The sequence below is a fragment of the Pyrus communis genome, chromosome 11, assembly GCF_041283825.1.
Source record: "Pyrus communis isolate YQ-2024b chromosome 11, ASM4128382v1, whole genome shotgun sequence".
Taxonomy (NCBI): domain Eukaryota; kingdom Viridiplantae; phylum Streptophyta; class Magnoliopsida; order Rosales; family Rosaceae; genus Pyrus; species Pyrus communis.
The window spans coordinates 18127292-18199380 of NC_142575.1; positions in this window are offsets into that span (position 1 = coordinate 18127292).

Sequence of the window (72089 nt, forward strand, 5' to 3'; positions counted from 1 at the left end):
TGAACCTGCAAGGAATAGGGATATTAGGTGGAATGGGGTTAGAACTAATTGGAACAACCTTACTTGAATTAGATGGCGTAGGAGCAATAAGTGTCCCCGGCAACGGCGCCAAAATTTGATGCGTGATTTATACGCACACAAATTAAACCCTCTTTTCGTCAAATTATAGTATATGTATAAGTAGGGATCGTTCTGGACCGGGGATTAGGAGGGATTGTTAATCACTTGGATTTGACTCAAAAACGTAAAAACACAATATAAAACACTAAACTAGACTCAAAGAATGTAAAACTAAACTTTAAAACACTAAGACAAACCAAAGACTCAAAATGCTTTTAAAAACACAAACTAAAATGATTTCTAACTAAATTGACATTAAAGTAAAGGGTGATTTAGATTTATTTTATTATTATTTTTATTATTTTATTATTATTTTTATTATTTTATTATTATAAATATGTTATTATTCATAGAAAAGAAAAATGAATAAAAAGAAAATAAGATAGACCAAAAAACTTTAACCAGGAATATCAATAAAAAAACGATCCGGATGGTTCTTTCTACAATTCAATCTTATGTTACCAAAGTCAAAATCCATTCTTCGGATTTTGACTTTGATTCCTAAATTAAAGCAAAATGTAAATGTGAATGTGTGATAGAATTGAATGGAATGAAGGCTAGCTAAGGGGGTCATCTCCACATATGTTACACTTGCATAATAAAAAGATTTCCAATTACATTTCAATAAATTATGAATTCTCATCACCCCAAGTTAATTAGGTCCGCTTAAATTAACCGTCAAGTTTTCCTTAAGTTAATGAATTGGATGTGTTAGCGCAACGCAATTTTTTTTTTTTTTTTTTATTAACATAAATAAAATCAAACGGCATGGAATTGGTCCTTGAATGGAAGGTGATACTTGAAGTGAACCGACATTGGTTTGAATTCTAATGTAGGTGCCTGATTCATAAAAAACAACAAGTTAGTATAAAATGTAATGGAATTTGAAAAAAATGACTTACTTGTTTTGTCTGACAAGAACTCAATGACAAACACCACTCCTTTGAAAGTTTCAGGGATATTGGACTTGGCCAGATTGCATGTGATGGTTATGACTTGTCCAATGTCAACAAATTCAACTTCTTTGGGCATTGTTGTCTCAAGTATATCCCCTTTGATGAATTCATGAAATTCCCTACTTTGCACCTTTGGAAGGTCTTCCAAGATGTCTTTTTCACTTTCTTCTTCCTTGGAATTCATGAACCTGCAAGGAATAGGGATATTAGGTGGAATGGGGTTAGAACTAATTGGAACAACCTTACTTGAATTAGATGGCGTAGGAGCAATAAGTGCTTCCGGCAAAGGTGCTTCAAATCCTCCCTTCGGATTTACAATGGTTGAACTAGGGAGTTTGCCTTGGTCGCAAAATTGTCCTACGAACTCCGCTATCTGCCCAATTTGCTTTTCCAAGTGATCCAACCTTTTGTCTTCTTGTCGAGCCTCATTGTCTTGATTTTGTGAGCCCTGCACCAAACAAATTAATTCGTTAAGCTTTTGATTATAATCTATTGACGAACTTAAATTTGGTTGGGCATATTGAATATGAGGTTGTGGTGGCTGCCAATATCCTCCTTGTTGAGCATTTTGAGGTTCCCACCACATAGAGTTTGAATGATCACTCCAATCCGAATTGTAAGTATTGGAAAACACGTTATTCCTTGATTGAAGATTAAATATATCAACTCTTTGCATTTGGGACCTTTCCATGAGCTGTGACAAAAGAGAAGCGTTATCAAGTGCCATGTTGTTCTTAACAAACAAAACACAAATAAAAAAAACTAAATCTAAAAGACAATACAGAAACAACTAATCCAAGGGATTAGCAAATTTTCTAATCCCCGGCAACGGCGCCAAAATTTGATGCGTGATTTATGTTAAGTCACATTTTGCATACATTTATATCTTCCTTATTTGGCATCTTTGTGATTGTTTTGGATTAAACTAGTTGCGTTTTACTTTGTTTTGTGTTAGTGTGCAGCCAAGGGTGTAATTCGACCACATTAGATGGTTCTAAACAGAAAGTGGTGCATTGGAGTCACTTTGGGTGAAGCTAAACAAGGCAAAAAGATTGAATTCAGATTGGGAGGTTCTAACACCAAAAACATGCATTCACATGCATGTTCAAACACTTTGCCGAGCTCCCTTTGCACTTCCAACTCAATCAGTCCATTTCGTACAGATTCCATGTGTAACACTCAAAACATGCATTCACATGCATGTCCACAACCTGACCCGTGCACTCCATTACATTTCTACACATCACCTTTGCATTCCCATCTCTTTCATGTCCAATCCGTGCACTTCCATACCCAATTCCAGATTATTCTAACAGTTTCAGATTGTCCACTCCCTTGTGGCAGACTTTGCACATGTATCTTGGATTAAATATCCATATACCTGCAGATTATGTCCATTCCTTGCATCCTTTATTCCAGAAATTCACTCATCCCTTTACCCATGCCGTGTGCCCATTTCACATTTCCAGAATTTGTACAAACAATTCATTTTTGGCAGATTCCACTCATGCTTGCAGACATTCCACATGTGTTTTGGATTAAATAAACCACACTTGCAGATCATGTCCATGCTTTGCAGGTATCACACTCAGAAACCCATCATTCCATCTGATTTATGCTCTGCCATCTGAGTTAAACAAATGTTAGATCCAATCTGAATGTTGGGGGATCACACACACTCTATTTGGCTGCATTTTCTGTCCATCATTGACTCTAATTCGTCCTCTCCATTGCATTGCATTCCACTTTCTTTTCCTTGCACAGAAACTGACCATATTCTCTCCCTTTCCCATCCGCAATTATTATTCATCATCCATTCCATTACATTACAGACCATATTTTGCTCCAGTTTCTGTCCGCAAGTTACTTCTTCATTTTTCAGTCCCTTAGACACTCTCACATTCTCCCCATTCCATACCATTCGACATTAGTTTCTCCACCCTCATTTACAAACACATTTGGGAGCTCTAACACCGAAGGCACTCTTCAAGGAATTCAACATCAGTTTTGCTTCAAGGGTTCCTTCTACTTAATTCTATGTTCATTCATGTTGTGTATCTTTATGTTAAACATTCTGTAAGCATGAATTGTAACTAATCTTTCTATAGGGATTCGATGTAGCCTTGCAAAGTTTGCCATGTAATCAAGTTAGAATGCTCATTTTGTCAATCTATTTCTTGTTTCATTCTCCGATTTAATTGTGAATTTGTGAGTTAATTCAAATGGTGATCAAACATTAAAATCAACTCACAAATTCACAATTAAATCGGAGAATGAAACAAGAAATAGATTGACAAAATGAGCATTCTAACTTGATTACATGGCAAACTTTGCAAGGCTACATCGAATCCCTATAGAAAGATTAGTTACAATTCATGCTTACAGAATGTTTAACATAAAGATACACAACATGAATGAACATAGAATTAAGTAGAAGGAACCCTTGAAGCAAAACTGATGTTGAATTCCTTGAAGAGTGCCTTCGGTGTTAGAGCTCCCAAATGTGTTTGTAAATGAGGGTGGAGAAACTAATGTCGAATGGTATGGAATGGGGAGAATGTGAGAGTGTCTAAGGGACTGAAAAATGAAGAAGTAACTTGCGGACAGAAACTGGAGCAAAATATGGTCTGTAATGTAATGGAATGGATGATGAATAATAATTGCGGATGGGAAAGGGAGAGAATATGGTCAGTTTCTGAGAAGTAAAATGGATACAAGTTCCAAATCTCCTCATTATAAGACATAGGGCCTGGTTGCCAAAAACAAAGAAGAAAGAAATCAAATGCAAGTCAAGAGCATGATCCTCAAGAACACTTTGGTATGCCCCAAGCTCTAGTATTTCATATCACTTCTTTCGTAACCTATAACCTAAGCCTTACATTACAGTCTTGAGAAAGACCTAGCTGATCATTGAGGATGTATTCATGGGTGATGGTAAGTGTATGTGTTATCTATATTCTTAGCATTTGATTCATTTCATGAGATCTACTCAGAAATTGTGCTTCCATTTCAGATTTCATATGTGAGAATTTTGATTCCCTTTGCATATTTTCACTCATATATGTTGTTGAGAGACTAAACCTTAGGATCTGTGTGAAAAATTTGAGTGAAGTCTGTGAGGAGTAGAGTTGAGGCGAATTCTACCTTAAGCATTTGGGTATGGTGACTTTGAAGTCGTAAGACATAGAGAAATATCTTTATACGTTACAATTGATACGATTCTTTGAAGTGGCAATCTTTTGAGTTGAATGAATGACAAAATCTTCATTGGTTCTTATTAGTTTGTTTAAAGCATGTTTTAACCAAGTTATTTGCATATTTGGTAAATGTTTGTGGGTGTCATCACTGTAAACCCTCAGGAGACACAACTCCTCCAACTAGGGACACCTAGGGGTTCAAAGGCTTGTTGCACATGCTCAGTGCAATCGTTTGGCCAGCGAAAGTGGTTTAGTTAGATGTTTGTATTTTGTGTGTTTTAGTTTTAAGTTTGCTCGAGGACTAGCAAAAACCAGGTTTGGGGGTATTTGTTAAGTCACATTTTGCATACATTTATATCTTCCTTATTTGGCATCTTTGTGATTGTTTTGGATTAAACTAGTTGCGTTTTACTTTGTTTTGTGTTAGTGTGCAGCCAAGGGTGTAATTCGACCACATTAGATGGTTCTAAACAGAAAGTGGTGCATTGGAGTCACTTTGGGTGAAGCTAAACAAGGCAAAAAGATTGAATTCAGATTGGGAGGTTCTAACACCAAAAACATGCATTCACATGCATGTTCAAACACTTTGCCGAGCTCCCTTTGCACTTCCAACTCAATCAGTCCATTTCGTACAGATTCCATGTGTAACACTCAAAACATGCATTCACATGCATGTCCACAACCTGACCCGTGCACTCCATTACATTTCTACACATCACCTTTGCATTCCCATCTCTTTCATGTCCAATCCGTGCACTTCCATACCCAATTCCAGATTATTCTAACAGTTTCAGATTGTCCACTCCCTTGTGGCAGACTTTGCACATGTATCTTGGATTAAATATCCATATACCTGCAGATTATGTCCATTCCTTGCATCCTTTATTCCAGAAATTCACTCATCCCTTTACCCATGCCGTGTGCCCATTTCACATTTCCAGAATTTGTACAAACAATTCATTTTTGGCAGATTCCACTCATGCTTGCAGACATTCCACATGTGTTTTGGATTAAATAAACCACACTTGCAGATCATGTCCATGCTTTGCAGGTATCACACTCAGAAACCCATCATTCCATCTGATTTATGCTCTGCCATCTGAGTTAAACAAATGTTAGATCCAATCTGAATGTTGGGGGATCACACACACTCTATTTGGCTGCATTTTCTGTCCATCATTGACTCTAATTCGTCCTCTCCATTGCATTGCATTCGACACTCTCTCCCTTTCACAAAAACTGTCCATTTCTCTCCATTTATGCACCACTCACAGAAACCATTCGACATAAGTTTCTCCACCCTCATTTACAAACACATTTGGGAGCACCAACACCGAAGGCACTCTTCAAGGAATTCAACATCAGTTTTGCTTCAAGGGTTCCTTCTACTTAATTCTATGTTCATTCATGTTGTGTATCTTTATGTTAAACATTCTGTAAGCATGAATTGTAACTAATCTTTCTATAGGGATTCGATGTAGCCTTGCAAAGTTTGCCATGTAATCAAGTTAGAATGCTCATTTTGTCAATCTATTTCTTGTTTCATTCTCCGATTTAATTGTGAATTTGTGAGTTGATTTTAATGTTTGATCACCATTTGAATTAACCACAGGTTGTTTAGCCAAGATTAGAGCACACATCATGCATAATCTTGGTGGATATGTGAATGAATGAAGGGAAGGTTTAGCATACATCCTGCCGAGTTATTCCCTTTGGTTTTATGAAAGTTTCTTGTGCATTACATACTCTAGTTTATGAACCAAAGTTGCACATCACAATTAGGTTCAAGATTAGAGACATTTGATCAAATCCACACATCATATGGTTGATCATATCCAAGTGAAACAAACTCAAGAAATAGGTAGATGAATGAGTATAAACTAACTTGACAAACATGGATTTAATTGAGCAATGGTGAAATCGAATCCCTAGTTTCATTTCCATTGATACTATCTTGTTATATTGGTTGTTGATTCATTTAGTTGTGTTTACTTCTTTTATTTATGCTTTTAAGTAACAACAACAAATCTGCTCAATTTGATTAGTTTGATTCATTTCTTAGATTTCTTGCAAACAAGTAGTTACATAGGTCCAATTAGTCCCTGTGGATTCGACACCCTTACTTATGCCATTATACTAAACATATTCTAGCATTAGGAAGGAATATTACATCAACAAAAATGGCGCCGTTGCCGGGGACTGATTTCAGTCCCTTGTAATTGCTTGTTTGCTATTTTGCTATTTTGATTAGTGTCAAGGTTCATAACTTGTCAAATTGATAATTGGAAGTTGATTTAAGTTGCATACATTTCAGGTGTGGAAAAGAATCCCTTAGCCATTCCATTATCCATTGGTTTACATCAACTTGCTTTACAATCTGGTTTTGTTATAATCTGACCATTTAATTGCATTTTGTCCAAATACAATTTCCCCCATATTTTGTTAGGTTTTAGGCTTAGAATCTGTCTTATCTTGTGTTTTGAAGCATTTTGAGTCAAGCTCAAACCTAATTTTCGTCCAAAATTGAGTTTAGTGTCAAAACTGCCCAATTTGTGTTTTTAGGCAGTTTTGAGCGTTTTTAGCTTGTTTTGAGTCTTGTGAATCTGTTTTGAGTCCTTTGAGTCTTTGTTTTGTCCAAATTAGTTAGAAAGTGTTTTGATTTGTGTTTATAAGTGTTTTGACTCAAGTTTCCATCCAATTTCGTCCAAATTAGTGTAGGTGCTCAAAACTGCCCAGAAAGTGGTTTTTAGGCAATTTTGAGTCTTCTAGTTGCTGTTTTGGTTTTTTTGGATTGTTTAAGTGTTCTAAGAGTTTAGTTCCACATCCCTTGAGTCTTTTCAAACGTTTTTAAGTTTATTTTTGTTCTTTTCATTGTTGTTGCTTCTTGATTTTCATTCACACTTGTGTTACTTTGTTTCAGGTAGTATATGTCAAATAAACTTGTTGAGTTAGGCCAAAGAATTGAAAGATTAAAGGGCCACACTTTGGACAACTTTGTGCCATCAAATTCATCCTTTAACCGTGAGGAAGAGGAAGGGAATTCACCTAGTTCAACAAGTAAAGAATCTGAGCAATTTGATTGGGCAAGAGAGGAAGAGATGGCGGGCAACGAAGATGAACTTCGAGCTTTGGAGGACTTTGCTAATCCCTTGGATTGTTTTAATTTTGTTTGTTTGTATTTTTACAGATTCTTAATTTTGTTTTGTTTCTTGCTTTAGGTACTAGTTCATGACTCGGAGTTCTCATCCGATTCGTGAACATATCCTGGAGTGATTGGGTTCTTCGTCCGGCTGCAAGACGTAAAAGAAAGCGCTACTTGGGAGGCAACCCAATGCACTGAATAAAACAAAGCATGTCAAAAAAAAAAAAAAAAAAAAAAAAAATTTATTTATTAAAGAAAGATACTAAACATGGAGAAAGGTGGAGCTTCACAAAGGTTGTTTGCGTGAAGCCCCACTACGAGGCGCAGAAGCGGAAGGCATAGAAGCGGGAGGCATCGGAGCGGAAGCCATCGGAGCGGGAGGCATCGGAGCTAGAGCATTCCAGGCCTCAATACTTGGCCAAGCGCTGGATGACCCAGGAAAAAGGTGCCTCTGGAGATAAGACGCAAGCCTTTGACGGTCACTGTGAATTCGACCCTCAGATTCTTGCATCTCATCAAGCTTCCTCTTCATCCCCGACGAATAGTTATTTGCAAGCACATGCAAACTTCTATTCTCGTACTTAAGCTGCTGGATCTCTTGCTTAAGTCTTTCCACCTCTGCCATCAATGATTCCACCTGACGGGACCGAGCAAGCAGGCGTTGGCCCATGTTGGACACAGAGCTCGCACACTGAACACTAAGTGCGAGGGATTCTTGAACGGCCAACTCATCGGACCGTCCTGACAGCAGCCTACTATCTTTTGGAGTGAGGAGGTTCTTAGCTACTATTGTAGCTGTTATGGCGTCCTGCATCACAGAGTCTTCACCTGTAAGAAGACCGTTAGAAGATAAAAAAGAAGGGCGCCATACATTACCTTGACGGGGCGCAACCGGATCGCTGCTGAGACTCAAATCTAAGCTAAGGTTCGATGAGTTTGCCATTTTTCAAAAGTGTTCAAAGAGAAGGGATGGAGTTAAATTTCAAAGGCCCAGAGTCGATTTTCAAGAATGGGAAATCTTCAGAGTGTGTTTGTTGTGGTGATCGATAGCTCAATAAAAAGCCAAGGCGACGCGTCCACCAATTCAAAAAGCCGGAATTTCCGGCGTAATTTAGGCAACGCTCCCTCAGCTTTTCAGAAAACGCGTTCAACTTTGTCAAAAGATTTCTGACAAAGCTGAAAACACGTGGAGGCCATCATCGCAACTACACATCTTTAGCCGACAAGCGCAAAGTCCGGCGACGCTTTCTCTGCTTTTCAGAAAACGCGTGCAGCTTTGTCAAAAGGAGCCGCATCCGCACTACTACGTGTCGTTCAGAAAGATAAAGGGCGTCGTTCAGAAATCGAAGGGGCGCCTGCTCAGAAATCGAAGAGACGTCTTCAAAGATCGAGGAGGCGCCACTATTTCAAAAAGCCGGATTTGCGGGATCAAAACGTTTGTCGACAAGGGTAAAAGAAGAGTACCACCACTTGATATTATCTCTATATATGTCGACCTTCGTCTTTTATGGCAAGGAAAACCTGAAGAAAATGCCCAACTCTCCCTCACCTCTGAGGGCGCACTCCCAGCAAAGCCTTTCGAAATACTCAATTCTTTCTTCTTCCCCAAAGATGATACCAGATGCCTGGAGTACAGATGACCCAGGAGGAAACGGCGGATTGAAGTGTGCTGATTCATTCACCGCTTCTTCAAAAGCAAAGGTATCTCATATCATCAAGGTCAAAAGCAAAAGTATCTCATATCATGCTCTTTCCCTGTCTTTTTCTTTGTCCTTGTTCTTACTCGCATGGCAAAGTAAAAGAAGCAATCAGTCGGCACTTGGAGTCATTCTTCCGATCTGGAGCCAACTGCCTGGAATCTATTCCTGATTGCTTACCTAGCGTTGCTCTCGAGTAGTCATCTTCAACGGTTGATACACTTCCAGAGAAGGGACCACTTCTGCAAAGGGGAGCGAGTAAGGCAAGTGAAAATGATACATTGAAGCATGTGGAGACAAACTTAGGCTGAGTTATCCTCCAACCCTTTTCAATACGAATTGGAAAGATTGAACAAAGAAACAGACCAAAGGAGTAAGCTCAGACCTTCGAGGGAGACCAAAAGAACCATCCTGCTGCCCAGTTCAAGAAGTAGCACAAAGGAAAATCAACGATGGGCAGAAACCAGTTCAAGAGTAAGCCTGTGGAGTCACTATGATCAAAGCCTCAATGCAATTACCAAGGAGAAGAGGGAATTTACACTCCATAACCAGATTTGCGTCCCTAAACTCTTCTCTTTGTTAATTACATTTTGCCATGTTTAGTATGTTTAAGTGCTTTTTGTGTGTTTACTTATGTTTTGTGTGAATCTATGCTTAAAACATTGAGGACAATGTTTGATTTAAGTGTGGGGGGGTAACTAAGATTTTAATGCAAATTCGTGGGATTTTATCACTCATAACTTCAAATGTTGTTCCTTGCTGTTTTAAGGAGTTTCTAAATTGTTTTTGAGTGTTTTAGTGTGTTTTGTTTTATAACTCCGAAAATCACATAAAAATTTGAAAAACTTGTTTTAAAAAGCCTAAAAAGAGTGTTTTGAGTCGTTTTTGTGTGTTTGTGTTTGTTTGAGGTGTTAGTTTTGGTTAAGAGTGTTTTTGCATGCTAATATGAATGTATATGAGGACTATGTTTGAAAACAAACGATTGGGTTGCTATGGAAAAGAGTTGCATATTGTTGTCATTTATAAAGCTATAACTCTTGAAATTATGATGATAGAGGTACCATACTCAAATGCTGGAAGAAGAATAGTGGAGACTACCCTAGTGAGTTATTTTGAGCCTAATTGCTTCTTTGAGAGGGTTTAAATTGTTTCTACTCCTATCGTTTTCTTTCATTTTCACTTTAAATGATCTCATTACTTCTATTTCGTTTGGATGCTAAGAATCATTCTTCTTTGCAGATACCATGTGTTTAGTATCATTCGTGAAATGAACTCAATGAGATGATGTTAGGCTATGCATGTTTAACTACTAAAAGGCTTAAATCCTACCCATTTGTGTGCTCCATTCACCCTCGTTGCAGCCAAACACTTTAGCCTAATTCTTTCATCACCTACACCATAATCTACCATTCTAGCCCATACCAAGCCATACCTTATAGTTTGGGGAATATCAATGTGATGAAGGCTAAAGGTAAATTGAGCTTAGAACAAGATTGTGGCATGTACCGAGGGCACCTATGTTGAAGATGCTTCTAAAAAAAAAGGGTTATAAAAAAAAAAAAAAAAAAAAAAAAAGAGAGAAGAGAAGTAAAATGGATACAAGTTCCAAATCTCCTCATTATAAGACATAGGGCCTGGTTGCCAAAAACAAAGAAGAAAGAAATCAAATGCAAGTCAAGAGCATGATCCTCAAGAACACTTTGGTATGCCCCAAGCTCTAGTATTTCATATCACTTCTTTCGTAACCTATAACCTAAGCCTTACATTACAGTCTTGAGAAAGACCTAGCTGATCATTGAGGATGTATTCATGGGTGATGGTAAGTGTATGTGTTATCTATATTCTTAGCATTTGATTCATTTCATGAGATCTACTCAGAAATTGTGCTTCCATTTCAGATTTCATATGTGAGAATTTTGATTCCCTTTGCATATTTTCACTCATATATGTTGTTGAGAGACTAAACCTTAGGATCTGTGTGAAAAATTTGAGTGAAGTCTGTGAGGAGTAGAGTTGAGGCGAATTCTACCTTAAGCATTTGGGTATGGTGACTTTGAAGTCGTAAGGCATAGAGAAATATCTTTATACGTTACAATTGATACGATTCTTTGAAGTGGCAATCTTTTGAGTTGAATGAATGACAAAATCTTCATTGGTTCTTATTAGTTTGTTTAAAGCATGTTTTAACCAAGTTATTTGCATATTTGGTAAATGTTTGTGGGTGTCATCACTGTAAACCCTCAGGAGACACAACTCCTCCAACTAGGGACACCTAGGGGTTCAAAGGCTTGTTGCACATGCTCAGTGCAATCGTTTGGCCAGCGAAAGTGGTTTAGTTAGATGTTTGTATTTTGTGTGTTTTAGTTTTAAGTTTGCTCGAGGACTAGCAAAAACCAGGTTTGGGGGTATTTGTTAAGTCACATTTTGCATACATTTATATCTTCCTTATTTGGCATCTTTGTGATTGTTTTGGATTAAACTAGTTGCGTTTTACTTTGTTTTGTGTTAGTGTGCAGCCAAGGGTGTAATTCGACCACATTAGATGGTTCTAAACAGAAAGTGGTGCATTGGAGTCACTTTGGGTGAAGCTAAACAAGGCAAAAAGATTGAATTCAGATTGGGAGGTTCTAACACCAAAAACATGCATTCACATGCATGTTCAAACACTTTGCCGAGCTCCCTTTGCACTTCCAACTCAATCAGTCCATTTCGTACAGATTCCATGTGTAACACTCAAAACATGCATTCACATGCATGTCCACAACCTGACCCGTGCACTCCATTACATTTCTACACATCACCTTTGCATTCCCATCTCTTTCATGTCCAATCCGTGCACTTCCATACCCAATTCCAGATTATTCTAACAGTTTCAGATTGTCCACTCCCTTGTGGCAGACTTTGCACATGTATCTTGGATTAAATATCCATATACCTGCAGATTATGTCCATTCCTTGCATCCTTTATTCCAGAAATTCACTCATCCCTTTACCCATGCCGTGTGCCCATTTCACATTTCCAGAATTTGTACAAACAATTCATTTTTGGCAGATTCCACTCATGCTTGCAGACATTCCACATGTGTTTTGGATTAAATAAACCACACTTGCAGATCATGTCCATGCTTTGCAGGTATCACACTCAGAAACCCATCATTCCATCTGATTTATGCTCTGCCATCTGAGTTAAACAAATGTTAGATCCAATCTGAATGTTGGGGGATCACACACACTCTATTTGGCTGCATTTTCTGTCCATCATTGACTCTAATTCGTCCTCTCCATTGCATTGCATTCCACTTTCTTTTCCTTGCACAGAAACTGACCATATTCTCTCCCTTTCCCATCCGCAATTATTATTCATCATCCATTCCATTACATTACAGACCATATTTTGCTCCAGTTTCTGTCCGCAAGTTACTTCTTCATTTTTCAGTCCCTTAGACACTCTCACATTCTCCCCATTCCATACCATTCGACATTAGTTTCTCCACCCTCATTTACAAACACATTTGGGAGCTCTAACACCGAAGGCACTCTTCAAGGAATTCAACATCAGTTTTGCTTCAAGGGTTCCTTCTACTTAATTCTATGTTCATTCATGTTGTGTATCTTTATGTTAAACATTCTGTAAGCATGAATTGTAACTAATCTTTCTATAGGGATTCGATGTAGCCTTGCAAAGTTTGCCATGTAATCAAGTTAGAATGCTCATTTTGTCAATCTATTTCTTGTTTCATTCTCCGATTTAATTGTGAATTTGTGAGTTGATTTTAATGTTTGATCACCATTTGAATTAACCACAGGTTGTTTAGCCAAGATTAGAGCACACATCATGCATAATCTTGGTGGATATGTGAATGAATGAAGGGAAGGTTTAGCATACATCCTGCCGAGTTATTCCCTTTGGTTTTATGAAAGTTTCTTGTGCATTACATACTCTAGTTTATGAACCAAAGTTGCACATCACAATTAGGTTCAAGATTAGAGACATTTGATCAAATCCACACATCATATGGTTGATCATATCCAAGTGAAACAAACTCAAGAAATAGGTAGATGAATGAGTATAAACTAACTTGACAAACATGGATTTAATTGAGCAATGGTGAAATCGAATCCCTAGTTTCATTTCCATTGATACTATCTTGTTATATTGGTTGTTGATTCATTTAGTTGTGTTTACTTCTTTTATTTATGCTTTTAAGTAACAACAACAAATCTGCTCAATTTGATTAGTTTGATTCATTTCTTAGATTTCTTGCAAACAAGTAGTTACATAGGTCCAATTAGTCCCTGTGGATTCGACACCCTTACTTATGCCATTATACTAAACATATTCTAGCATTAGGAAGGAATATTACATCAACAATTTATACGCACACAAATTAAACCCTCTTTTCATCAAATTATAGTATATTTATAAGTAGGGATCGTTCTGGACCGGGGATTAGGAGGGATTGTTAATCACTTGGATTTGACTCAAAAACGTAAAAACACAATATAAAACACTAAACTAGACTCAAAGAATGTAAAACTAAACTTTAAAACACTAAGACAAACCAAAGACTCAAAATGCTTTTAAAAACACAAACTAAAATGATTTCTAACTAAATTGACATTAAAGTAAAGGGTGATTTAGATTTTTATGAAATTAAACTAAATGTACAGATTGTAAATTAAAGCAAAATGTAAATGTGAATGTGTGATAGAATTGAATGGAATGAAGGCTAGCTAAGGGGGTCATCTCCACATATGTTACACTTGCATAATAAAAAGATTTCCAATTACATTTCAATAAATTATGAATTCTCATCACCCCAAGTTAATTAGGTCCGCTTAAATTAACCGTCAAGTTTTCCTTAAGTTAATGAATTGGATGTGTTAGCGCAACGCAATTCACTACATTCTCCAAAAGTCCTTTACGTGAACAGCACAATAAAGATACAATCAAAGATCATTAAGCATTATGAAAACGATAAGTGTTGACGAGGCATTCGTTACTATGATGAGCATGAAACTCGTGCCAAGAATTCATTTAGCGCGATTGTTTATAAGCAACCTCCACTACTTGTGAATATAAGTTCATAACGATTAGGTGAAACTCACTTATATTCTAGCGTCATATTCATGCATGAAAATTAAGCGTGCACTCTCAATAAACATACATAAATAAGTTATCAATCAAACGGTTAAACAAATTGAATCCACAACTTATGAAACGCAATTAGAAGTAATCAAATCAAAATGCAAGCATAAACATTTATTTCGAATCCCCCCCTAGCCAAGGGGGGTTTAGTTCCTCATGGTACAAAACAAAGAGAATCAAAGAAACACCTAAACATTCCAACAACTCAAACTTGAATTGTATGAACGTTTAGGCCCTCTTCTCTTCCATTCCTCATTCGTACAAAACAAAGAGTATTGAAATTAAACATTGAAATCAAAGAAACACCTAAACATTCCAACAACTCAAACTTGAATTGTATGAACGTTTAGGCCCTCTTCTCTTCCTCTTCGTTGTAGCATAAGGTCTAGGGATAGTTGGTTGGGGGGATGAAAGTGTGGAATGGAGTGGGGAGTGATGGAAATGAAAGATGGTTTTTGGATTCTAAGGGAGACTCACGGCTAAGAGAGAAAGGGATGTGTTTGTGGTGTGTTGTGTATCAAATGAGATGTTTTTGAATGAATGAATGCAAGGGTATTTATAGGAGTAGTGGAGGGAACATATGGCTATGTCATTTGTAGGTGAAGTAAGTGTGTGAGGTTGGTGAAGTAAGTGGATGTTGTAGGTGAAGTAGGTGGATGTTGTAGGTGAAGTAGGTGGATGTTGTAGGTGAAGTAGGTGGATGTTGTAGGTGAAGTAGGTGGATGTTGTAGGTGAAGTGGATGTTGTAGGTGAAGTAGGTGGATGTTGTAGGTGAAGTAGGTGGATGTTGTAGGTGAAGTAGGTGGATGATATGTTAAGTGATAAGTGATAAGTGATATGATATGTGGTTATGATATGATAAGTGGTTAAGTGGTGATGATAAGTGATAAGTGATTAAGTGATATGATATGTGGTGATGATAAGTGATAAATGCATGTGGGTTAACTAATGAAGGAAATGCATGTGCAATGACAATGTGTTAGAATGGATGTGTGTTATGCATGGCATGATTGGGATTAGGAAAGGTTTAAATGTCCTAAAACTAAAGAGAACAAGGTTCCAACACTTTGGCTCCAATTAGGTCTTCAATTTCGTCCAACACTTTGGCTTCAAGCATAAGCTATCCGTCATTAGCCCAAAAGTGCTCCAAAATGCATCTTTTTGCTCCTTTAGCCCTTTGGACCTACAAACACACGAAAATAGCTTAAAGTACTAAAATAACTAAAGAAACATAACGTAAATGTACGAGAACAAGCCATTTAAGTCGAATAAATATGCTCCTATCACTTTCCCTGTCTTTTTCTTTGTCCTTGTTCTTACTCGCATGGCAAAGTAAAAGAAGCAATCAGCCGGCACTTGGAGTCAATCTTCCGATCTGGAGCCAACTGCCTGGAATCTATTCCTGATTGCTTACCTAGCGTTGCTCTCGAGTAGTCATCTTCAACGGTTGATACACTTCCGGAGAAGGGACCACTTCTGCAAAGGGGAGCGAGTAAGGCAAGTGAAAATGATACATTGAAGCATGTGGAGACAAACATAGGCTGAGTTATCCTCCAACCCTTTTCAATACGAATTGGAAAGATTGAACAAAGAAACAGACCAAAGGGGTAAGCTCAGACCTTCGGGGAAGACCAAAAGAATCCTGCTGCCCAGTTCAACAGTAGCACAAAGGAAAATCAATGATGGGCGGAAACCAGTTCAAGAGTAAGCCTGTGGAGTCACTATGATCAAAGCCTCAATGCAATTACCAAGGAGAAGAGGGAATTTACACTCCATAACCAGATTTGCGTCCCTAAAACTCTTCTCTTTGTTAATTACATTCTGCCATGTTTAGTATGTTTAGTTGCTTTTTGTGTGTTTACTTATGTTTTGTGTGAATCTATGCTTAAAACATTGAGGACAATGTTTGATTTAAGTGTGGGGGGGTAACTAAGTATATTTGATGCAAATTCATGGGATTTTATCACCCATAACTTCAAATGTTGTTCCTTGCTGTTTTAAGATGTTTTTAAGTTGTTTTAGAGTGTTTTAGTTTGTTTTGTTTTTATAACTCCGAAAATCACATTAAAATTTGAAAAACGTGTTTTAAAAAGCCTAAAAAGAGTGTTTTGAGTCGTTTTTGTGTGTTTGTGTCTTAGTATACCTTCCAACACAATGATAAGGATTTGGTTTCTAATTGCATGACGGTTAAAAAGAGTTATTAACATAGAGAAAAGTTTGATTTACTCTTGGTATTTTTTTTTTTGCTTGGTTATGGTTATAATGTATGACTTCACATGCAATCATAAAAGAAAAATTCGTTTTAGTAACATGCTTTAAGAAAGGAACTCAAACAAACGCTACAACCCTGTGAGACTCGAGCCATTACCTTCGTTGGAGAGTTATTTTCTGTGATTCTTTGTTTTCTAAAGTTGTTGCATGATCTCATTATTCCTTACTTGGTTGCTACTTAGAATGCAATCGTATCATGATAGAACTAAATGCTAGAACTTATATCCGTTTCATTCAAAGCATGACATTGAATTGCATAACATATATCAAGATGAAGTTGTGTAGTTGCCACCCTAACCAAATAGCCTTACTTCCCATATTTCGTATTTGTTATTAGTTTTAACCCCGTTGAACCTCGTTTAGCCTATTTTCTTTGCTAACCACATCACCCCTTACCTAGCCTAGATTAGGACCATTCGTACCCTTGTTCTTGAAGCATAGTAAGCATGACGGATAATGAATTCCTTTTTGATTAATATGTTGCAGAAAATAAGTGTGGGGGAAGGGATTTTTGTGTGTATGTATGTGCCTAAGTCTTAAAGGAGGCACGGGAAAAAGAAAAAAAAAATGTGAAAAAAAAAAGAAGAAGAAAAGAAAGAAAAAGAGTGAAAATAAGTGAGAATGGACTCATAAGTGTGATTGTTGAAGAAAGGGCCCAAAAAGTTTGAATATGGCCCTAAGTTTTGTGTGACTTTCCCTTGGGTGTTCAAAGTTGACTTCTGCGTTTTAAAGGGAATTCTAAGTGCCTAATTCAATACTTTGCTCACTATTGCTTAAAGAACGTTTGTTTTCCCTATCCTTTCATTGTTAGCCAACTCCCCAAGCCCCGTTACAACCTTTGACTTCTATCTTGATCGTTATGTGTTCAATAATGTGGAGTTTGGAATTGATATGAGCTTATGGAATCACTGGTTCTCGTTCTAAGTAGTAGCATTCAATTCATGAGATCATATTCATGTCATTGTCGTAAATCCAGAAAATGCTTTCTTTGATATAACATATGTGAGTGTTAGAATTCATATTTACATCAATCTTCTCACATATAACTTAGTGTAGGGAGTGTAGTCAGAAAATCTGTGTGAAAAACGAGTGCATATCTTGTAAGGATTTGAGCAAATTCTCTAAGGCATGTTACTACATTCAAATCATGGTTTTAAATGCTTAATTGTGAACTAGTATGTGGTGACTATGAGTAAGAATGTACTTAAGTGTAAAGATGGCTAAAATCTGTGGGAAAAATGATTTTTAACTTGTCATGTGCATTGGAAATCCCTGAGACGATTGTTGGAAGGTGTAGGTTGTGTTTTGTTCGTTTTGTCTAGTTTCGTGTTCTTTTGTTGTTTTGTTTTGCTCGAGGACTAGCAAAAGATAAGTGTGGGGGTATTTGATAGGAGCATATTCATGCGACTTAAATGGCTTGTTCTCATGCATTTACGTTATGTTTCTTTAGTTATTTTAGTACTTTAAGCTATTTTCGTGTGTTTGTAGGTCCAAAGGGCTAAAGGAGCAAAAAGATGCATTTTGGAGACTTTTGGAGCACTTTTGGACTAAGGATGGATAGCTTATGCTTGGAGCCAAAGTGTTGGACGAAATTGAAGACCTAATGAAGACCAAAGTGTTGGAACCTTGTTCCCTTTAGTTTTAGGACATTTAAACCTTTCCTAATCCCATTCATCAACACATGCATCCACATGCATTCACCCTTTAAACCATTAAATCCACATGCTTTCCTATTCAATTAAATCAGCCACATGCATTCATCATCATAACCTAGCTGTCATTCCACTTCATTGCACATGCATCTTCGAATAAATCAGATTTCCATCATATTCACATGCATTCCATCTTTTAATTTAATCACATGCACATTCACCTTGCTTTGCAGAAAATCCACTTCATAACACATGCATCTTGGCAGATTTCACATGCACTCATGCACATTCACCTTAATCATTCACATAGCTTTAATCCACATGCATTTCCACCTAGATTTCCACCTCACAACCACCAGAAATCAACCAAAACCGTGCATTCCCTTTCATTTCTGTCAAAGCACATGCATTTCCACCCTTTAATCACATGCACAAACAGCACATGCATCTCCCATCACCATTTCAGATTTCCACCAAGTTCCTAGCTGTCATGTTCCCCCCATTTCACCTATAAATACTCATTCATTCATTCTCATTCATACACATTCATTTCACAACAGAAATTGGTCCCTTGGGGCCTTGCCTTTCACAAAGTCCATCCATTTCTTCCATAAACTCATCCATTGCAGAAATGTAGACCATCAAACTCCCTTGTGCCGTGCTCTCCCTTACAATCCAAACACCATCCTTCTATTTCCACCACTCCCCAAACCATTCACACCATCAAACTATCCCTAGACCTTGTGCTACAACGAAGAGGAAGAGAAGAGTGCCTAAACGTTCATACAATTCAAGTTTGAGTTGTTGGAATGTTTAGGTGTTTCTTTGATTTCAATGTTTAATTTCAATACTCTTTGTTTTGTACGAATGAGGAATGGAAGATAAGAGGGCCTAAACGTTCATACAATTCAATTTTGAGTTGTTGGAATGTTTAGGTGTTTCTTTGATTCTCTTTGTTTTGTACCATGAGGAACTAAACCCCCTTGGTTAGGGGGTGATTCGAATATATGTTTATGCTTGCATTTTGATTTGAATACTTCTAATTGCGTTTTATAAGTTGTGGATTCAATTTGTTTAACCGTTTGATTGATAACTTATTTATGTATGTTTATTGAGAGTGCACGCTTAATTTTCATGCATGAATATGACGCTAGAATATAAGTGAGTTTCACCTAATAGTTACGAACTTATATTCACAAGTAGTGGAGGTTGCTTATAAACAATCGCGTTAAACAAATTCTTGGCATAAGTTTCATGCGTATTCCATAGTAACGAATGCCTCGTCAACACTTATAATTTTCATAGAGCGTAATGATTCTTGCTTGTACCTCTTCTATGCATTCATGTTGAGGACTTGTGGGGAATGTTTTGAATTGTTGTATGCGCTAACCCATCCAATTCAATAACGTTAGGAAGATTTGAAGGTTAATTAGTGCATCACGGTTAACCCGGGGTGTTGAGATTCATGGTTTATTGAAATGCAATTGGAAATCATTTATTATGCAAGTATAACATGTATGGAGATGAACCCCTTGGCTAGCATCCATCCATTCATTCCATTTCATCACATTCATATATACTATCTGTCTTAATTCGAATCTGTACATTTTATTTAATTTCGTATAAAACTCAATCCCCCTTTACTTTAATGTCCAATTTAGTTAGAAATCAATTTAGTTTGTGCTTTTAAGTGTTTTGATTCATTTTATTTCCCAATTTCGTCCAAATTCACCAAAGTGCTCAAAACTGCCCAGAAAGTGATTTTAAGGCAGTTTTGAGTGTTTTGGGTGATGTTTGAGTCTTTTGGTTTGTTTTAATGTTTTAAGTGTTTAGTTTTACATTCTTTGAGTTAGTTTAGTGTTTTATATTGTGTTTTTATGTTCTTGAGTCAAGTTATTACTTAATTTCGTCCAAATTAGTGTTTGTGCTCAAATCTGCCCAGAAAGTGGTTTTTAGGCAGATTTGAGTGTGTTTGTGTTGTTTTGAGTCTTTTGGTTTGTCTTAGTGTTTTAAAGTTTAGTTTTGCATTCTTTGAGTCTAGTATAGTGTTTCATATTGTTATTTTACGTTTTTAAGTCAAATCCAAGTGGTTAACAATCCCTCCTAATCCCCGGTCCAGAACGATCCCTACTTATATCTATACTACAATTGTCAAAAAGAGGGTTTAATTTGTGTGCGTATAAATTTCGCATCACAAAACAAGTAAGTTTTTTTCAAATTCCTTTACATTTTATACTAACTTGCTGTTTTTTATGAATCAGGCACCTACACTAGAATTCAAACCATTGCCGGTTCACTTCAAGTATCACCTTCCATTCAAGGACCAATTCCATGCCGTTTGCTTTTATTTATGTTAATAAAAAAAAAAAAAAATAAAAAAAAAAAAAAAAGAGAGATAGAAAGATACTAAACATGGAGAAAGGTGGAGCTTCACAAAGGTTGTTTGCGTGAAGCCCCACTACGAGGCGCAGAAGCGGAAGGCATAGAAGCGGGAGGCATAGAAGTGGGAGGCATCGGAGCGGAAGCCATCGGAGCGGGAGGCATCGGAGCTAGAGCATTCCAGGCCTCAATACTTGGCCAAGCGCTGGATGACCCAGGAAAAAGGTGCCTCTGGAGATAAGACGCAAGCCTTTGACGGTCACTGTGAATTCGACCCTCAGATTCTTGCAGCTCATCAAGCTTCCCCTTCATCCCCGACGAATAGTTATTTGCAAGCACTTGCAAACTTCTATTCTCGTACTTAAGCTGCTGGATCTCTTGCTTAAGTCTTTCCACCTCTGCCATCAACGATTCCACTTGGCGGGACCGAGCAAGCAGGCGTTGGCCCATGTTGGACACAGAACTCGCACACTGAACACTAAGTACGAGGGACTCTTGAACGGCCAACTCATCGGACCGTCCTGACAGCAGCCTACTATCTTTCGGAGTGAGGAGGTTTTTAGCTACTATTGTAGCTGTTGTGGCGTCCTGCATCACAGAGTCTTCACCTGAAAGAGGACCGTTAGAAGATAAAAAAGAAGGGCGCCATACATTACCTTGACGGGGCGCAACCGGATCGCTGCTGAGACTCAAATCTAAGCTAAGGTTCGATGAGTTTGCCATTTTTTTCAAAAGTGTTCAAAGAGAAGGGGTGGATGGAGTTAAAATTTCACAAAGGAGTCGAGTTTCAGGAATGGGAAATCTTCAGAGTGTGTGTGTTGGGGTGATTGATAGCTCTATAAAAAGCCAAGACGACGCGTCCACCGATTCAAAGAGCCGGATTTTCCGGCGTAATTTAGGCGACGCTCCCTCGGCTTTTCAGAAAACGCGTTCAACTTTGTCAAAAGATTTCTGACAAAGCTGAAAACACGTGGAGGCCATCATCGCATCTACACATCTTTAGCCGACAAGCGCAAAGTTCGGCGACGCTTTCTCTGCTTTTCAGAAGACGCGTGCAGCTTTGTCAAAAGGAGCCGCATCTGCACTACCACGTGTTGTTCAGAAAGCGAAGGGGCGTCGTTCAGAAATCGAAGGGGCGCCTGCTCAGAAATCGAAGAGGCGCCACTATTTCAAAGAGCCGGATTTGCGGGATCAAAACGTTTGTCGACAAGGGTAAAAAGTACCACCACTTGATATTATCTCTATATATGTCGACCTTCCTCTTTTATGGCAGGGCAAACCTGAAGAAAATGCCCAACTCTCCCTCACCTCTGAGGGCGCACTCCCAGCAAAGCCTTTCAAAATACTCAATTCTTTCTTCTTCCCCAAAGATGATACCAGATGCCTGGAGTACATATGACCCAGGAGGAAACGGCGGATTGAAGCATGTGCTGATTCATTCACCGCTTCTTCAAAGCAAAGGTATCTCATATCATCAAGGTCAAAAGCAAAAGTATATCATATCATGCTCTTTCCCTGTCTTTTTCTTTGTCCTTGTTCTTACTTGCATGGCAAAGTAAAAGAAGCAATTAGCCGGCACTTGGAGTCAGTATTCCGATCTGGAGCCAACTGCCTAGAATCTATTCCTGATTGCTTACCTAGCGTTGCTCTCGAGTAGTCATCTTCAACGGTTGTTACACTTCCAGAGAAAGGACCACTCCTGGAAAGATTGAACAAAGAAACAGATAACAGGAGGAAGCTCAGACCTTCGGGGGAAACCAAAAGAACCATCCTGCTGCCCAGTTCAAGAAGTAGCACAAAGGAAAATCAACGATGGGCAGAAACCAGTTCAAGAGTAAGCCTGTGGAATCACAAAGATCAAAGCCTCAATGCAATCACCAAGGAGAAGAGGGAATTTACACTCCATAACCAGATTTGCGTCCCTAAACTCTTCTCTTTGTTAATTACATTATGCCATGTTTAATATGTTTAGTTGCTTTTTGTGTGTTTACTTATGTTTTGTGTGAATCTATGCTTAAAACATTGAGGACAATGTTTGATTTAAGTGTGGGGGGGTAACTAAAGTGTTTTGATGCAAATTCGTGGGATTTTATCACCCATAACTTCAAATGTTGTTCCTTGCTGTTTTAAGGTGTTTTTAAGTTGTTTTAGAGTGTTTAGTATGTTTTGTTTTATAACTCCGAAAATCACATAAAAATTTGAAAAACATGTTTCGAAAAGCCTAAAAAGAGTGTTTTGAGTCGTTTTTGTGTGTTTGTGTCTTAGGGTACCTTCCAACACAATGATAAGGATTTGGTTTGTAATTGCATGACTGTTAAAGAGAGTTATAAACATGGATGAAAGTTTGATTTATGTTGATGTAATATTCCTTCCTAATGCTAGAATATGTTTAATATAATGGCACAAGTAAGGGTGTCGAATCCACAGGGACTAATTGGACCTATGTAACTACTTGTTTGCAAGAACTCTAAGAAATGAATCAAACTAAACAAACTAGGCAGATTTGGAAATGAATCAAACTAGTCTAAATAAACAGATTTGTTTTTGTAACTTGAAAGCATGAGAATATGAAATAAACACAAATAAATGAATCAACAACTAATGTAATGGGATAGTATCAATGGAAATGAAACTAGGGATTCGATTTCACCATTGCTCAACTAAGTCCATGTTTGTCAAGTTAGTTTATACTCATTCATCTACCTATTTCTTGAGTTTGTTTCACTTGGATATGATCAACCATATGATGTGTGGATTTGATCAAATGTCTCTAATCATGAACCTAATTGTGATGTGCAACTTTGGTTCATAATCAAGATTATGTAATGTACAAGAAACTTTCATAAAACCAAAGGGAGTAATTCGGCAGGATGTGTGCTAAACACTCCCTTCATTCATTCACATATCTACCAAGATTATGCATGATGTGTGCTTTAATCTTGGCTACACAACTTAGTGATTAATTCAAATGATGATCAAACATTAAAATCAACATACTAAGTCACCATTAAAACAGAAAATGAAACAAGAAATAGATGGACAAAATGAGCATTCTAACTTAATTACATGGCAAACTTTGCAAGGTTACATCGAATCCCTAGAGAAAGATTAGTTACAATTCATGTTTACAGAATGTTTAACATAAAGATACACAACATGAATGAACATAGAATTAAGTAGAAGGGACCCTTGAAGCAAAACTGATGTTGAATTCCTTGAAGAGTGCCTTCGGTGTTGGTGCTCCCAAATGTGTTTGTAAATGAGGGTGGAGAAACTTATGTCGAATGGTTTCTGTGAGTGGTGCATAAATGGAGAGAAATGGACAGTTTCTGTGAAAGTGTGAGAGTGTCGAATGCAATGGAATGGAGAGGGGGAATAAATGTGAATGATGGGCAGAAAAATGGAGCAAAATGGTGTATGTGATCCCATGAATCCGAGAGAGCCAATCCCAAAGTCTTGGTGCATTTCTGAATGAGTCTAATGATGGGGAGACAATCAGATTGGATCTTGGCTTTTTTTAACTCAGATGGCAGAGCTTAAGTGATGGAAATGATTGTGTTTCTGAGATGGAAGACAGAAAAATGGAGCCAATTGAGTGTGTAATGGAAATTGGATCCGAGAGAGAGATGAGTGATTCCCCTTAATTAATTTCTGAATATGATTGATGATGGGAAGACAATTGGAATGCATGTGAAAATCTGACATGGTCCATGTGAAAGGAATTCTGAAAAGAGAATGAACATGCACGGTATGGGCATTAAGGAGATGGAATCGCATGAAATGGTTGGATGAGTGGAATTCTGGCATGATACCTGCAAAGCATGGACATGCTCTGCAAGTGTGTGGTTTATTTAATCCAAACACATGTGGAATGTCTGCAAGCAAGGGAGTGGAACCTGCAAATTGGTTAGAATAATCTGGAATTGGGTATGGGAGTGCACGGTTTGGTCATGAAGGAAATGGAAATGACATGGAATGATGGGATGAAATGGATTTCTGAAATGAAGGCTGCAAGGAGTGGACATAATCTGCAGATATGTGGTTTGTTTAATCCAAATGCATGTGGAAAGTCTGCAACAAGGGAGTGGAGACTGCAAATGGGAGTGGAAATGGACGGAATGGGCATAAGAAACGCTGAAATGGCATGGAATGTTTAATTGAGGTGCATGTGGATTTCTGCAAAGAGAAGAAGGGAAATGGAATGCACGGGTCAGATTGTGGACATGCATGTGAATGCATGTTTTGGGTGTTAAAAGATGGAATCTGCACGGAATGGATGTTATCATGCATGTGATTGCATGATTGGTGTTTAGAAGTGTATAATCTGATGGGATGATATGGGAACACACGGCCAAGGTTGTGGACATGCATGTGATTGCATGTTTTTGCCTTGTTTAGAACCACCCAAAGTGACTCCAATGCATCACTTTCTGTTTAGAACCATCCAATGTGGTCGAATTACACCCTTGGCTGCACACTAACACAAAACAATGTAAAACGCAACTAGTTTAATCCAAAACAATCACAAAGATGCCAAATAAGGAAGATATACATGCATGCAAAATATGACTTATCAATTTACTCTTGGTATATGCTTGGTTATGGTTATAATGTATGACTTCACATGCAATCATAAAAGAAAAATTCGTTTTTGTAACATGCTTGAAGGAAGAAACTCATAATAACGCTACATCCCTGTGAGACTCGAGCCATTACTTTCTTTGGAGAGTTATTTTCTGTGATTCTTTGTTTTCTAAAGTTGTTGCATGATCTCATTATCCTTGCTTGGTTGCTACTTAGAATGCAATTGTATCATGATAGAACTAAATGCTAGAACTTATATCCGTTTCATTCAAAGCATGACATTGAATTGCATAACATATATCAAGATGAAGTTGTGTAGTTGCCACCATAGCCAAATAGCCTTACTTCCCATATTTCGTATATGTTGTAAGTTTTAACCCCGTTGAGCCTTGTTTAGCCCATGTTCTTTGTTAACCCATATCATCCTCACCTAGCCTAGATTAGGACCATCCGTACCCTTGTTCTTGAAGCATAGTAAGCATGACGGATAATGAATTCCTTTTGATTAATATGTTGCAGAAAATAAGTGTGGGGGAAGGGATTTTTGTGTGTATGTATGTGCCTAAGTCTTAAAGGAGGCACGGGAAAAAGAAAAAAAAAATGTGAGAAAAAGAAGAAGAAAAGAAAGAAAAAGAGTGAAAATAAGTGAGAATGGACTCACAAGTGTGATTGTTGAAGAAAGGGCCCAAAAAGTTGAATATGGCCCTAAGTTTTGTGACTTCCCCTTGGGTGTTCAAAGTTGACTTCTGCGTTCTAAAGGGAATTCTAAGTACCTAATTCAATACTTTGCTCACTATTGCTTTAAGAATGTTTGCTTATCCTTCACCTTTCATTGTTAGCCAATAGCCTAGCCTCGTTACAACCCTTTGACTTCTATCTTGATTGTTATGTGTTTCAATTTGTGGAGTTTGAACTTGGTATAAGCTTATGGTGTCACTGGTTCTCGCTTCTAAGTAGTAGCATTCCATTCATGAGATCATACCTAAACATGCTTATTAACTCCAGAAATTGCTCTCTTTATGATACATATATGTGAGTGTTCGTTTTCATGTTTACATCAATCTTCTCACATATAACTAGTGTAGGGTGTGAAGTTAGAAAATCTGTGTGAAAAACGAGAGTACATCTAGTAAGGAATTGAGGGAATTCTCTAAGGCATGTTACTACATTCAAAACATGGTTTTAAATGCTTAATTGTGAACTAGTATGTGGTGACTATGATTAAAAATGTACTTAAGTGTAAAGATGGCTAAAATCTGTGGGAATAATGATTTTTAACTTGTCATGTGCATTGGAAATCCCTGAGACGATTGTTGGAAGGTATAGGTTGTGTTTTGTTCGTTTTGTTTTGTTTTTGGTTTCTTTTGTTTTGTTTTGCTCGAGGACTAGCAAAAGATAAGTGTGGGGGTATTTGATAGGAGCATATTCATGCGACTTAAATGGCTTGTTCTCGTGCATTTACGTTATGTTTCTTTAGTTATTTTAGTACTTTAAGCTATTTTCGTGTGTTTGTAGGTCCAAAGGGCTAAAGGAGCAAAAAGATGCATTTTGGAGACTTTTGGAGCACTTTTGGACTAAGGATGGATAGCTTATGCTTGGAGCCAAAGTGTTGGACGAAATTGAAGACCTAATTGAAGACCAAAGTGTTGGAACCTTGTCCCCTTTAGTTTTAGGACATTTAAACCTTTCCTAATCCCATTCATCAACACATGCATCCACATGCATTCACCCTTTAAACCATTAAATCCACATGCTTTCCTATTCAATTAAATCAGCCACATGCATTCATCATCATAACCTAGCTGTCATTCCACTTCATTGCACATGCATCTTCAAATAAATCAGCCATTCCACATGCATATTCAACCTAGCTGTCATTGCACATGCATTCACTCTTTAATTCACATGCAAAACATCCCATTCCATCTCCCATCAGATTTCCATCATATTCACATGCATTCCATCCTTTAAAACATTGCACATGCACTCCCTTTAATTAATTAAGCCACATGCACTCCCATCCATTTCATCATTGCAGCCAACACATGCTTTCACATGCATTTTCAGATTGTCCCCTTGCACATGCAGCCACATTCCCTCCTAGCTGTCATGTTCCCCCCATTTCACCTATAAATAAGCATCCATTGCATACACATTTCATTCATTCACTCTTCCATATTCCCTAAATTCGTCAAAACCTCTCCACACCCTTGCAGCAGCCACCAAAACACTTTTCTCCTCCATTGCAGCCACTCCAACCACTCCCCAAACCATTCACACCATCAAACTATCCTTAGACCTTGTGCTACAACGAAGAGGAAGATAAGAGGGCCTAAACGTTCATACAATTCAAGTTTGAGTTGTTGGAATGTTTAGGTGTTTCTTTGATTTCAATGTTTAATTTCAATACTCTTTGTTTTGTACGAATGAGGAATGGAAGAGAAGAGGGCCTAAACGTTCATACAATTCAAGTTTGAGTTGTTGGAATGTTTAGGTGTTTCTTTGATTCCAATGTTTAAATTCAACTAAACCCCCCTTGGCTAGGGGGGAATTCGAAATATATGTTTATGCTTGCATTTTGATTTGATTACTTCTAATTGCGTTTCATAAGTTGTGGATTCAATTCGTTTAACTGTTTGATTGATAACTTATTTATGTATGTTTATTGAGAGTGCACACTTAATTTTCATGCATGAATATGACGCTAGAATATAAGTGAGTTTCACCTAATAGTTACGAACTTATATTCACAAGTAGTGGAGGTTGCTTATAAACAATCGCGTTAAACGAATTCTTGGCATAAGTTTCATGCGTATTCCATAGTAACGAATGCCTCGTCAACACTTATAATTTTCATAGAGCGTAATGATTCTTGCTTGTATCTCTATTATGCAATCATGTAGGGGACTTGTGGGGAATGTTTTGGGTTGTCGTATGCAATCATCCAATTCAATAACGTTAGGAAGATTTGAAAGTTAATTTAAGCGGACCTAATTAACCCGGGGTGATGAGTTTCATAATTTATTGAAATGCAATTGGAAATCATTTTATTATGCAAGTGTAACATGTGTGGAGATGAACCCCTTAGCTAGCATTCATCCATACTTTCATCATATTCATCTTTACTATCTGTTTTAACTTAGAATCTGTACATTTTATTTAATTTCATCAAAAACCAAATCCCCCTTTACTTTATTGTCCATTTTAGTTAGAAAGTATCTTATTTTGTGTTTCTAAGTATTTCGAATCAATTTATTACCCAATTTCGTCCAAATTCACCAAAGTGCTCAAAACTGCCCAGAAAGTGATTTTAAGGCAGTTTTGAGTGTTTTGGGTGATGTTTGAGTCTTTTGGTTTGTTTTAGTGTTTCAAGCATTTAGTTTTATATTCTTTGAGTTAGTTTAGTGTTTTATATTGTGTTTTTACGTTCTTGAGTCAAGTTATTACTTAAATTCGTCCAACATTGGGTTTAAGGTCAGAAACTGCCTAGTTAGTGTTTTTAGGCAGTTTTGAGTCTTTTGAACTTGTTTTGAGTCCTTTGAGTCTTTGTGAACGTTTTTAACTTTGTTTTTTTGTTTTTGAGTCAAATCCAAGTGATTAACAATCCCTCCTAATCCCCGGTCCAGAACGATCCCTACTTATACATATACTACAATTTGACGAAAAGAGGGTTTAATTTGTGCGCGTATAAATCTCGCATCAATAAGTGATAAGTGTATGGTTATGATAAGTGTATGATATGATAAGTGATTGATATGATAAGTGAATGATAAGATAAGTGAATGATATGATAAGTGAATGATAAGATAAGTGAATGATATGATAAGTGAATGATAAGATAAGTGAATGATATGATAAGATAAGTGAATGATATGATAAGTGAATGATATGATAAGTGGATGATAAGATAAGTGATGAATGATATGTAGGAGTGGAATGTTGGAATTTTATGCACGGCTAAGGATATAGGAAAGGTTTAAATGTCCTAAAACTAAAGGGAACAAGGTTCCAACACTTTGGTCTTCAATTAGGTCTTCAATTTCGTCCAACACTTTGGCTCCAAGCATAAGCTATCCATCCTTAGCCCAAAAGTGCTCCAAAAGTCTCCAAAATGCATCTTTTTGCTCCTTTAGCCCTTTGGACCTACAAACACACGAAAATAGCTTAAAATACTAAAATAACTAAAGAAACATAACGTAAATGCACGAGAACAAGCCATTTAAGTCGCATGAATATGCTCCTATCAGAAGGGCTTTGTTCCCATTCTTTAAATCATTCACCCTTAACCATACACTTATCATAACCATAACCATACACTTCAACAATCATTGCCGTGAACTCCCCCTTTAATCCACATGCAGCCACATATTCATTCCACATGCATATTCAACCTAGCTGTCATTCCACTTCATTGCACATGCATTCCCTTCATAAATAATTCACATGCATTCATCATCATTCACCCTCGCTTTAATTCACATGCAAACACATTGCATTACCATTCACCACAGAAAAACACCATCATTGCCGTGCTTAATGCCATGCATTCCATCCATATTTCAGCCATTCACCAAAACAATCATTCTTTGCCGTGCATCCCATCCCATTTCCAGCTTTCCCCCTTTGCACTTCCACATGCATTCATCATCATTCACCACACCTTGCAGCCACATGCATTCCCCTTTTATATTTCCAACCCACATGCACTTCCGCCTTTATCATTTCAGCACATGCACTTCCCACTTCATCATTTCAGCCACCAAACATCCACATGCATTCATGATAGGAGCATATTTATGCGACTTAAATGGCTTGTTCTCGTACATTTACGTTATGTTTCTTTAGTTATTTTAGTACTTTAAGCTATTTTCGTGTGTTTGTAGGTCCAAAGGGCTAAAGGAGCAAAAAGATGCATTTTGGAGACTTTTGGAGCACTTTTGGGCTAAGGACGGATAGCTTATGCTTGAAGCCAAAGTGTTGGACGAAATTGAAGACCTAATTGGAGCCAAAGTGTTGGAACCTTGTTCGCTTTAGTTTTAGGACATTTAAACCTTTCCTAATCCCAATCATGGCATGCATAACACACATCCATTCTAACACATTGTCATTGCACATGCATTTCCTTCATTAGTTAACCCACATGCACTTATCACTTATCATCACCACATATCATATCACTTAATCACTTATCACTTATCATCACCACTTAAGATATCATCCACCTACTTCACCTACAACATCCACCTACTTCACCTACAACATCCACTTCACCTACAACCTCCACCTACTTCACCTACAACATCCACCTACTTCACCTACAAATGACATAACCATATGTTCCCTCCACTACTCCTATAAATACCCTTGCATTCATTCATTCATGGACATCTCATTTCATACACAACACACCACAAACACATCCCTTTATCTCTTAGCCGTGAGTCTCCCCTACAAATCCAAACACCATCCTTCCATTTCCACCACAACATCAAGGAGCGGGATATTGACATGCACCTTCCTAAACGTCTCTAGGATGTCTTTTTCATCCTCCTCTGTCTTAGATTGCATAAACCTGCTAGGAAAGGGCACATTTAGTGGAATAGAACTAGACAAATTCGAATTTGGACTCACCTTGGTGGTTTGGGATGCATTGGATGAAGTAGTGTTTCTAGGTGCTTGCGGCAAAGGGGATTGTGTCCTTGCCGTGGGCTTGCTTGCAGCCTCCTCTTCATGTTGCAACGTCTCGTCTTCATTAGGACTTGTTTTGGGTGGTGTGGATGTGGTGCCAACTTTTTTTCCACTCCTCAAAGTGATTGCTTTGGCAGATTCGAATCCACCTTTCGGATTGACCACGGTTGAACTTGGCAACCTACCTTGCTCTCGGAATTGTCCCACAAACTCCGCAATCTGCCCTATTTGTTTCTCTAAGTGGTCCACCCTTTTGTCTTGGTTTTGCAATGCTTTGTTTTGATTCTCTAGCCCCTGAGACAAATTGGTAAGTAACTTAAGAATTGTATCATTGTCCAAAGACATACCTTGATGGTTTTGGGCAGATTGGGATTGTGATGCTTCTTGGTCGTGGGTTTTGGTGTAAAATCCCGGGGGTTGCTGCCTAAAGCCTCCTTGTTGGTAAGGTTGTTGAGGCTCCCGCCATTTGAAATTTGGATGATCACGCCAACCGGGATTGTAGGTAGTGGAGAAGGGGTCACCACGATTTTGGTATTGATTCCCATATCCCACGGCATTGAGTGTCTCCCACCCTCCATTCTCGATCAATTGTGGGCACTTATCCGTGTGATGTCCTTGCATGGAGCACACACCACAAGAAGCTACGGTTTGGACTTTTGGACCGTCCATCACCTGAGAAAGCAAAGTAGCGAGGTTAGCCATTTGATTTTGAAGTTTGGTTATGGTACTTACCTCATTGACTTGGTGTTGCCGTGGGGTACTCCTTTGTCCAATGCCTTCGTATTGTTGAGCGTTCAATGCTCGATTAGCAATCAACATCTTTGCAGCCGTAGGGGTCTTGTCCACCAATGCTCCTCCCGCTGAGGCATCTAGCATTTGACGTTCAAGAGGTAGAAGTCCCTCGTAAAAGTATTGTAGAAGTAGTTCCTCCTTCATTTGATGCTGTGGACATGAAGCAACAAGAGATTTAAAACGTTCATAATAATTAGGAAAGGATTCACCTTCATCTTGTTGAATTCCACTTATCCTTTTTCGTAGGAGGATGACTCGAGAAGTTGGGAAAAACTTCTCCAAGTAAGCTCGTTTCATGCTCTCCCATGATGTGACAGTTCCGGGAGCCAATTCGTACAACCAATCTTTCGCTTTCTCTTGGAGAGAAAAGGGAAAGGCCTTCATCTTCAAGATGCTCTCATCCACGTTCACCGGAGTCATGCTTGAGCAAACGACTTCAAACTCCTTCAAATGCTTGTTCGGATCTTCCATGGATAGCCCATGGTACTTCGGAATGTGATGTAACAGGCTTGACTTCAATTCGAACTCGGCAGTCTTGTCTTGAGCCGCCCTTGGGTATTGGATGCACAAGGGTGCGGCATTGGCCAATCCCGAAGCTGAAAGCTCCTTGATTGTTCGGTTGTCCGCTGCCATGTCTTCCACTTCTTCTTCAAATTCAGAAACGGACTCGGAACTTGCACTTGATTCACTAGGTTTCGGGTTCTTCCTCTTCCGTCTCAACTCACGCTCAAAATCGTCGTCAAAGTCTAAAATATGTTCGTGAACCGGATTCGAACTCCGAGTCATAAACAAGTACACAAAACAAGAAACAAAATAACATAAGAATCTGATCTAATAAGAAAAACGAAAATAACAATCCAAGGGATTAGCAAAGTTGCTAATCCCCGGCAACGGCGCCAAAATTTTGATGCGAGAATTATACGCACACAAATTAAACCCTCTTTTTATCAATTGTAGTGAAGAATGTAAGTAGGGATCGTTCTGGACCGGGGATTAGGAGGGATTGTTAATCACTTGGAAACTGACTCAAATACGTAAAAACACAATATAAAACACTATACTAGACTCAAGGAATGCAAAACTAAACTTTAAATCACCAAAACAAACCAAAAGACTCAAAACAGCACCAAAAGACTCAAAACTGCCTTAAAAACACAATCTGGGCAGTTTTGAACACTAGACACAACTTTGGACGAAAATTGGTTTTACTTTGACCTAAGACACTTAAAAACACAAACTAAAGTGATTTCTAACTAATATGACTCAACAAAGTAAAGGGGGATTGGTTTTGGACGAATTTAAAAACAAAACAAACTTTTTAAATTAGAACAGATTGTAGAACGAATTTGATTTTAATGAATGGAATGAAGGCTAGCTAAGGGGTTCATCTCCGCACATGCCATACTTGCACACAAAACGATTTCTAATTGCTTTTCAATAAACCATGAATTCTCAACGCCCCAAGTTAATTAGGTTCGCTTAAATTAACCTTCAGATTTTCCTAACGTTATTGAATTGGATGATTGCATACGACAACCCAAAACATTCCCCACAAGTCCCCTACATAATTGCATAATAGAGATACAAGCAAGAATCATTAAGTTCTATGAAAACCATAAGCATTGACGAAGCACTTGTTACTATGATTGCATGAAACTTATGCCAAGATTTTACTTAACGCGATTGAGATCATCAACCTTTACTACTTGTGAATATAATTCCATAACGATTAGGTGAAATTTCCTTATATCCTAGCATCCAATTTATGCATGATAATTAAGCGTGCACTCTCAACCAACACACACAAATCAATGTAATTAACATAGATAAGTAAATTGAATTCACAACTTATGAAACGCAATTAGAAGTAATCAAATCATATCGCAAGCATAAACATGTATTTCGAATCCCCCCCTAGCCAAGGGGGGGTTTAGTTCCTCATACGCACAAAACAAAGAGAATTGAAATTAAACATTGAATTCAAAGGAAAAGAAACACCTAGAAATTCCAGCGACACGAACTCGAGTTGCATGAACTTCCGAGCTTCCTTCTCCTCCTCCTTGGTGCGGCAACGGTCTAGGGACAGGTTTAGGGCCTTAGGTGTATGGATGCATGGTTATGGAGGGATGTAGTAGTGTTTAGGGGAAGGGGATGGTGCGGCAAAGCTTAAAACTAAGGAGAAAGGTGTTTGGTGGCTGCGGCAAGGGTGTGGAGAGGGTTGGACGAATTTCTGGAGTTAATGAATGTGTATGAGAGGTGGTGATCTGATCTAGGGGTTAATATGAGTATATATAGGCACTTAAAACCCTAGGGTAATCAGATATGGACTTGAATAACCCAAATCCACAAGGAAATAGGCCATCTAGAAGGTAGGAAACCCCAAAGGAAAAGGAATAGAGGCGCCAGATTTTTAGGGTTCTAGAAACAAAGTGTTTTGTGGCAGAAATTGGCACTTCTAGAAGGATTTGGGGCGCCACTTTTGTAGGAGATAAGATAAGGTTCCTAGAATCATGTTTTAAGGGCCAAATTTGTAGGGAAAAAGAGATAAGGGTGCAGCACCTTTGTAGGGATAATGTTAGGGCTTCTAGAAAGCCTAAAAACTAAGGGGATTTGGATAAAACCCACGGTAAAGATAGGATAGGGCATCTAAGGCTTCTAGAAACCCTCCAATATAAGGTAAAGTGCATGGCATCCCTATAGGATTAGGATAAGGTGTCCTAAAGTGTTTAGGACTCCTCTTTGTGGCTGAAAACCTTGTGCATTAGGATTAGGAAAGCCAATCCTTCTTCATCTTGGAATTCTTCTCCTTCTTGGACTTGGAAAGCTTCTTTGTTGCTTCACTTGAGACCATTTGGATTTTGACTTTCCTTCATCAAGTAGGAAACCTTAGTTGAGTAGGAATCTTCATTCTTCTAGGAATCCTAATTCAACTAGGAAACCCATTTTAACTAGGAATCCTAATTCAACTAGGAGACCATTTGGATTTTGACTTTCCTTCATCATGTAGGAAACCTTATTTGAGTAGGAATCTTCATTCTTCTAGGAATCCTAATTCAACTAGGAAACCCATCTTAACTAGGAATCCTAATTCAACTAGGAAACCATCTTCCATTTAGGGACTTTCCTACTTCAACTAGGAAACCTTGCTCAAGTAGGAATCATCATCTTCAAGTCTTCAATTTCGTCCATCCTCTTGGCTCCAAGCATATGATGTCCATTCCAAGCTCTAATTTGCTCCAAAAGGCTCCAAAATGCATCCTTTTGCATACTTTGCCCTTAAAACCTGAAAACACATAGAACTAGCTTAAAAGACTACTTTACTAAGGAAAAACACTATAAATGCACAAAAACAAGCTAAACTAAGGTGCGTAAATATGCTCCTATCACCAACCCACGGAAAGGGTGGAAACACCTTTACCGGAGGCACCTATTGCTCCTATGCCATCTAATACAGGTATGGTTGTTCCAAATTTCATTATTTTTAACCCTGTTCCAAGATTCATGACTTCCAAGGAAGAAGAAGGTGAAAAAGACATCTTGGAAGCCCTTCCAAAGGTGACAAGTAAGGAATGTCATGAATTCATCAAAGCGGACGTTCTTGAAACCACAAAATCCAAAGAAGTTAAATTTGATGACATTGGACAAGTCATAACCATCACTTGCAATCTGGCCAAATCCAATATCCCTGAAACTTTCAAAGGAGTGGTGTTTGTCATTGAGTTCTTATCGGACAAAACAAGTAAGTTTTTTTTTCCAAATTCCATTAGATTTTATACTAACTTGCTATTTTTTTTGAATCAGGCACCTACACTAGAATTCAAACCACTGCCGGTTCACTTCAAGTATCACCTTCCATTCAAGGACCAATTCCATGCCGTTTGATTTTATTTACGTTAATAAAAAAAAAAAAAATAAAAAAAAAATAAAAAAAATAAAAAAATAAAAAAATAAAAAAATAAAAGAAAAAAAGAAAGATACTAAACATGGAGAAAGGTGGAGCTTCACAAAGGTTGTTTGCGTGAAGCCCCACTACGAGGCGCAGAAGCGGCAGGCATAGAAGCGGGAGGCATAGAAGCGGGAGGCATCGGAGCGGAAGCCATCGGAGCGGGATGCATCGGAGCTGGAGCATTCCAGGCCTCAATACTTGGCCAAGCGCTGGATGACCCAGGAAAAAGGTGCCTCTGGAGATAAGACGCAAGCCTTTGACGGTCACTGTGAATTCGACCCTCAGATTCTTGCAGCTCATCAAGCTTCCTCTTCATCCCCGACGAATAGTTATTTGCAAGCACATGCAAACTTCTATTCTCGTACTTAAGCTGCTGGATCTCTTGCTTAAGTCTTTCCACCTCTGCCATCAACGATTCCACTTGGCGGGACCGAGCTAGCAGGCGTTGGCCCATGTTGGACACAGAACTCGCACACTGAACACTAAGTGCGAGGGACTCTTGAACGGCCAACTCATCGGACCGTCCTGACAGCAGCCTACTATCTTTTGGAGTGAGGAGGTTTTTAGCTACTATTGTAGCTGTTGTGGCGTCCTGCATCACAGAGTCTTCACCTGAAAGAGGACCGTTAGAAGATAAAAAAGAAGGGCGCCATACATTACCTTGACGGGGCGCAACCGGATCGCTGCTGAGACTCAAATCTAAGCTAAGGTTCGATGAGTTTGCCATTTTTTTTCAACGATGTTCAAAGAGAAGGGGTGGATGGAGTTAAAATTTCACAAAGGGCCGGAGTCGAGTTTCAGGAATGGGAAATCTTCAGAGTGTGTGTGTTGGGGTGATTGATAGCTCTATAAAAAGCCAAGACGACGCGTCCACCGATTCAAAGAGCCGGATTTTCCGGCGTAATTTAGGCGACGCCCCCTCGGCTTTTCAAGAAAACGCGTTCAACTTTGTCAAAAGATTTCTGACAAAGCTGAAAACACGTGGAGGCCATCATCGCATCTACACATCTTTAGCCGACAAGCGCAAAGTTCAGCGACGCTTTCTCTGCTTTTCAGAAGACGCGTGCAGCTTTGTCAAAAGGAGCCGCATCTGCACTACCACGTGTCGTTCAGAAAGCGAAGGGGCGTCGTTCAGAAATCGAAGGGGCGCCTGCTCAGAAATCGAAGAGGCGTATTCAAAGATCGAAGAGGCGCCACTATTTCAAAGAGCCGGATTTGCGGGATCAAAACGTTTGTCGACAAGGGTAAAAAGTACCACCACTTGATATTATCTCTATATATGTCGACCTTCGTCTTTTATGGCAGGGCAAACCTGAAGAAAATGCCCAACTCTCCCTCACCTCTGAGGGCGCACTCCCAGCAAAGCCTTTCGAAATACTCAATTCTTTCTTCTTCCCCAAAGATGATGCCAGATGCCTGGAGTACATATGACCCAGGAGAAAACGGCGGATTGAAGCATGTGCTGATTCATTCACCGCTTCTTCAAAGCAAAGGTATCTTATATCATCAAGGTCAAAAGCAAAAATATCTCATATCATGCTCTTTCCCTGTCTTTTTCTTTGTTCTTGTTCTTATTTGCATGGCAAAGTAAAAGAAGCAATCAGCCGGCACTTGGAGTCAGTCTACCGATCTGGAGCCAACTGCCTGGAATCTATTCCTGATTGCTTACCTAGCGTTGCTCTCGAGTAGTCATCTTCAACGGTTGATACACTTCCAGAGAAGGGACCACTCCTGCAAAGATTGAACAAAGAAACAGATAGCAGGAGGAAGCTCAGACCTTCGGGGGAGACACTAAAGGGAATCCTGCTGCCCAGTTCAAGAGTAGCACAAAGGAAAATCAATGATGGGCGGAAACCAGTTCAAGAGTAAGCCTGTGGAATCACCAAGATCATGCCTCAATACAATCACCAAGGAGAAGAGGGAATTTACACTCCATAACCAGATTTGCGTCCCTAAACTCTTCTCTTTGTTAATTACATTCTGCCATGTTTAGTATGTTTAGTTGCTTTTTGTGTGTTTACTTATGTTTTGTGTGAACCATATGCTTAAAACATTGAGGACAATGTTTGATTTAAGTATGGGGGGGTAACTAAGTATATTTAATGCAAATTCGTGGGATTTTATCACCCATAACTTCAAATGTTGTTCCTTACTGTTTTAAGGTGTTTTTAAGTTGTTTTAGAGTATTTTAGTGTCTTTTGTTTTATAATTCGAAAATCCCATAAAAATTTGAAAAATTGTTTTGAAAAACCCAAAAAGAGTTGTTTTAAGAGTCGTTTTTGTGTGTTTGTGTCTTAGGGTACCTTCCAACACAATGATAAGGATTTGGTTTATAATTGCATGACGGTTAGAAAGAGTTATAAACATAGAGAAAAGTTTGATTTACTCTTGGTATATGCTTGTTTATGGTTATAATGTATGACTTCACATGCAATCATAAAAGAAAAAAATTCGTTTTTGTAACATGCTTGAAGGAAGGAACTCAAACAAACGCTACAACCCTGAGAGACTTGAGCCTATAACGTTCTTTGGAGAGTATAATCTGTGATTTCTTGTTTTCTAAAGTCGTTGCATGATCTCATTATTCTTTGCTTGGTTACTACTTAGAAGGCGTTTCATCATACAGTTCCAAATGCTAGACTTAAATGAATTCCTTTTGAGTTACATTATGCAAGAAAATGAGTGTGGGGGAGTAAAAGTTTGTTCTTACGTTTATATGTATGTTTTGAGATTCAAAAGAAAAAGAAGAAAAGAAAAAAAAAAAAAAAAAAGGAGTGAAAATAAGTAAGAATGAACTCACGAGCGTTGATGGTTGAAGAAAGGGTCCAAAAAGTTGAATATGGCCCTAAGTTTTGTGTGATTTTCCCTTGGGTGTTCAAAGTTGACTTCTGCGTTCTTAAAGGAATTCTAAGTGCCTAATTCAATACTTTGCTCACTATTGCTTTAAGAATGTTTGTTTATCCTTCACCTTTCATTGTTAGCCAATACCCTAGCCCCGTTACTACCCTTTGACTTCTATATTGAGTGTTATGTATTTCAATTGTGGAGTTTGAACTTGGTATGAGCTTATGGTGTCACTGGTTCTCGCGTCTAAGTAGTAGCATTCCATTCATGAGATCATATCTAAACATGCTTATTAACTCCAGAAAATGCTTTCCTTATTATAACATATGTGAGTGTTCGTCTACATGTTTACATCAATCTTCTCACATATACCTAGTGTAGGGTGTGTAGTCAGAAAATCTGTGTGAAAAACGAGAGTACATCTAGTAAGAAATTGAGGGAATTCTCTAAAGGCATGTTACTACATTTGAAATGTGTTTTAATTACTTAATTGTGAACTAGTATGTGGTGACTATGATTAAGAATGTACTTAAGTGTAAAGATGGCTCAAATCTGTGAGAATAATGATTTTTAACTTGTCATGTGCATTGGAAGTCCCTGATACGTGATGCGTGATTTATACGCACACAAATTAAACCCTCTTTTCGTCAAATTGTAGTAAGTATATAAGTAGGGATCGTTCTGGACCGGGGATTAGGAGGGATTGTTAATCACTTGGATTTGACTCAAAAACGTAAAAACGTAATAATAAACACTAAACTAGACTCAAAGAATGTAAAACTAAACTTTAAAACACTAAGACAAACCAAAGACTCAAAATGCTTTTAAAAACACAAACTAAAATGATTTCTAACTAAATTGACATTAAAGTAAAGGGGGATTTAAGTTTATACGAAATTAAATTAAATGAACAAATTAAAACAGAATGTAAATATGAAATTGATGAAATAGAATGGATGAATGCTAGCTAAGGGGGTCATCTCCACATATGTTACACTTGCATAATAAAAAGATTTCCAATTACATTTCAATAAATTATGAATTCTCATCACCCCAAGTTAATTAGGTCCGCTTAAATTAACCGTCAAGTTTTCCTTAAGTTAATGAATTGGATGGGTTAGCGCAACGCAATTCACTACATTCTCCAAAAGTCCTTTACGTGAACAGCACAATAAAGATACAATCAAAGATCATTAAGCATTATGAAAACTATAAGTGTTGACGAGACATTCGTTACTATGATGAGCATGAAACTCGTGCCAAGAATTCATTTAACGCGATTGTTTATAAGCAACCTCCACTACTTGTGAATATAAGTTCATAACGATTAGGTGAAACTCTCTTATATTCTAGCGTCATATTCATGCATGAAAATTAAGCGTGCACTCTCAATAAACATACATAAATAAGTTATCAATCAAACGGTTAAACAAATTGAATCCACAACTTATGAAACGCAATTAGAAGTAATCAAATCAAAATGCAAGCATAAACATTTATTTCGAATCCCCCCCTAGCCAAGGGGGGTTTAGTTCCTCATGGTACAAAACAAAGAGAATCAAAGAAACACCTAAACATTCCAACAACTCAAACTTGAATTGTATGAACGTTTAGGCCCTCTTCTCTTCCTCTTCGTTGTAGCATAAGGTCTAGGGATAGTTGGTTGGGGGGATGGAAGTGTGAATGGAGTGGGGAGTGATGGAAATGGAAGATGGTTTTTGGATTCTAAGGGAGACTCATGGCTAAGAGAGAAAGGGATGTGTTTGTGGTGTGTTGTGTATGAAATGAGATGTTTATGAATGAATGAATGCAAGGGTATTTATAGGAGTAGTGGAGGGAACATATGGCTATGTCATTTGTAGGTGAAGTAGGTGGATGTTGTAGGTGAAGTGGATGTTGTAGGTGAAGTAGGTGGATGTTGTAGGTGAAGTGGGTGGATGTTGTAGGTGAAGTAGGTGGATGTTATGTTAAGTGATAAGTGATAAGTGATATGATATGTGGTTATGATATGATAAGTGGTTAAGTGGTGATGATAAGTGATAAGTGATTAAGTGATATGATATGTGGTAAGTGCATGTGGGTTAACTAATGAAGGAAATGCATGTGCAATGATGATAGGAGCATATTCATGCGACTTAAATGGCTTGTTCTCATGCATTTACGTTATGTTTCTTTAGTTATTTTAGTACTTTAAGCTATTTTCGTGTGTTTGTAGGTCCAAAGGGCTAAAGGAGCAAAAAGATGCATTTTGGAGACTTTTGGAGCACTTTTGGACTAAGGATGGATAGCTTATGCTTGGAGCCAAAGTGTTGGACGAAATTGAAGACCTAATTGAAGACCAAAGTGTTGGAACCTTGTTCCCTTTAGTTTTAGGACATTTAAACCTTTCCTAATCCCATTCATCAACACATGCATCCACATGCATTCACCCTTTAAACCATTAAATCCACATGCTTTCCTATTGAATTAAATCAGCCACATGCATTCATCATCATAACCTAGCTGTCATTCCACTTCATTGCACATGCATCTTCAAATAAATCAGCCATTCCACATGCATATTCAACCTAGCTGTCATTGCACATGCATTCACTCTTTAATTCACATGCATTTACTCTTTAATTCACATGCAAAACATCCCATTCCATCTCCCATCAGATTTCCATCATATTCACATGCATTCCATCCTTTAAAACATTGCACATGCACTCCCTTTAATTAATTAAGCCACATGCACTCCCATCCATTTCATCATTGCAGCCAACACATGCTTTCACATGCATTTTCAGATTGTCCCCTTGCACATGCAGCCACATATTCATTGCACATGCAATTCCAACCCACATGCATCCTTTAATCATTCAAACATGCAGCCACATTCCCTCCTAGCTGTCATGTTCCCCCCATTTCACCTATAAATAAGCATCCATTGCATACACATTTCATTCATACACTCTTCCATATTCCAGAAATTCGTCAAAACCTCTCCACACCCTCATTGCAGCCACCAAAACACTTTTCTCCTCCATTGCAGCCACTCCAACCACTCCCCAAACCATTCACACCATCAAACTATCCTTAGACCTTGTGCTACAACGAAGAGGAAGAGAAGAGTGCCTAAACGTTCATACAATTCAAGTTTGAGTTGTTGGAATGTTTAGGTGTTTCTTTGATTTCAATGTTTAATTTCAATACTCTTTGTTTTGTACGTATGAGGAATCGAAGAGAAGAGTGCCTAAACGTTCATACAATTCAAGTTTGAGTTGTTGGAATGTTTAGGTGTTTCTTTGATTCCAATGTTTAAATTCAACTAAACCCCCCTTGGCTAGGGGGGAATTCGAAATATATGTTTATGCTTGCATTTTGATTTGATTACTTCTAATTGCGTTTCATAAGTTGTGGATTCAATTTGTTTAACCGTTTGATTGATAACTTATTTATGTATGTTTATTGAGAATGCGCGCTTAATTTTCATGCATGAATATGACGCTAGAATATAAGTGAGTTTCACCTAATAGTTACGAACTTATATTCACAAGTAGTGGAGGTTGCTTATAAACAATCGCGTTAAACAAATTCTTGGCATAAGTTTCATGCAATCATAGTAACGAATGCCTCGTCAACACTTATAATTTTCATAGAGCGTAATGATTCTTGCTTGTACCTCTTCTATGCATTCATGTTGAGGACTTGTGGGGAATGTTTTGAATTGTCGCATGCATCATCCAATTCAATAACGTTAGGAAGATTTGAAGGTTAATTAGTGCATCACGGTTAACTTGGGGTGTTGAGTATCATAGTTTATTGAAATGCAATTGGAAATCATTTTATTATGCAAGTATAACATGTATGGAGATGAACCCCTTAGCTAGCCTTCATTCCATTCAATTCTATCACACATTCACATTTACATTTTGCTTTTACTTACAATCTGTTCTTTTAGTTTAAATTCGTCAAAACCTAACCCCCCCCCCCCTTTACTTTCTTGTTCTTTAGTGTTTAGACTTTGTTTAGTTTATGTTTTAAAGTGTTTTGATTCAATTTATTTCCCAAAATTCGTCCAAATTCACCAAAGTGCTCAAAACTGCCCAGAAAGTGATTTTAAGGCTGTTTTGAGTGTTTTGGGTGATGTTTGAGTCTTTTGGTTTGTTTTAGTGTTTTAAAGTTTAGTTTTGCATTCTTTGAGTCTAGTATAGTGTTTTATATTGTTATTTTACGTTTGAATCAAGCCATAATCCTAAATTCGTCCAACATTGGGGTTAAGGTCAGAAACTGCCTAGTTAGTGTTTTTAGGCAGTTTTGAGTCTTTTGAACTTGTTTTGAGTCCTTTGAGTCTTTGTGAACGTTTTTAACTCTGTTTTTATGTTTTTGAGTCAAATCCAAGTGATTAACAATCCCTCCTAATCCCCGGTCCAGAACGATCCCTACTTATACTTATACTACAATTTACAAAAAGAGGGTTTAATTTGTGTGCGTATAAATCACGCATCAAATTTTGGCGCCGTTGCCGGGGATTAGCAAATTTGCTAATCTCTTGGATTGTTTGTTTCTGTTATGTATTTTAGTTTTAGTTTTTGATTTGTGTTTTGTTTGTTGAATTCAAATACTAGAGAAGAACAACATGGCACTTGATAATGCTTTTCTTTTGTCACAGCTCATGGAAAGGTCTCAAATGCAAAGAGTTGATATATTGAATCTTCAATCAAGGAATAACATGTTTTCCAATACTTACAATTCGGATTGGAGTGATCATTCAAACTCTATGTGGTGGGAACCTCAAAATGCTCAACAAGGAGGATATTGGCAGCCACCACAACCTCATATTCAATATGCCCAACAAAACTTAAGTTCGTCAGTAGATTATAATCAAAAGCTTAACGAATTAATTTGTTTGGTGCAGGGCTCACAAAATCAAGACAATGAGGCTCGACAAGAAGACAAAAGGTTGGACCACTTGGAAAAGCAAATTGGGCAGATCGCGGAGTTCGTAGGACAATTTTGCGACCAAGGCAAACTCCCTAGTTCAACCATTGTAAAACCGAAGGGAGAATTTGAAGCACCTTTGCTGGAAGCACTTATTGCTCCTACGCCATCTAATTCAAGTAAGGTTGTTCCAATTAGTTCTAACCCCATTCCACCTAATATCCCTATTCCTTGCAGGTTCATGAATTCCAAGGAAGAAGAAAGTGAAAAAGACATCTTGGAAGACCTTCCAAAGGTGCAAAGTAGGGAATTTCATGAATTCATCAAAGAGGATATACTTGAGACAACAATGCCCAAAGAAGTTGAATTTGATGACATTGGACAAGTCATAACCATCACATGCAATCTGGCCAAGTCCAATATCCCTGAAACTTTCAAAGGAGTGGTGTTTGTCATTGTGTTCTTGTCAGACAAAACAAGTAAGTCATTTTTTTCAAATTTCATTACATTTTATACTAACTTGTTGTTTTTTATGAATCAGGCACCTACATTAGAATTCAAACCAATGCCGGTTCACTTCAAGTATCACCTTCCATTCAAGGACCAATTCCATGCCGTTTGATTTTATTTATGTTAAAAAAATAATAATAATAAATAAATAAAAAAAAAAATGAAAGAAAGATACTAAACATGGAGAAAGGTGGAGCTTCACAAAGGTTGTTTGCGTGAAGCCCCACTACGAGGCGCAGAAGCGGAAGGCGCAGAAGCGGGAGGCATAGAAGCGGGAGGCATAGAAGCGGGAGGCATCGGAGCGGGAGGCATCGGAGCTAGAGCATTCCAGGCCTCAATACTTGGCCAAGCGCTGGATGACCCAGGAAAAAGGTGCCTCTGGAGATAAGACGCAAACCTTTGACGGTCACTGTGAATTCGACCCTCAGATTCTTGCAGCTCATCAAGCTTCCTCTTCATCCCCGACGAATAGTTATTTGCAAGCACATGCAAACTTCTATTCTCGTACTTAAGTTGCTGGATCTCTTGCTTAAGTCTTTCCACCTCTGCCATCAACGATTCCACCTGACGAGAGCGGGCAAGCAGGCGTAGGCCCATGTTGGACACAGAGCTCGCACACTGAACACTAAGTGCGAGGGACTCTTGAACGGCCAACTCATCAGACCGTCCTGACAGCAGCCTACTATCTTTTGGAGTGAGGAGGTTCCTAGCTACTATTGTAGCTGTTGTGGCGTCCTGCATCACGGAGTCTTCACCTGTAAGAAGACCGTTAGAAGATAAGAAAGAAGGGCGCCATACGTTACCTTGACGCGGCGCGCCCGTATCACTGCTAAGGCTCAATTCCAAGCTAAGGTTCGATGAGTTTGCCATTTTTCAAAAGTGTTCAAAGAAAAGGGATGGAGTTAAATTTCAAAGGGCCGGAGTCGATTTTCAAGAATGGGAAATCTTCAGAGTGTGTTTGTTGTGGTGATCGATAGCTCAATAAAAAAGCCAAGGCAACGCGTCCACCGATTCAAAAAGCCGGAATTTCCGGCGTAATTTTGGCGACGCTTTCTCGGCTTTTCAGAAGACGCGTTCAACTTTGTCAAAAGATTTCTGACAAAGCTGAAAACACGTGGAGGCCATCATCGCAACTACACGTCTTTAGCCGACAAGCGCAAAGTTCGGCGACGCTTTCTCTGCTTTTCAGAAAACGCGTGCAGCTTTGTCAAAAGAAGCCGCATCTGCACTACCACGTGTCGTTCAGAAAGAGAAGGGGCGTCGTTCAGAAATCGAAGGGGCGCCCGCTCAGAAATCGAAGAGGCGTCGTTCAGAAATCGAAGGGGCGCCACTATTTCAAAAAGCCGGATTTGCGGGATCAAAACGTTTGTCGACAAGGGTAAAAAAACAGTACCACCACTTGATATTATTTCTATATATGTCGACCTTCGTCTTTTATGGCAAGGCAAACCTGAAGAAAATGCCCAACTCTCCCTCACCTCTGAGGGCGCACTCCCAGCAAAGCCTTTCGAAATACTCAATTCTTTCTTCTTCCCCAAAGATGATACCAGATGCCTGGAGTACAGATGACCCAGGAGGAAATGGCGGATTGAAGTGTGCTGATTCATTCACCGCTTCTTCAAAAGCAAAGGTATCTCATATCATCAAGGTCAAAAGCAAAAGTATCTCATATCATGCTCTTTCCCTGTCTTTTTCTTTGTCCTTGTTCTTACTCGCATGGCAAAGTAAAAGAAGCAATCAGCCGGCACTTGGAGTCAGTCTTCCGATCTGGAGCCAACTGCCTGGAATCTATTCCTGATTGCTTACCTAGCGTTGCTCTCGAGTAGTCATCTTCAACGGTTGATACACTTCCAGAGAAGGGACCACTTCTGCAAAGGGGAGCGAGTAAGGCAAGTGAAAATGATACATTGAAGCATGTGGAGACAAACTTAGGCTGAGTTATCCTCCAACCCTTTTCAATACGAATTGGAAAGATTGAACAAAGAAACAGACCAAAGGGGTAAGCTCAGACCTTCGGGGGAGACCAAAAGAACCATCATGCTGCCCAGTTCAAGAAGTAGCACAAAGGAAAATCAACGATGGGCAGAAACCAGTTCAAGAGTAAGCCTGTGGAATCACAAAGATCAAAAGCCTCAATGCAATTACCAAGGAGAAGATGGAATTTACACTCTATAACCAGATTTGCGTCTCTAAACTCTTCTCTTTGTTAATTACATTTTGCCATGTTTAGTATGTTTAAGTGCTTTTTGTGAGTTTACTTATGTTTTGTGTGAATCTATGCTTAAAACATTGAGGACAATGTTTGATTTAAGTGTGGGGGGGGGTAACTAAGTATATTTAATGCAAATTCGTGGGATTTTATCACCCATTACTTCAAATGTTGTTCCTTGCTGTTTTAAGGTGTTTTTAAGTTGTCTTAGAGTGTTTTTAGTATGTTTTGTTTTATAACTTCGAAAATCACATAAAAAGTTGAAAAACATGTTTTAAAAAGCCTAAAAAGAGTGTTTTGAGTCGTTTTTGTGTGTTTGTGTCTTAGGGTACCTTCCAACACAATGATAAGGATTTGGTTTGTAATTGCATGACTGTTAAAGAGAGTTATAAACATGGATGAAAGTTTGATTTACTCTTGGTATATGCTTGGTTATGGTTATAATGTATGACTTCACATGCAATCATAAAAGAAAAATTCGTTTTTGTAACATGCTTGAAGGAAGAAACTCATAATAACGCTACATCCCTGTGAGACTCGAGCCATTACTTTCTTTGGAGAGTTATTTTCTGTGATTCTTTGTTTTCTAAAGTTGTTGCATGATCTCATTATCCTTGCTTGGTTGCTACTTAGAATGCAATTGTATCATGATAGAACTAAATGCTAGAACTTATATCCGTTTCATTCAAAGCATGACATTGAATTGCATAACATATATCAAGATGAAGTTGTGTAGTTGCCACCATAGCCAAATAGCCTTACTTCCCATATTTCGTATATGTTGTAAGTTTTAACCCCGTTGAGCCTTGTTTAGCCCATGTTCTTTGTTAACCCACATCACCCCTCACCTAGCCTAGATTAGGACCATCCGTACCCTTGTTCTTGAAGCATAGTAAGCATGACGGATAATGAATTCCTTTTGATTAATATGTTGCAGAAAATAAGTGTGGGGGAAGGGATTTTTGTGTGTATGTATGTGCCTAAGTCTTAAAGGAGGCACGGGAAAAAGAAAAAAAAAATGTGAGAAAAAGAAGAAGAAAAGAAAGAAAAAGAGTGAAAATAAGTGAGAATGGACTCACAAGTGTGATTGTTGAAGAAAGGGCCCAAAAAGTTGAATATGGCCCGAAGTTTTGTGACTTCCCCTTGGGTGTTCAAAGTTGACTTCTGCGTTCTAAAGGGAATTCTAAGTACCTAATTCAATACTTTGCTCACTATTGCTTTAAGAATGTTTGCTTATCCTTCACCTTTCATTGTTAGCCAATTGCCTAGCCTCGTTACAACCCTTTGACTTCTATCTTGATTGTTATGTGTTTCAATTTGTGGAGTTTGAACTTGGTATAAGCTTATGGTGTCACTGGTTCTCGCTTCTAAGTAGTAGCATTCCATTCATGAGATCATACCTAAACAGGCTTATTAACTCCAGAAATTGCTCTCTTTATGATACATATATGTGAGTGTTCGTTTTCATGTTTACATCAATCTTCTCACATATAACTAGTGTAGGGTGTCAAGTTAGAAAATCTGTGTGAAAAACGAGAGTACATCTAGTAAGGAATTGAGGGAATTCTCTAAGGCATGTTACTACATTCAAAACATGGTTTTAAATGCTTAATTGTGAACTAGTATGTGGTGACTATGATTAAAAATGTACTTAAGTGTAAAGATGGCTAAAATCTGTGGGAATAATGATTTTTAACTTGTCATGTGCATTGGAAATCCCTGAGACGATTGTTGGAAGGTATAGGTTGTGTTTTGTTCGTTTTGTTTTGTTTTTGGTTTCTTTTGTTTTGTTTTGCTCGAGGACTAGCAAAAGATAAGTGTGGGGGTATTTGATAGGAGCATATTCATGCGACTTAAATGGCTTGTTCTCATGCATTTACGTTATGTTTCTTTAGTTATTTTAGTACTTTAAGCTATTTTCGTGTGTTTGTAGGTCCAAAGGGCTAAAGGAGCAAAAAGATGCATTTTGGAGACTTTTGGAGCACTTTTGGACTAAGGATGGATAGCTTATGCTTGGAGCCAAAGTGTTGGACGAAATTGAAGACCTAATTGAAGACCAAAGTGTTGGAACCTTGTTCCCTTTAGTTTTAGGACATTTAAACCTTTCCTAATCCAATTCATCAACACATGCATCCACATGCATTCACCCTTTAAACCATTAAATCCACATGCTTTCCTATTGAATTAAATCAGCCACATGCATTCATCATCATAACCTAGCTGTCATTCCACTTCATTGCACATGCATCTTCAAATAAATCAGCCATTCCACATGCATATTCAACCTAGCTGTCATTGCACATGCATTCACTCTTTAATTCACATGCATTTACTCTTTAATTCACATGCAAAACATCCCATTCCATCTCCCATCAGATTTCCATCATATTCACATGCATTCCATCCTTTAAAACATTGCACATGCACTCCCTTTAATTAATTAAGCCACATGCACTCCCATCCATTTCATCATTGCAGCCAACACATGCTTTCACATGCATTTTCAGATTGTCCCCTTGCACATGCAGCCACATATTCATTGCACATGCAATTCCAACCCACATGCATCCTTTAATCATTCAAACATGCAGCCACATTCCCTCCTAGCTGTCATGTTCCCCCCATTTCACCTATAAATAAGCATCCATTGCATACACATTTCATTCATACACTCTTCCATATTCCAGAAATTCGTCAAAACCTCTCCACACCCTCATTGCAGCCACCAAAACACTTTTCTCCTCCATTGCAGCCACTCCAACCACTCCCCAAACCATTCACACCATCAAACTATCCTTAGACCTTGTGCTACAACGAAGAGGAAGAGAAGAGTGCCTAAACGTTCATACAATTCAAGTTTGAGTTGTTGGAATGTTTAGGTGTTTCTTTGATTTCAATGTTTAATTTCAATACTCTTTGTTTTGTACGTATGAGGAATGGAAGAGAAGAGTGCCTAAACGTTCATACAATTCAAGTTTGAGTTGTTGGAATGTTTAGGTGTTTCTTTGATTCCAATGTTTAAATTCAACTAAACCCCCCTTGGCTAGGGGGGAATTCGAAATATATGTTTATGCTTGCATTTTGATTTGATTACTTCTAATTGCGTTTCATAAGTTGTGGATTCAATTTGTTTAACCGTTTGATTGATAACTTATTTATGTATGTTTATTGAGAATGCGCGCTTAATTTTCATGCATGAATATGACGCTAGAATATAAGTGAGTTTCACCTAATAGTTACGAACTTATATTCACAAGTAGTGGAGGTTGCTTATAAACAATCGCGTTAAACAAATTCTTGGCATAAGTTTCATGCAATCATAGTAACGAATGCCTCGTCAACACTTATAATTTTCATAGAGCGTAATGATTCTTGCTTGTACCTCTTCTATGCATTCATGTTGAGGACTTGTGGGGAATGTTTTGAATTGTCGCATGCATCATCCAATTCAATAACGTTAGGAAGATTTGAAGGTTAATTAGTGCATCACGGTTAACTTGGGGTGTTGAGTATCATAGTTTATTGAAATGCAATTGGAAATCATTTTATTATGCAAGTATAACATGTATGGAGATGAACCCCTTAGCTAGCCTTCATTCCATTCAATTCTATCACACATTCACATTTACATTTTGCTTTTACTTACAATCTGTTCTTTTAGTTTAAATTCGTCAAAACCTAACCCCCCCCCCTTTACTTTCTTGTTCTTTAGTGTTTAGACTTTGTTTAGTTTATGTTTTAAAGTGTTTTGATTCAATTTATTTCCCAAAATTCGTCCAAATTCACCAAAGTGCTCAAAACTGCCCAGAAAGTGATTTTAAGGCTGTTTTGAGTGTTTTGGGTGATGTTTGAGTCTTTTGGTTTGTTTTAGTGTTTTAAAGTTTAGTTTTGCATTCTTTGAGTCTAGTATAGTGTTTTATATTGTTATTTTACGTTTGAATCAAGCCATAATCCTAAATTCGTCCAACATTGGGGTTAAGGTCAGAAACTGCCTAGTTAGTGTTTTTAGGCAGTTTTGAGTCTTTTGAACTTGTTTTGAGTCCTTTGAGTCTTTGTGAACGTTTTTAACTCTGTTTTTATGTTTTTGAGTCAAATCCAAGTGATTAACAATCCCTCCTAATCCCCGGTCCAGAACGATCCCTACTTATACTTATACTACAATTTACAAAAAGAGGGTTTAATTTGTGTGCGTATAAATCACGCATCAAATGACAATGTGTTAGAATGGATGTGTGTTATGCATGGCATGATTGGGATTAGGAAAGGTTTAAATGTCCTAAAACTAAAGAGAACAAGGTTCCAACACTTTGGCTCCAATTAGGTCTTCAATTTCATCCAACACTTTGGCTTCAAGCATAAGCTATCCGTCCTTAGCCCAAAAGTGCTCCAAAAGTCTCCAAAATGCATCTTTTTGCTCCTTTAGCCCTTTGGACCTACAAACACACGAAAATAGCTTAAAGTACTAAAATAACTAAAGAAACATAACGTAAATGTACGAGAATCAAGCCATTTAAGTCGCATAAATATGCTCCTATCAAATACCCCCACACTTAGCTTTTGCTAGTCCTCGAGCAAAACAGAAAAACAAAACAAAAAGAACAAAACACAACCTACACCTTCCAACAATCGTATCAGGGACTTCCAATGCACATGACAAGTTAAAAATCATTATTCTCACAGATTTGAGCCATCTTTACACTTAAGTACATTCTTAATCATAGTCACCACATACTAGTTCACAATTAAGCAATTAAAACACATTTCAAATGTAGTAACATGCCTTTAGAGAATTCCCTCAATTTCTTACTAGATGTACTCTCGTTTTTCACACAGATTTTCTGACTACACACCCTACACTAGGTATATGTGAGAAGATTGATGTAAACATGTAGACGAACACTCACATATGTTATAATAAGAAAAGCATTTTCTGGAGTTAATAAGCATGTTTAGATATGATCTCATGAATGGAATGCTACTACTTAGACGCGAGAACCAGTGACACCATAAGCTCATACCAAGTTCAAACTCCACAATTGAAATACATAACACTCAATATAGAAGTCAAAGGGTAGTAACGGGGCTAGGGTATTGGCTAATAATGAAAGGTGAAGGATAAACAAACATTCTTAAAGCAATAGTGAGCAAAGTATTGAATTAGGCACTTAGAATTCCCTTAAGAACGCAGAATTCAACTTTGAACACCCAAGGGAAAATCACACAAAACTTAGGGCCATATTCAACTTTTTGGACCCTTTCTTCAACCATCAACGCTCGTGAGTTCATTCTTACTTATTTTCACTCCTTTTTTTTTTTTTTTTTTTTTTTTTTTTTTCTTTTCTTCTTTTTCTTTTGAATCTCAAAACATACATATAAACGTAAGAACAAACTTTTACTCCCCCACACTCATTTTCTTGCATAATGTAACTCAAAAGGAATTCATTTAAGTCATGCTCACTAAACTTTAAGAACAAGGGTATAGGAAAGTCCTACTCTAAGCTAGGTAAGGGGTGATGTGGGTAAACAAGGAATAAAGGCAAAACGAGGCTCAACGGGGTTAAAACTTACAACATATACGAAGTATGGGAAGTAAGGCTATTTGGCTATGGTGGTGGTCACTACACAACTTCTTCTTGAATATGTGTTATGCAAATCAATAACATGCTTTGAATGAAATGGGCATGAGTTCTAGCATTTGGAACTATATGATGAAACGCCTTCTAAGTAGTAACCAAGCAAAGAATAATGAGATCATGCAACGACTTTAGAAAACAAGAAATCACAGATTATACTCTCCAAAGAACGTTATAGGCACAAGTCTCTCAGGGTTATAGCGTTTGTTTGAGTTCCTTCCTTCAAGCATGTTACAAAAACGAGTTTTTCTTTTATGATTGCATGTGAAGTCATACATTATAACCATAACCAAGCATATACCAAGAGTAAATCAAACTTTTCTCTATGTTTATAACTCTTTCTAACCGTCATGCAATTATAAACCAAATCCTTATCATTGTGTTGGAAGGTACCCTAAGACACAAACACACAAAAACGACTCAAAACACTCTTTTTAGGGTTTTTAAAACAAGTTTTTCAAATTTTTATGTGATTTTCGGAGTTATAAAACAAAACACACTAAAACACTCTAAAACAACTTAAAAACACCTTAAAACAGCAAGGAACAACATTTGAAGTTATGGGTGATAAAATCCCACGAATTTGCATTAAATAAACTTAGTTACCCCCCCACACTTAAATCAAACATTGTCCTCAATGTTTTAAGCATATGGTTCACACAAAACATAAGTAAACACACAAAAAACAATTTAAACATACTAAACATGGCAGAATGTAATTAACAAAGAGAAGAGTTTAGGGACGCAAATCTGGTTATGGAGTGTAAATTCCATCTTCTCCTTGGTAATTGCATTGAGGCTTTGATCATAGTGACTCCACAGGCTTACTCTTGAACTGGTTTCCGCCCATCATTGATTTTCCTTTGTGCTACTCTTGATCTGGGCAGCAGGATGGTTCTTTTGGTTTCCCCCGAAGGTCTGAGCTTCCTCCTGTTATCTGTTTCTTTGTTCAATCTTTGCAGGAGTGGTCCCTTCTCTGGAAGTGTAACAACCGTTGAAGATGTCTACTCGAGAGCAACGCTAGGTAAGCAATCAGGAATAGATTCCAGGCAGTTGGCTCCAGATCGGAAGACTGACTCCAAGTGCCGGCTGATTGCTTCTTTTACTTTGCCATGCAAGTAAGAACAAGGACAAAGAAAAAGACAGGGAAAGAGCATGATATGAGATACTTTTGCTTTTGACCTTGATGATATGAGATACCTTTGCTTTGAAGAAGCGGTGAATGAATCAGCACATGCTTCAATCCGCCGTTTCCTCCTGGGTCATATGTACTCCAGGCATCTGGTATCATCTTTGGGGAAGAAGAAAGAATTGAGTATTTTGAAAGGCTTTGCTGGGAGTGCGCCCTCAGAGGTGAGGGAGAGTTGGGCATTTTCTTGAGGTTTGCCCTGCCATAAAAGACGAAGGTCGACATATATAGAGATAATATCAAGTGGTGGTACTTTTTACCCTTGTCGACAAACGTTTTGATCCCGCAAATCCGGCTCTTTGAAATAGTGGCGCCTCTTCGATCTTTGAATACGCCTCTTCGATTTCTGAGCAGGCGCCCCTTCGATTTCTGAATGACGCCCCTTCGCTTTCTGAACGACACGTGGTAGTGCAGATGCGGCTCCTTTTGACAAAGCTGCACGCGTCTTCTGAAAAGCAGAGAAAGCGTCGCCGAACTTTGCGCTTGTCGGCTAAAGATGTGTAGATGCGATGATGGCCTCCACGTGTTTTCAGCTTTGTCAGAAATCTTTTGACAAAGTTGAACGCGTTTTCTGAAAAGCCGAGGGAGCGTCGCCTAAATTACGCCGGAAAATCCGGCTCTTTGAATCGGTGGACGCGTCGCCTTGGCTTTTTATAGAGCTTTCGATCACTGCCAACATACACACTCTGAAGATCTCCCATTCTTGAAAATCGTCTCCGGCCCTTCGAAATTTGACTCCATCCACCCATTCTCTTTGAACACTTTTGAAAAAAAAAAAAATGGCAAACTCATCGAACCTTAGCTTAGATTTGAGTCTCAGCAGCGATCCGGTTGCGCCCCGTCAAGGTAATGTATGGCGCCCTTCTTTTTTATCTTCTAATGGTCCTCTTTCAGGTGAAGACTCTGTGATGCAGGACGCCACAACAGCTACAATAGTAGCTAGGAACCTCCTCACTCCAAAAGATAGTAGGCTGCTGTCAGGACGGTCCGATGAGTTGGCCGTTCAAGAGTCCCTCGCACTTAGTGTTCAGTGTGCGAGCTCTGTGTCCAACATGGGCCAACGCCTGCTTGCTCGGTCCCGCCAAGTGGAATCGTTGATGGCAGAGGTGGAAAGTCTTAAGCAGGAAATCAAACAGCTTAAGTACGAGAATAGAAGTTTGCATGTGCTTGCAAATAACTATTCGGCGGGCATGAAGAGGAAGCTTGATGAGCTGCAAGAATCTGAGGGTCGAATTCACAATGACCGTCAAAGGCTTGCGTCTTATCTCCAGAGGCACCTTTTTCCTGGGTCATCCAGCGTTTGGCCAAGTATTGAGGCCTGGAATGCTCTAGCTCCGATGCCTTCCGCTCCGATGCCTTCCGCTCCTATGTCTTCTGCCCCGATGCCTTCCGTCTCGATGCCTTCCGCTTCAAGAGTTTTGCCACGTAGTGGGTCTTTAAGTAAACAACCTTTGTGAAGCCTCCATCGTTCTGCCATTTTTTTTTTTTTTTTTTTTTTTTTTTTTTTTTCAAAATGCATTGGGTTGCCTCCCAAGTAGCGCTTTCTTTTACGTCTTGCAGCCGGACGAAGAACCCAATCACTCCAGGATATGTTCACGAATCGGATGAGAACTCCGAGTCATAAACTAGTACCTAGAACAAGAAACAAAACAACATTAAGAATCTGGAATAAAAACAAACGAAAATAAAACAATCCAAGGGATTAGCAAATTTTCTAATCCCCAGCAACGGCGCCAAAATTTGATGCGTGATTTATACGCACACAAATTAAACCCTCTTTTCGTCAAATTGTAGTAAGTATATAAGTAGGGATCGTTCTGGACCGGGGATTAGGAGGGATTGTTAATCACTTGGATTTGACTCAAAAATGTAAAAACGTAATAATAAACACTAAACTAGACTCAAAGAATGTAAAACTAAACTTTAAAACACTAAGACAAACCAAAGACTCAAAATGCTTTTAAAAACACAAACTAAAATGATTTCTAACTAAATTGACATTAAAGTAAAGGGGGATTTAAGTTTATACGAAATTAAATTAAATGAACAAATTAAAACAGAATGTAAATATGAAATTGATGAAATAGAATGGATGAATGCTAGCTAAGGGGGTCATCTCCACATATGTTACACTTGCATAATAAAAAGATTTCCAATTACATTTCAATAAATTATGAATTCTCATCACCCCAAGTTAATTAGGTCCGCTTAAATTAACCGTCAAGTTTTCCTTAAGTTAATGAATTGGATGGGTTAGCGCAACGCAATTCACTACATTCTCCAAAAGTCCTTTACGTGAACAGCACAATAAAGATACAATCAAAGATCATTAAGCATTATGAAAACTATAAGTGTTGACGAGACATTCGTTACTATGATGAGCATGAAACTCGTGCCAAAAATTCATTTAACGCGATTGTTTATAAGCAACCTCCACTACTTGTGAATATAAGTTCATAACGATTAGGTGAAACTCACTTATATTCTAGCGTCATATTCATGCATGAAAATTAAGCGTGCACTCTCAATAAACATACATAAATAAGTTATCAATCAAACGGTTAAACAAATTGAATCCACAACTTATGAAACGCAATTAGAAGTAATCAAATCAAAATGCAAGCATAAACATTTATTTCGAATCCCCCCTAGCCAAGGGGGGTTTAGTTCCTCATGGTACAAAACAAAGAGAATCAAAGAAACACCTAAACATTCCAACAACTCAAACTTGAATTGTATGAACGTTTAGGCCCTCTTCTCTTCCTCTTCGTTGTAGCATAAGGTCTAGGGATAGTTGGTTGGGGGGATGGAAGTGTGAATGGAGTGGGGAGTGATGGAAATGGAAGATGGTTTTTGGATTCTAAGGGAGACTCATGGCTAAGAGAGAAAGGGATGTGTTTGTGGTGTGTTGTGTATGAAATGAGATGTTTATGAATGAATGAATGCAAGGGTATTTATAGGAGTAGTGGAGGGAACATATGGCTATGTCATTTGTAGGTGAAGTAGGTGGATGTTGTAGGTGAAGTGGATGTTGTAGGTGAAGTAGGTGGATGTTGTAGGTGAAGTGGGTGGATGTTGTAGGTGAAGTAGGTGGATGTTATGTTAAGTGATAAGTGATAAGTGATATGATATGTGGTTATGATATGATAAGTGGTTAAGTGGTGATGATAAGTGATAAGTGATTAAGTGATATGATATGTGGTGATGATAAGTGATAAGTGCATGTGGGTTAACTAACGAAGGAAATGCATGTGCGATGACAATGTGTTAGAATGGATGTGTGTTCTGCATGGCATGATTGGGATTAGGAAAGGTTTAAATGTCCTAAAACTAAAGAGAACAAGGTTCCAACACTTTGGCTCCAATTAGGTCTTCAATTTCGTCCAACACTTTGGCTTCAAGCATAAGCTATCCGTCCTTAGCCCAAAAGTGCTCCAAAAGTCTCCAAAATGCATCTTTTTGCTCCTTTAGCCCTTTGGACCTACAAACACACGAAAATAGCTTAAAGTACTAAAATAAATAAAGAAACATAACGTAAATGTACGAGAATCAAGCCATTTAAGTCGCATAAATATGCTCCTATCAATACGATTGTTGGAAGGTGTAGGTTGTGTTTTGTTCTTTTTGTTTTGTTTTTCTGTTTTGCTCGAGGACTAGCAAAAGCTAAGTGTGGGGGTATTTGATAGGAGCATATTTATGCGACTTAAATGGCTTGTTCTCGTACATTTACGTTATGTTTCTTTAGTTATTTTAGTACTTTAAGCTATTTTCGTGTGTTTGTAGGTCCAAAGGGCTAAAGGAGCAAAAAGATGCATTTTGGAGACTTTTGGAGCACTTTTGGGCTAAGGACGGATAGCTTATGCTTGAAGCCAAAGTGTTGGACGAAATTGAAGACCTAATTGGAGCCAAAGTGTTGGAACCTTGTTCGCTTTAGTTTTAGGACATTTAAACCTTTCCTAATCCCAATCATGCCATGCATAACACACATCCATTCTAACACATTGTCATTGCACATGCATTTCCTTCATTAGTTAACCCACATGCACTTATCACTTATCATCACCACATATCATATCACTTAATCACTTATCACTTATCATCACCACTTAACATATCATCCACCTACTTCACCTACAACATCCACCTACTGATAGGAGCATATTTATGCGACTTAAATGGCTTGTTCTCGTACATTTACGTTATGTTTCTTTAGTTATTTTAGTACTTTAAGCTATTTTCGTGTGTTTGTAGGTCCAAAGGGCTAAAGGATAAAAAAGATGCATTTTGGAGACTTTTGGAGCACTTTTGGGCTAAGGACGGATAGCTTATGCTTGAAGCCAAAGTGTTGGACGAAATTGAAGACCTAATTGGAGCCAAAGTGTTGGAACCTTGTTCTCTTTAGTTTTAGGACATTTAAACCTTTCCTAATCCCAATCATGCCATGCATAACACACATCCATTCTAACACATTGTCATTGCACATGCATTTCCTTCATTAGTTAACCCACATGCACTTATCACTTATCATCACCACATATCATATCACTTAACCACTTATCATATCATAACCACATATCATATCACTTATCACTTATCACTTAACATAACATCCACCTACTTCACCTACAACATCCACTTCACCTACAACATCCACCTACTTCACCTACAACATCCACCTACTTCACCTACAAATGACATAGCCATATGTTCCCTCCACTACTCCTATAAATACCCTTGCATTCATTCATTCATGGACATCTCATTTCATACACAACACATTACAAACACATTCTCCCTTCCCTAGCCGTGAGCTTCCCATCCATTCCCTTATAATCCAAACACCACTCCTCATCCATTTCCATAATCCCCCAAACCTCACCTTAGACCTTGTGCTACAACAACGAGGAAGATAAGAGGGCCTAAACGTTCATACAATTCAAGTGTGAGTTGTTGGAATGTTTAGGTGTTTCTTTGATTTCAAAGTTTAAATTCAATTCTCTTTGTTTTGTACGAATGAGGAATGGAAGAGAAGAGTGCCTAAACGTTCATACAATTCAAGTTTGAGTTGTTGGAATGTTTAGGTGTTTCTTTGATTTCAAAGTTATGAGGAACTAAACCCCCTTTAGCTAGGGGGTGATTCAAAACTATGTTTATATTTGCAATATGAATTGATTAACTTTCGTTGGAATTTCATAAGTTGTGGATTCAATTTGTTTAACCGTTTGATTGATAACTTATTTATGAATGTTTATTAAGAATGCGCGCTTAATTTTCATGCATGAATATGACACTAGAATATAAGTGAATTTCACCTAATCGTTATGAACTTATATTCACAAGTAGTGGAGGTTGCTTATAAACAATCGCGTTAAATGAATTCTTGGCACGAGTTTCATGCTCATCATAGTAACGAATGCCTCGTCAACACTTATAGTTTTCATAATGCTTAATGATCTTTGATTGTATCTTTATTGTGCTTTTCACGTAAAGGACTTTTGGAGAATGTGGTGAATTGCGTTGCGCTAACCAATCCAATTCATTAACTTAAGGAAAACTTGACGGTTAATTTAAGCGGACCTAATTAACCCGGGGCGTTGAGTTTCATAATTTATCGAAAGACCAACTGAGAATCAATCTTGTATGCAAGTGTAACATGTGTGGAGAAGAACCCCTTGGCTATTCCATCATCCATATATTCATCACATTCATATTTACGTTTTGCCTTTAATTACAATTTGTCCATTTAATTTAATCTCGTCCAAACACAATCCCCCCCTTTACTTTATTGTTCAATTTAATTAGAAATCAATTTAGTTTATGTTTTAAAGTATTTTTGAATTCTTTGAGTCTAGTATAGTGTTTTATAGTGTTTTTACGTTTTTGAGTCAAATCCAAGTGATTAACAATCCCTCCTAATCCCCGGTCCAGAACGATCCCTACTTATATCATTACTACAATTGTCAAAAAGAGGGTTTAATTTGTGCGCGTATAAATCCCGCATCACCTACTTCACCTACAACATCCACTTCACCTACAACCTCCACCTACTTCACCTACAACATCCACCTACTTCACCTACAACATCCACCTACTTCACCTACAACATCCACTTCACCTACAACCTCCACCTACTTCACCTACAACATCCACCTACTTCACCTACAAATGACATAACCATATGTTCCCTCCACTACTCCTATAAATACCCTTGCATTCATTCATTCATGGACATCTCATTTCATACACAACACACCACAAACACATCCCTTTATCTCTTAGCCGTGAGTCTCCCCTACAAATCCAAACACCATCCTTCCATTTCCACCACTCCTCTTCCATTCCTCCACCACTCCCCAAACCATTCACACCATCAAACTATCCTTAGACCTTGTGCTACAACGAAGAGGAAGAGAAGAGTGCCTAAACGTTCATACAATTCAAGTTTGAGTTGTTGGAATGTTTAGGTGTTTCTTTGATTTCAATGTTTAATTTCAATACTCTTTGTTTTGTACGAATGAGGCATGGAAGAGAAGAGGGCCTAAACGTTCATACAATTCAAGTTTGAGTTGTTGGAATGTTTAGGTGTTTCTTTGATTCTCTTTGTTTTGTACCATGAGGAACTAAACCCCCCTTTGGCTAGGGGGGGATTCGAAATAAATGCTTATGCTTGCATTTTGATTTGATTACTTCTAATTACGTTTCATATGTTGTTGATTCAATTTGTTTAACCGTTTGATTGATAACTTATTTATGTATGTTTATTAAGAATGCGCGCTTAATTTTCATGCATGAATATGACGCTAGAATATAAGTGAGTTTCACCTAATCGTTATGAACTTATATTCACAAGTAGTGGAGGTTGCTTATAAACAATCGCGTTAAATGAATTCTTGGCACGAGTTTCATGCTCATCATAGTAACGAATGCCTCGTCAACACTTATAGTTTTCATAATGCTTAATGATCTTTGATTGTATCTTTATTGTGTTGTTCACGTAAAGGACTTTTGGAGAATGTAGTGAATTGCGTTGCGCTAACCCATCCAATTCATTAACTTAAGAAAAACTTGACGGTTAATTTAAGCGGACCTAATTAACTTGGGGTGATGACAATTCATAATTTATTGAAATGTAATTGGAAATCTTTTTATTATGCAAGTGTAACATATGTGGAGATGACCCCCTTAGCTAGCATTCATCCATTCTATTTCATCAATTTCATATTTACATTCTGTTTTAATTTGTTCATTTAATTTAATTTGGTATAAACTTAAATCCCCCTTTACTTTAATGTCAATTTAGTTAGAAATCATTTTAGTTTGTGTTTTTGAAAGCATTTTGAGTCTTTGGTTTGTCTTAGTGTTTTAAAGTTTAGTTTTACATTCTTTGAGTCTAGTTTAGTGTTTATTATTACGTTTTTACGTTTTTGAGTCAAATCCAAGTGATTAACAATCCCTCCTAATCCCTGGTCCAGAACGATCCCTACTTATACTTATACTACAATTGTCAAAAAGAGGGTTTAATTTGTGCGCGTATAATTCCCGCATCAATTCATCCTAGCTGTTTTGCACATGCATTCACTTAACCTAGCTGTCATGTTCCCTCTCCCATCCATTCATCTCCCTATAAAAACCATACACACTTCACACAACATTGATTCATTCTTCCATACACTCTTCCATTTCAGAAAATCATCCATACACACCAACTTGTGCCGTGAGTTCCCTACTAATCCAAACACCACCAGAAATTCAGCCATTCACCACTCACTATCCTACCACCCCACTCCATTCTACATCATCCATAATCCCAAAAATCACCTTAGACCTTGTGCTACAACAAAGAGGAAGAGAAGCGGGCCTAAACGTTCATACAATTCAAGTTTGAGTTGTTGGAATGTTTAGGTGTTTCTTTTCCTTTGATTTCAGTGTTTAATTTCAATTCTCTTTGTTTTGTACGTATGAGGAACTAAAACCCCCCTTGGCTAGGGGGGGATTCGAAATATATGTTTATGCTTGCATTATAATTTGATTACTTCTAATTGCGTTTCATAAGTTGTGAATTCAATTTGTTTAACTATTTGATAGATAACTTATTTACGTATGTTTATTGAGAATGCGCGCTTAATTTTCATGCATGAATATGACGCTAGAATATAAGTGAGTTTCACCTAATCGTTACAAACTTATATTCACAAGTAGTGGAGGTTGCTTATAAACAATCGCGTTAAATGAATTCTTGGCAAGAGTTTCATGCAGTTCATAGTAACGAATGCTTCGTCAATGCTTATGGTTTTCAAAGAACGTAATGATTCTTGCTTGTATCTCTATTATGCAGTTCATATAGGGAACTTGTGGGGAATGTTTTGGGTTGTCGTATGCAATCATCCAATTCAATAACGTTAGGAAAATCTGAAGGTTAATTAGTGCAATTCACGGTTAACTTGGGGTGTTGAGAATTGATGGTTTATTGAAATGCAATTGGAAATCATTTTATTTTGCAAGTATAACATGTATGGAGATGAACCCCTTAGCTAGCATTCATCCATACTTTCATCATATTCATATTTACATTCTGCTTTAATTACAATTTGTTCATTTAGTTTAATTTCGTCAAAACCTAAATCCCCCTTTACTTTAATGTCAAAGTAGTTAGAAATCAATTTATTTCCCAAATTCGTCCAAAGTAGTCAAAGTGCTCAAAACTGCCCAGAAAGTGTTTTTAAGGCAGTTTTGAGTGTTTTGGTGCTGTCTTGAGTCTTTTGATTTGTTTTAGTGTTTTAAGTGTTTAGTTTTGCATTCCTTGAGTCTAGTTTAGTGTTTTATATTGTGTTTTTACGTTTTTAAGTCAAATCCAAGTGATTAACAATCCCTCCTAATCCTCGGTCCAGAACGATCCCTACTTACATACTTACTACAATTTGACAAAAAGAGGGTTTAATTTGTGTGCGTATAATTCTCGCATCAGATACACGACAATTTGGCTTTGGTGGTGGTCACTACACAACTTCTTCTTGAATATGTGTTATGCAAATCAATAACATGCTTCAAATGAAATGGGCATGAGTTCTAGCATTTGGAACTATATAATGAAACGCCTTCTAAGTAGTAACCAAGCAAAGAATAATGAGACCATGCAACGACTTTTAGAAAACAACAATGCACAGATTATTAACTCTCCAAATAAACGTTTAGGCTCAAGTCTCACAAGGTTGTAGCGTTTGTTTGAGTTCCTTCCTGCAAGCATGTTACAAAAACGAATTTTTTTTTCTTTTATGATTGCATGTGAAGTCATACATTATAACCATAACCAAGCATATACCAAGAGTAAATCAAACTTTTCTCCATGTTTATAACTCTTTTTAACAGTCATGCAATTACAAACCAAATCCTCATCATTGTGTTGGAAGGTACCTGATGCGTGATTTATGCGCACACAAATTAAACCCTCTTTTTATCATTTGTAGTAAGTATGTAAGTAGGGATCGTTCTGGACCGGGGATTAGGAGGGATTGTTAATCACTTGGATTTGACTCAAAAACGTAAAAACACAATATAAAACACTATACTAGACTCAAAGAATGCAAAACTAAACTTTAAAACACTCAAACAAACTAAAAGACTCAAAACAGCACAAACTAAATTGATTTCTAACTAATTTGACATTAAAGTAAAGGGGGATTTAGGTTTATACGAAGTTAAATTAAATGAACAAAATTGCAATTAAAACATAATGTAAATATGAAATTGATGAAATGGAATGAATGGATGATAGAATAGCTAAGGGGTTCTTCTCCACACATGTTACACTTGCATAATAAAAAGATTTCCAATTGCATTTCAATAAATTCTGAAACTCATCACCCCGGGTCAATTAGGTCCGCTTAAATTAACCGTCAAGTTTTCCTTAAGTTAATGAATTGGATGGGTTAGTGATGCGAGAATTATACGCACACAAATTAAACCCTCTTTTTGTCAATTGTAGTATAAGTATAAGTAGGGATCGTTCTGGACCGGGGATTAGGAGGGATTGCAAATCACTTGGAAACTCACTCAAAAACGTAAAATAAAGTTAAAAACGTTCACAAAGACTCAAAGGACTCAAAACAAGTTCAAAAGACTCAAAACTGCCTAAAAACACTAACTAGGCAGTTTCTGACCTTAAACCCAATGTTGGACGAATTTAAGATTATGGTTTGATTCAAACGTAAAAACACAATATAAAACACTATACTAGACTCAAAGAATGCAAAACTAAACTTTAAAACACTAAAACAAACCAAAAAACTCAAACATCACCCAAAACACTCAAAACAGCCTTAAAATCACTTTCTGGGCAGTTTTGAGCACTTTGGTGAATTTGGACGAATTTTGGGAAATAAATTGAATCAAAACACTTTAAAACATAAACTAAACAAAGTCTAAACACTAAAGAACAAGAAAGTAAAGGGGGGTTTTAAATTGACGAGAATTGAAATAACGAAACAAGTTAATAAACTAGACAGAATGTAAAGATGAATTTGATGGAATTGAATGGATGGGAACCTAGCTAAGGGGTTCATCTCCATACATGTTATACTTGCATAATAAAATGATTCCAATTGCATTTCAATAAATCATTAATTCTCAACACTCCAAGTTAACCGTGATGCACTAATTAACCTTCAAATCTTCCTAACGTTATTGAATTGGATGATTGCATACGACAACCCAAAACATTCCCCACAAGTCCCCTACATGATTGCATAATAGAGATACAAGCAAGAATCATTACGCTCTATGAAAATTATAAGTGTTGACGGGGCATTCGTTACTATGATTGCATGAAACTTATGCCAAGAATTCGTTTAACGCGATTGTTTATAAGCAACCTCCACTACTTGTGAATATAAGTTCATAACGATTAGGTGAAACTCACTTATATTCTAGCGTCATATTCATGCATGAAAATTAAGCGCGCATTCTCAATAAACATACATAAATAAGTTATCAATCAAACGGTTAAACATCCACAACTTATGAAACGCAATTAGAAGTAATCAAATCAAAATGCAAGTATAAACATATATTTTGAATCACCCCCTAGCTAAGGGGGGTTTAGTTCTTCATAACATTGAAATCAAAGAAACACCTAAACATTCCAACAACTCAAACTTGAATTGTATGAACGTTTAGGCACTCTTCTCTTCCATTCCTCATACGTACAAAACAAAGAGTATTGAAATTAAACATTGAAATCAAAGAAACACCTAAACATTCCAACAACTCAAACTTGAATTGTATGAACATTTAGGCACTCTTCTCTTCCTCTTCGTTGTAGCACAAGGTCTAAGGATAGTTTGATGGTGTGAATGGTTTGGGGAGTGATGGAAATGGAAGAGGAGTGGTGTTTGGATTTGTAGGGAATTGGTGGATTTGCACGGCAAAGGGGGGAGGGGTTTTGGTGAATTTCTGAATATGGAAGAATGAATGAATGAGTATGAATGCAATGGATGCTTATTTATAGGTGAAATGGGGGGAACATGACAGCTAGGAGGGAATGTGGTTGCATGTGCAAGGGGACAATCTGAAAATGCATGTGAAAGCATGTGTTGGCTGCAATGATGAAATGGATGGGAGTGCATGTGGCTTAATTAATTAAAGGGAGTGCATGTGCAATGTTTTAAAGGATGGAATGCATGTGAATATGATGGAAATCTGATTTATTTGAAGATGCATGTGCAATGAAGTGGAATGACAGCTAGGTTATGATGATGAATGCATGTGGCTGATTTAATTGAATAGGAAGGCATGTGGATTTAATGGTTTAAAGGGTGAATGCATGTGGATGCATGTGTTGATGAATGGGATTGTGGAGTGGCTGGAATGATGAAAGAATAAAGGGTGCATGTGGGTTAATTAATTAAAGGGAGTGCATGTGCAATGTTGTTGTTGGTGCAATGATGGAGGAACAAGTGCATTTGAATGCATGGTGATAGCATGTGCACGGTTTTGGTTGGAATGATGGCAGATTGTGAAAACATGTGAATGCATGTGTTTGATGAATGATAAGTGGTGAATGATATGATAAGTGATAAGTGGTGAATGATAAGTGATGAATGATAAGTAATGGGAGCATGTGAGGGAATGAATAATGAATGCATGTGTATGGTTTTGGGAGAAAGGTGGAGATGCACGGCATAAGGGAATTGGAAGGTTTAAATGTCCTAAAACTAAAGGGAACAAAGTTCCAACACTTTGGTCTTCAATTTCGTCCAACATTTTGGCGCCAAGCATAAGCTATCCATCCTTAGCCCAAAAGTGCTCCAAAAGTCTCCAAAATGCATCTTTTTGCTCCTTTAGCCCTTTGGACCTACAAACACACGAAAATAGCTTAAAGGACTAAAATAACTAAAGAAACATAACGTAAATGCACGAGAACAAGCCATTTAAGTCGCATGAATATGCTCCTATCAGTTAGCGCAACGCAATTCACTACATTCTCCAAAAGTCCTTTACGTGAACAGCACAATAAAGATACAATCAAAGATCATTAAGCATTATGAAAACTATAAGTGTTGACGAGGCATTCGTTACTATGATGAGCATGAAACTCGTGCCAAGAATTCATTTAACGCGATTGTTTATAAGCAACCTCCACTACTTGTGAATATAAGTTCATAACGATTAGGTGAAACTCACTTATATTCTAGCGTCATATTCATGCATGAAAATTAAGCGTGCACTCTCAATAAACATACATAAATAAGTTATCAATCAAACGGTTAAACAAATTGAATCCACAACTTATGAAACGCAATTAGAAGTAATCAAATCAAAATGCAAGCATAAACATTTATTTCGAATCCCCCCCCCCAGCCAAGGGGGGTTTAGTTCCTTACGGTACAAAACAAAGAGAATCAAAGAAACACCTAAACATTCCAACAACTCAAACTTGAATTGTATGAACGTTTAGGCCCTCTTCTCTTCCATTCCTCATTCGTACAAAACAAAGAGTATTGAAATTAAACATTGAAATCAAAGAAACACCTAAACATTCCAACAACTCAAACTTGAATTGTATGAACGTTTAGGCACTCTTCTCTTCCTCTTCGTTGTAGCACAAGGTCTAAGGATAGTTTGATGGTGTGAATGGTTTGGGGAGTGGTGGAGGAATGGAAGAGGAGTGGTGGAAATGGAAGGATGGTGTTTGGATTGTAAGGGAGGGCACGGCACAAGGGAGTTTGATGGTTGATGCGAGATTTATACGCACACAAATTAAACCCTCTTTTTGACAATTGTAGTATAAGTATAAGTAGGGATCGTTCTGGACCGGGGATTACGAGGGATTGTTAATCACTTGGATTTGACTCAAAAACGTAAAAACACAATATAAAACACTATACTAGACTCAAAGAATGCAAAACTAAACTTTAAAACACTAAAACAAACCAAAAGACTCAAAACAACACAAACACACTCAAATCTGCCTAAAAACCACTTTCTGGGCAGATTTGAGCACAAACACAAATTTGGACGAATTTGTGTAACAAAATGACTCAAAACTCTTATAAACACAAACTAAATGTATTTCTAACTAATCTAACACTTTAAAATGAATAGGGAATTGGTTTTGGATGAATTTGAAAACAAAACAAAAACTTGGAAACAAAACAGATTGTAAAACGAAATTGATGGAATTGAATGGATGGAAAGTTAGCTAAAGGGTTCTTCTCCACACATGTTACACTTACATAATAAAAAGATTTCCAATTGCATTTCAATAAATTATGAAACTCAATTAGAAGTAATCAAATCAAAATGCAAGCATAAACATTTATTTCAAATCCCCCCCCTAGCCAAGGGGGGTTTAGTACCTCATACGTACAAAATAAAGAGAATCAAAGAAACACCTAAACATTCCAACAACTCAAACTTGAATTGTATGAACGTTTAGGCACTCTTCTCTTCCATTCCTCATTCGTACAAAACAAAGAGTATTGAAATTAAACATTGAAATCAAAGAAACACCTAAACATTCCAACAACTCAAACTTGAATTGTATGAACGTTTAGGCCCTCTTATCTTCCTCTTCGTTGTAGCACAAGGTCTATGGATAGTTTGATGGTGTGAATGGTTTGGGGAGTGGTGGATGAATGGAAGAGGAGTGGTGGAAATGGAAGGATGGTGTTTGGATTGTAAGGGAGGGCACGGCACAAAGGAGTTTGATGTCTACATTCTGAAATGGAAGAAGTTGTGACTGAAATGTGTATGAATGAGTGTGCATGAGAATGAATGCAATGGATGCTTATTTATAGGTGAAATGGGGGGGGAACATGACAGCTAGGAGGGAATGTGGCTGCATGTTTGAATGATTAAAGGATGCATGTGGGTTGGAATTGCATGTGCAATGAATATGTGGCTGCATGTGCAAGGGGACAATCTGAAAATGCATGTGAAAGCATGTGTTGGCTGTGATGCGAGATTTATACGCACACAAATTAAACCCTCTTTTTGTCAATTGTAGTATAAGTATAAGTAGGGATCGTTCTGGACCGGGGATTAGGAGGGATTGTTAATCACTTGGATTTGACTCAAAAACATAAAAACAAAGTTAAAAACGTTCACAAAGACTCAAAGGACTCAAAACAAGTTCAAAAGACTCAAAACTGCCTAAAAACACTAACTAGGCAGTTTCTGACCTTAAACCCAATGTTGGATGAATTTAAGTAATAACTTGACTCAAGAACGTAAAAACACAATATAAAACACTAAACTAACTCAAAGAATGTAAAACTAAATGCTTGAAACACTAAAACAAACCAAAAGACTCAAACATCACCCAAAACACTCAAAACTGCCTTAAAATCACTTTCTGGGCAGTTTTGAGCACTTTGGTGAATTTGGACGAAATTGGGTAATAAATTGATTCAAAATACTTAGAAACACAAAATAAGATACTTTCTAACTAAAATAGACAATAAAGTAAAGGGGGATTTGGTTTTTGATGAAATTAAATAAAATGTACAGATTCTAAGTTAAACAGATAGTAAAGATGAATTTGATGAAAATGAATGGATGGGAACCTAGCTAAGGGGTTCATCTCCATACATGTTATACTTGCATAATAAAATGATTTCCAATTGCGTTTCAATAAATCATGATACTCAACACCCCAAGTTAACCGTGATGCACTAATTAACCTTCAAATCTTCCTAACGTTATTGAATTGGATGATGCATGCGACAATTCAAAACATTCCCCACAAGTCCTCAACATGAATGCATAGAAGAGGTACAAGCAAGAATCATTACGCTCTATGAAAATTATAAGTGTTGACGAGGCATTCGTTACTATGATTGCATGAAACTTATGCCAAGAATTTGTTTAACACGATTGTTTATAAGCAACCTCCACTACTTGCGAATATAAGTTCGTAACTATTAGGTGAAACTCACTTATATTCTAGCGTCATATTCATGCATGAAAATTAAGCGCGCATTCTCAATAAACATACATAAATAAGTTATCAATCAAACGGTTAAACAAATTGAATCCACAACTTATGAAACGCAATTAGAAGTAATCAAATCAAAATGCAAGCATAAACATATATTTCGAATCACCCCCTAGCTAAGGGGGGTTTAGTTCTTCATAACATTGAAATCAAAGAAACACCTAAACATTCCAACAACTCAAACTTGAATTGTATGAACGTTTAAGCACTCTTTTCTTCCATTCCTCAAACATACAAAACAAAGAGAATTGAATTTAAACATTGAAATCAAAGAAACACCTAAACATTCCAACAACTCAAACTTGAATTGTATGAACGTTTAGGCCCTCTTCTCTTCCTCTTTATTGTAGCACAAGGTCTAAGGATAGTTTGATGGTGTGAATGGTTTGGGGAGTGGCTGCAATGGAGGAGAAAAGTGTTTTGGTGGCTGCTGCAAGGGTGTGGAGAGGTTTTGACGAATTTCTGAAATATGGAAGAGTGAATGAGAATGAATGAATGTTGTGTGAAGTGTGTATGGTATTTATAGGGAGAAAGAGAGGGAACATGACAGCTAGGAACTTGGTGGAAATCTGAAATGGTGATGGGAGATGCATGTGGCTGATTTATGCATGTGATTAAAGGGTGGGAATGCATGTGCAATGTTGGAAATCTGATGGGAGAAAGGTGGATGCATGTGTTGGCTGATTTAAAGAATGTGAGGGAATGATGAAAGGGGAAACATGACAGCTAGGATGAATGCATGTGGAGTGCATGTGCAATGTTTTAAAGGATGGAATGCATGTGAATATGCTAGAAATCTGATGGGAATGAATGATTAAATGTGAATGGCTGATTAGAATCTAGGGTGCATGTGGGTTAGAAATGCATGTGGGTGAATGTTTGAATGATTAAAGGGAGTGCATGTGCAATGTTGTTGTTGGTGCAATGATGGAGGAACAAGTGCATGTGGCTGAAATGTGGAAGGTGTGTGGCTACTTCAAGTAGGAATCCTTGTGACATCAACTCTTCAATTTCGTCCATTCCTTTTGCTCCAAGTATAAGTTATCCCTTCCAAGTCCAATTTTGCTCCAAAATGCTCCAAAATGCATCTTTTTGCTTCCTTAGCCACATGAACCTAAAAACACACGAAAATGGCTTAAACGCCAAAAACAACTATGAATTAACAATATAAATGCACGAAAACAAGCTAAGTAAGTCGCCTAAATATGCTCCTATCAAATTCCCCCACACTTAGCTTTTGCTAGTCCTCGAGCAAAACAAAACAAAAGAAACCAAAAACAAAACAAAACGAACAAAACACAACCTACACCTTCCAACAATCGTCTCAGGGATTTCCAATGCACATGACAAGTTAAAAATCATTATTCCCACAGATTTTAGCCATCTTTACACTTAAGTACATTCTTACTCATAGTCACCACATACTAGTTCACAATTAAGCATTTAAAACCATGATTTGAATGTAGTAACATGCCTTAGAGAATTCCCTCAAATCCTTACAAGATATGCACTCAATTTTCACACAGATTTTCTAACTCCACACCCTAAACTAGTTATATGTGAGAAGATTGATGTAAACATGAAAACGAACACTCACATATATGTATCATAAAGAGAGCAATTTCTGGAGTTAATAAGCATCTTTAGGTATGATCTCATGAATGGAATGCTACTACTTAGAATCGAGAACTAGTGACACCATAAGCTCATACCAAGTTCAAACTCCACAAATTGAAACACATAACAATCAAGATAGAAGTCAAAGGGTTGTAATAGGGCTAGGGTATTGGCTAACAATGAAAGGTGAAGGATAAACAAACATTCTTAAAGCAATAGTGAGCAAAGTATTGAATTAGGCACTTAGAATTCCCTTTAGAACGCAGAAGTCAACTTTGAACACCCAAGGGGAAGTCACAAAACTTAGGGCCATATTCAAACTTTTTGGGCCCTTTCTTCAACAATCACACTTGTGAGTCCATTCTCACTTATTTTCACTTTTTTTTTTTTTTTTTTCTTTCTTTTCTTCTTCTTTTTCTCACTTTTTTTTTTCTTTTTCCCGTGCCTCCTTTAAGACTTAGGCACATACATACACACAAAAATCCCTTCCCCCACACTTATTTTCTGCAACATATTAATCAAAAGGAATTCATTATCCGTCATGCTTACTATGCTTCAAGAACAAGGGTACGGATGGTCCTAATCTAGGCTAGGTAAGGGGTGATGTGGTTAGCAAAGAAAATAGGCTAAACGAGGCTCAACGGGGTTAAAACTAATAACAAATACGAAATATGGGAAGTAAGGCTATTTGGTTATGGTGGCAACTACACAACTTCATCTTGATATATGTTATGCAATTCAATGTCATGCTTTGAATGAAACGGATATAAGTTCTAGCATTTAGTTCTATCATGATACAATTGCATTCTAAGTAGCAACCAAGCAAGGAATAATGAGATCATGCAACAACTTTAGAAAACAAAGAATCACAGAAAATAACTCTCCAACGAAGGTAATGGCTCGAGTCTCACAGGGTTGTAGCGTTTGTTTGAGTTCCTTCCTTCAAGCATGTTACAAAAACGAATTTTTCTTTTATGATTGCATGTGAAGTCATACATTATAACCATAACCAAGCATATACCAAGAGTAAATCAAACTTTCATCCATGTTTATAATTCTCTTTAACAGTCATGCAATTACAAACCAAATCCTTATCATTGTGTTGGAAGGTACCCTAAGACACAAACACATAAAAACGACTCAAAACACTCTTTTTAGGCTTTTCAAAACAATTTTTTCAAATTTTTATGGTATGGTCGGAGTTATAAAAACAAAACATACTAAAACACTCTAAAACAACTTAAAAACACCTTAAAACAGTAAGGAACAACATTTGAAGTTATGGGTGATAAAATCCCACGAATTTGCATTAACAACATTAGTTACCCCCCCAACACTTAAATCAAACATTGTCCTCAACGTTTTAAGCATAGATTCATACAAAGCATAAGTAAGCACACAAAAAGCATTTAAACATACTAAACATGGCAGAATGTAATTAACAAAGAGAAGAGTTTAGGGACGCAAATCTGGTTATGGAGTGTAAATTCCATCTTCTCTTTGTTGATTGCATTGAGGCTTGATCTTGATGATTCCACAGGCTTACTCTCGAACTGGTTGCCGCCCATCGTTGATTTTCCTTTGTGCTACTCTTGATCTGGGCAGCAGGATTCTTTTGGTCTCCTCCACTTGTTGATTTTCCTTTGTGCTACTGGGCTGGAGGATTCTTTTGGTCTTCCCCGAAGGTCTGAGCATACCCCTTTGGTCTGTTTCTTTGTTCAATCTTTCCAATTCGTATTGAAAAGGGTTGGGGGATAACTCAGCCTATGTTTGTCTCCACATGCTTCAATGTATCATTTTCACTTGCCTTACTGATAGGAGCATATTTATGCGACTTAAATGGCTTGTTCTCGTACATTTACGTTATGTTTCTTTAGTTATTTTAGTACTTTAAGCTATTTTCGTGTGTTTGTAGGTCCAAAGGGCTAAAGGAGCAAAAAGATGCATTTTGGAGACTTTTGGAGCACTTTTGGGCTAAGGACGGATAGCTTATGCTTGAAGTCAAAGTGTTGGACGAAATTGAAGACCTAATTGGAGCCAAAGTGTTGGAACCTTGTTCTCTTTAGTTTTAGGACATTTAAACCTTTCCTAATCCCAA